General features: G+C 40.1%; 5 protein-coding genes across 16 annotated transcripts; 3 read left to right on the top strand and 2 right to left on the bottom strand.

The window, feature by feature from the left end:
• Positions 1–36,176: 36,176 nt before the first annotated feature.
• LOC131019961 (uncharacterized) lies at positions 36,177–37,593 on the bottom strand. The gene has a single exon (XM_057948598.1). The coding sequence runs from the start codon at positions 37,307–37,309 to the stop codon at positions 36,365–36,367; it is 945 nt and encodes a 314-aa protein (XP_057804581.1). The 5' UTR covers positions 37,310–37,593; the 3' UTR covers positions 36,177–36,364.
• Positions 37,594–43,598: 6,005 nt separating this feature from the next.
• LOC131019960 (mitogen-activated protein kinase kinase 3) lies at positions 43,599–48,009 on the top strand. The gene is made up of 10 exons (XM_057948597.1): positions 43,599–44,092; positions 44,223–44,486; positions 44,861–45,079; positions 45,167–45,304; positions 45,402–45,569; positions 45,943–46,056; positions 46,564–46,671; positions 46,796–46,887; positions 47,198–47,590; positions 47,683–48,009. The coding sequence occupies exons 1-9, from the start codon at positions 43,991–43,993 to the stop codon at positions 47,556–47,558; spliced, it is 1,566 nt and encodes a 521-aa protein (XP_057804580.1). The 5' UTR covers positions 43,599–43,990; the 3' UTR covers positions 47,559–47,590; positions 47,683–48,009.
• A 523-nt stretch (positions 48,010–48,532) lies between these two features.
• LOC131019958 (uncharacterized) lies at positions 48,533–50,198 on the bottom strand. Of its 12 annotated transcripts, none has more exons than XM_057948594.1 (4): positions 49,997–50,154; positions 49,522–49,589; positions 49,111–49,431; positions 48,533–48,975 (listed from the first exon to the last, which is right to left on the bottom strand). In XM_057948594.1, the coding sequence occupies exons 2-4, from the start codon at positions 49,564–49,566 to the stop codon at positions 48,823–48,825; spliced, it is 519 nt and encodes a 172-aa protein (XP_057804577.1). In that variant the 5' UTR covers positions 49,567–49,589; positions 49,997–50,154; the 3' UTR covers positions 48,533–48,822. The 12 variants fall into 12 exon arrangements, 10 of the variants coding, with proteins under 10 accessions (XP_057804577.1, XP_057804578.1, XP_057804576.1 ...); XM_057948595.1 differs by having other exon boundaries at positions 49,120–49,431; positions 49,997–50,152; XM_057948593.1 differs by having other exon boundaries at positions 49,689–50,150.
• Positions 50,199–50,919: 721 nt separating this feature from the next.
• LOC131023314 (uncharacterized) lies at positions 50,920–52,422 on the top strand. Its single transcript, XM_057952860.1, has 3 exons — positions 50,920–51,505; positions 51,617–51,726; positions 51,826–52,422. Exons 1-3 carry the CDS (start codon positions 50,920–50,922, stop codon positions 52,420–52,422), a joined length of 1,293 nt encoding a protein of 430 aa, XP_057808843.1.
• Positions 52,423–60,211: 7,789 nt separating this feature from the next.
• Positions 60,212–61,573, top strand: LOC131023313 (uncharacterized). The gene is made up of 2 exons (XM_057952859.1): positions 60,212–60,794; positions 60,948–61,573. The coding sequence occupies exons 1-2, from the start codon at positions 60,212–60,214 to the stop codon at positions 61,571–61,573; spliced, it is 1,209 nt and encodes a 402-aa protein (XP_057808842.1).
• The last annotated feature ends 10,177 nt before the right edge of the window (positions 61,574–71,750 follow it).

The raw sequence follows: 71,750 nt of genomic DNA, 5'->3' as shown, positions 1-71,750 counted from the left end.
ACAGAGAAAAGGTTATGTAAGGTGGCACCGGAGCCTGCGCGGAGGGGCGAGCGGAGCTGCTGCGGCACACGATGATGCATAGCATGAGAGAGAGAGAGAGAGAGATCTGGTTTCAACCACTTTCCTGCCGGTGACGCCAAGGAGGAACTTCTCGTCCAACGTCATCAGATAGCAGCTGCACCACACAGTTGGCTCCCTCCACAAACTCCCATGTTCATTTCACTGATTTCTCTAACACGCACAAAATATGAGAGGAAGAGAGAGAGGTGTAACACTTAACCATCGTAAAAATAGGACATTTCTCGGCTGATAATTGGCCGAGAAATACCCTGCAGGTGCAACACTTATTAATTAGTATCCTATTTTACTCTAAAAAATAATTAGTGTCCTATTTTTACAAGTCCGAAAGTTTTTGTCCTAATTTCCAAATCAACCTAAGTTACTGTCCTAAAAAACCCTCGAACTCCAATTTCATATATTGACTCTTTATATATTATACAAAACACCGATACAACGAATACGTTTTCTCGGTAAAAGTTAAAGTTACGATTACTACCTTACACGTTCTCTCCTTCTTCATTTTCCACACGGTCTCCCCCAATTTCTCTAAAGTAACTATAATTTCTCATAAATTAACAACAAATTTATCTCTTTTTCTCTCACGTAGGGATGGCGATGGACCGGATCCTACTTAGTCCAGATCCAAATCCGAATTTTTTTACTTGGGTCCAGATCTAATGGATCCAAAAAAATGAGATTCAGATCCAGATCCATAAGATCCACAGGGTCTCGGGTCTAGACCCGGATCCATATTTGTTCGTCTTCTAAAATAAATTCTAAACTATCTAATAACAAAATAAAAAGCATAATAATTGTCTAAAGTTTCAACAATCATTCGTCAATAAATAAATACACCATAATTCATAAAAAAAAAAAACAAGAATCCAAAATTAATCACAAAAATTGCAAACATGTCTGGAAAAATAACGCAAAAATGATAATGTGAATGAAGCATAAAAATAGTAGCAATAAATTTAAAATCTTCAGTCTTATTTAGAATTCAGCTATACAAATTTGAAGGTGAAAACATTGCTTCTATTGTCAACACCCTATCATGCCAGAAAGGTTAACTAAGAAACCACATAGGAAAAATCATTATCTACAATTCAGCTAGCAAACACATATCATGAGGTAAAGCCTGCAATAGGTATCCAAATAGTATGATTATATACATTAATATGCACTAAAGAAGTCTAACAATCTTCCAAGCCAACCCAACAGAAGTTTCCCATACCTTGGCCAGACTATATTGGATGATTTGTCACGTCCCAATTTCCGAAGGAAGGCACGAATGTCAAAACATGACTAGAGGTTGGATTTAAGAAGCGGGAAATTGAAAGGGGTAATAATAATAATAATAATAATAATAATAATAATAATAATAATAATAATAATAATAATAACTTAATTAAGTAGTAACATTTTTAATATTAAAGTCGGAAAGCTTGGCTCAGCACGCTGGTTGTTTAGAATCAGTCTACAAATACGTGCGGATAACAGTCGGACATTTAATAATAATTTAATAAAGCAATAAATGATGGGGTAACCGACTCTAGCTCGCCAAAAGGAATTGACCGACCAGCTCACTCATGAGGTTGTCATAGCACCAACATATTCATGAGGGCTTTGGTCACGCGTCCAAGAGGGGCCGACTACATACACTCTTCATTGAGCTATAAATGAACAAATTGTTGCAAAATAATAATATCATACATTATACATATATACTTTTGACTAGCATTTCACATATTCAAAATATATAACAAACTTTTTAATTAATATAATAGCTATTTTAAAATATTGCAGCCAACCCTCCATAGCTACTTCCGTCTCCACCTACTTATTGACCTGAAAAGATTGAAATGATTTGTGGGTTGAGTACTAGTGTACCCAGTTAGTCATACACTTTTGAAATCATCATTCTCATATGATAGTCCATGCACATACGTGAATTATAGAAGATTTTAAAAATAAATATTTAACTTCTATAATCACAAATCATTTTCATTCATTTGCGCGCACCATACCGTAGCACCACTGTTACCTTTATCCTTTTCATTCGTAGTCCCTGGGCGATCCCTGGGAAGTAATCATTCATTCATTCATTAACTAGATGGGACCCCGGGACGAACCCACGTCAGCTACACCATCTAGCTGGATTAAGGGCGAACCCAAAATGCTCCTTTCGTCTATAAGATTCGTGGGGACCAATCCACTACTTTAAGACAGTGCGCACGACTTTTAATAGGTGTGTTAGACCCATTAAAAGCCACATATAAGAGCATTAAATAGTGAGAGAACGTGAAAATATTTTATGAGCATACCACATTTCATTTAATAATATGAGAGCTTAATAATTTAAACATACTTTGAAAAATATAACCCACCTTTGCAATGATGTAGTCCAACTTGATATATAACGATTATCAAGAACTTAACCTCATTGTACCTTTAGAAATAGGTCAATTTCTATTTCTTCTGATGATATTTGATGAGTTTATGTGTGTGGGTTTCATTTAATCAAGCTACCCCTATTTATACTAGTCTAGTTATAGGCACGAAGAGTCATCAGTAGGTTCACCTTAGGTATGTAGGTTTGATTAGTTATTCTTTAAAAATTTTACACATGTCTTTTATTATATATATATTTGCATGGTTTAGATACGTGCATGTCTCCTATCCCATGCATTATTTGTATACTTAATTCCTTAGCTAGTATGTATATATATATATATATATTGCATGCACACACATATATATAATATTCTAACCAATTACACGCATGCACATATATATATAGTGATGAGGAGTAATATGTGCAGAGCAGAGAAATGATATAAATCAGAGGAGCAGGCTTTATCAGAGAAACAGGCTCCACCAGCGGAATGGATACATCAAAGAAATGAACTATGCCAGAGGAATCACCTTTGTCAGAGGAACCACCTTCGCCAGAGAAACGGGCTTCACCAGTGGAACGGGCTCTCGCAGAGAAGTCAGAGGGATGGACCTTATCAGAGGAACGACCTACACCAGAGAAACCGCTCTCGGCAGAGGAACGACCTTCGCCAGAGGAATCACCAGAAACGCGGGAAAGTCTCCCGCGTGAGGGCAATTTTACTATTACGCCCTTGACCACGCAAGGCGCATGCTCCAGTAATGAATTTACCATCTTACCATTTACGTGTAATCTATAAATAGCTACCTACGTGCACTTTGTAACGTTACGTTATCTTCACTCTTAATACTACAGCATTTTCCTCTCGAGCTCTCAATCTTACTTTTCTCTCCCGACTTTCAAGCAAACACTAGGTATAATTCGTAGTTTTACAATAATTCTCCGATAAAATCCATCTCCGTTTAACCATGCTTCACCAATATAGTAATTTAATTAACTAGTTATATATATATGCCATACGTATATATATACATATATATATATATATATATATATAATTACTAACCTAGTAACCTAGTTAATATATATATATATATATATATATATATATATATATATATATATTGTTAGAAATGGATATTGAGCCCATTTCTCCCTTAAAAAGCCTTATAAGGGAGAAGGTTGCCTCACCATATAAAGTGGCTCATGCTACCATCTCCAATCCAATGTGTGACACTTCAATACACCCCCCGCACGCGCAGCGTGGACTATCCCAAACGCCATCTGTTGACAACGATATTGGAAGGCCCATCATTGGATTGGGTTGGCTCTGATACCATGTTAGAAATGGATATTGGGCCCATTCCTCCCTTAAAAGGCCTTATAAGAGAGATGGTTGTCTCACCATATAAAATGGCTCATGCCACCATCTCCAATCCAATGTGGGACACTTCAATATATATATATATATATATATATATATATATATATAGGGGAAGGCTAAAATAAGAACGCATCTTAAAATATAAATTAGGAACCATTTCCAGCCCTTAGATCATCAAGATCTACGGTTGATTCATCACCTTGTTGGATAAATTCATGGTCCTGAGTTCGAATCCCAAAGGTAGCAAAAAATTATTTTTCGCAATTCATGCCTTTATACAGTTTATTCATGCGTGTTATACATAAAATTCATGCATTTTTGCTGGTTCGTAATTCTTAAAATAAGGGTGGTTTATTGATTAACCACCCCCTATATATATATATATATATATATATATATATATATATATATATTATTTTTGTAAAATTATTTGCTTGAAATCTTTTTATAAAGATTCAAGATTTAGTAGTTAGGCTTGAATTTGAAATCTCTTCACAATTACTATAATATGTAAAAATTGAAAAAAAAAAATGAAGTTATATTTAAAAAAAAATGCATTTTTCCGATTATCAAGCTAATTCAATTTGAATAAATCCTAAATTCCTTCAAATTTTACTAAATATTCTAGAAAATAATATATTATTCTATGAAAAAGTCGGAGTGTTACATGATCACAAAAATTTCAGACATAAATCAATAATTTTTAGGAATATAACTTCATTGCATAATATTAGGATTAAACAGAAATAAAAATAAAATAATATGTTTATATATATCCGAGTCCATGGGCTAGATCTGGATCGGATCTAGGTCTTAAATATTTTACTCCAGATTCAGATCCGAAAATTTAAAGAGTAGTCCATATTCATCGGGTCCAATTTTTAGAAGGTCCGAATTCAGAAGAAAAAAAAAGAAAAAAAAGAAAGATATGGATCTGTGGATTTGAATCGGATCACGGATTCATTGTCATCCCTACTCTCACGCATTCACTCCCTTCTTCATCTTCCACACGTTCTCCCCAATCTCATTGAAGCAATTATAATTTCTCATAAATTAGTGCAATTTCAATGTACATGATATAGTTCTCTTAACCAATAAAAAGATCTCCACCGATAGATGGATCAAGGGGAGAAATATATCTCCAATCACAATCCACATTAAATTTCTACAGCTCTTCTTTTAAAATCTAACTTCACACTTGATTTTCGAAAGCCAAATTGTTAATAAACAAGTTCACCGATCTACAAGGTTAAGATTCCATAAATACCCAATCTTACTGCAAAACACTCCCTCTATCTACGAAAGAACTTTCTAGGAGGGAGTGACACGAGTTTTAAGAAAAAGGTTATTGAGTGTATTGAGAATTGTGAAAGTATTTTTTAATTAGTATTGATACTGATGAAAAGGTGGAAAGTAAGGGTAAATGAGATATTTATAAGTGGTGGGGTATAGTCCAAAAATAGGTAAGAAGTTCTTTTTTTGACGTCCCAAAAAGGAAAAGTATGAAGTTTTTTCGTGGACGGATGTAGTGTGTTTTTAATTTGATAAAGTGTGTGATGTGTTTAGTAAGAGCATTGGCAACGCCTTACACGATAGCACCTACTCGTATAAGGTGTTGCTCGTGTAAGGCGTTGCAAGGCAGCCTTACACGAGGGCTACACAATGGATCGTGTATGCCCGATAGCGTTATTTTTTCGGCACGTGTTTTACACGCGCCCTATTTAAAAAAAAAATTATTGAAATTCGATTTTTGAAATTTGAAGACAGCTTTGACTGCCTCAATTTGCGTGCCTTTTTTGACCGTTTGAATTTTTTTTCTCCTCTTTATCTTCTCTTTTCTTTCTTCTTCTTCCTCACTTTCTTCCTTCAACTTCTTCTTCTTCCTCACTTTCTTCCTTTCTTCCTCTCTCTACAGTTTCCATGGATCCACACAACCCAAATTACTATGATCTAAATTGGTGCCCCGATCTATCCAGCGACTATCATCCCGATTTGGAAGGATGTAACTTGGGGGATGATCCTCCAACCGGCGAGGAGACGCCTTCGGCAGCCCATAGTGCCGCACAAGATCCGGCATGACAAGCAGGCGCCGGTGGCGGAGGAGGAGAAGGAAGGAGGAAAGACTGTCCGTCATACCTACACCCCTGATGAGACGGACCTCATCTTCCAAATTTGGACGGAGGAGACCAACGACGTCATCCGTGGGACCAATCAAAAGGGGCACGAATACTGGAAGAGGATTGTCGCCCGTGTCAACCCACTCATCAACGCCAACCTCAAGCACCGCCAAATTCAAGGGCACTGGACCCGAGTGGCCCAAGATGTGCGGCTCTGGGAGAGTATTTGGGTGGAGACGCGCACCCGGTGGCCATCCAGTCATTCTGACGATATGCTCCGGGACAAGGCCCGATTCCTCTTCAAAAGTCGGAGCGCAAATAAGGCCTCCTTCAACTATTGGAACGCGTGGAAAATTCTCCAGCACAACCACAATTTCAAGTCGATGTACCTCGAGGGAGACGTGCATTCCTCCAAGAGGACAAAGACTATAGAGGAGGGCGGCTTCACCGCCTGGACGTCGGGCGAGGAGATCTCGTCTTCCCGACCGATTGGGAACAAGGCAGTGAAAGCGAAGGGGAAGGCGGCAAGCTCCGAGCAATCATCGGAATACAAAGAGGCATTGAAGCGGTCCGACCTGAACTTGAAAAAAATCATCGCCGAGTACGCCAAGAAGAACGAGCTCAAGGAGAGGGAGCTCGATATGCAACTCCTCAGTTTGAATACGACGCATATGAGCGATGCACAGAGGATGGCCCACGAGCACATGGTCCAAGAAATGCTCAAGCGTCGTGGACTTATCTAGAGTAGGATTTTAATTTATGTAATTTTAATTATGTTTTTAATTTTTTTATGTAATTTTTAGGTTTTTTATTTTAATGAAATTTTAATTATTAGTAAAATGTGTTATTTTTAAGTGAAAATCATAAAAATCAAGACTAAAAAAATAATGTAGGCTATCATGTAATCCCAATGCAGTCTCCTTACACAATGTGGTCCCCCCTCATCAAGTAAGCTATCATGTAACCCCAATGTGGATGCTCTAAAATTGTCACTACTCTCGCCTTCAAAATTCGCCGTTGCAATTATGGGTCTTGTCCGCACAAAGACGATGAAGAAGTCAACTTGTTAGATGATCCCGAAGATAACCTTGAACCTCCATATCAACAAGAAGGTAGTAGAAGAGATTTGTCAAGTATAAAGATAAAGTGGATTAGCATATTGTCGTCGAGCTGCAGATGAACTACGGTCATTCTAATGGTAGGAGATACTAAGAATCATAAGTATAGAGTGATGAGAAGAAGAAGAAACATACGACAAGTGAAGAAGTTGCGGCATTGAACAATAATCAATGGTGCAGAAAAGGGGCGCTAATGGTAAGATGAAATTTAGGGCTCTTATTTTTCCTTTTATATTATTTTCTTTATTTTTATTTTTGTAATTTACCAATTTGTACGTTTTTATTTTTATTTTTATTTTTATTTTTGAAACATGTACTATTCTGTTTTTGTGTATTAAACTCAATCTACAAGTAAAACACTTTTTTTATTTAATTTTATTTAATCTATATCCAAAATTATTATACATTGTGTGGCTTATTCATTTAGTTTTATTAAATCTATTCTTTTGTCTGTATAGCTACAAAATTTGAAATGAAAATGTTTATATATTTGTTATGACTATGATTCATAAGGCTTGTATTAATGGAAAAGTAAAAGAGTACAAAACATCCAAGAAAGCGCAAAAGAGAGCAAACAAAAGACCGAGCCTCATTAAAACCTTCTAAGAAGAAGAGACCTTAGAAGGAAAAAGAGTACTCGTGAAAGACTCACATTCGGTTCAGGAGCGGGAAGAGACAACTTCAGGAGTTCCGGCCTAACCATCACCCCTAAGAAGCTCGGCTCAAGAAAACCGGAAGAAGAAGAACCAAGAAAGAAAACAGGAGACCAACAACAAAAGAAAACAACCCAACCAAAGCCTAAGGGAACCAACGAACCTGCTTATATAACCATACGGATATGACTATGCGTCGACATATCCCTTGCAACCGCAATCCTAATCTCCTCAATCGCAAAAGGCCACCAGCCTTCCTGCCGATCATCATTGGCCATAATATCTGCCGGTTGATTACCCTCACGGTAAATATGCGAGACCATCAAAGAAAAATCCCGAAGCAGGCGAAGAGTATGCTGCCAAAACGCCCTAAATCTCCAAGGAACATCACTCGAGCGAGAGTACAAAAGGTGAACCACATACATAGAGTCAGCCTCAACCCACAGATGCCGCCAGCCTCGGGTATGAGCAATGTGAATAGCATAGATCACAGCCAACAATTCCGCCTCGAAAGCAAAGCCGTTGCCGCCTTTAAAATGAAAACAACCTCGGACATGAGACCACTTGTCTCGAAAAACCCCACCCGCAGCAATAACTCCAGGAGCTCCCGCCGCCGAGCCATCTGTATTAACTTTAATCCATTGACCAACGGGAGGCCACCAGTGAACCTCCACCATACAGGGGGGAGGAGCAGCACGGCTCCTCACCCCAATCGCACGAGTGATCGAATAGTCAGCCCAAGAATTAGAAATATTACCCAACTTCCGGAAAACCCCATCAATCTCCATAAAGTAAGCCTTGACAAAGGCCAAAACCGCACGTCTATCAAAGCACAAATCCTCAAAAATAAGCGCATTGCGTCCCGACCAGATACGCCACATCAGAGTGATAATTCCCGCCTTCCAAAAGGAACCAATTTGGGAACTCCAAGAGAGATTCCAAGCCAGAACTAAGAAGGAATGAATATCCATGCACCCCAAGAGATTCTCTTTACCAAACCAACCTAAAAAATCAGTCCAAATAGGGCGAACACACGAGCACTCCCAAAGCACATGCGAAATCGTCTCACTATCTTGGAGACACAAAGAACAAGCATTGGGCGCAATTAACCCTTGCCGGACCAGAACATCAATAGTAGGCAAGCGCCCATGGAGGACACGCCAACAGAGAATAGATCGCCTCATCGGAATAAAGTCCTCCCAGATCCATTTGCCCCAGCTAACAGCAGGAAAACGATGGCAAATATTAGAAAAAGCCAAAGAGGCCGAAACCTCACCCTTAACCGACTGTTTCCAATATCTCGTATCCCTCTGGCCGCCCATCGGAATACACAGAATATCATCCACAATATCAGGAAAACGAGAAACAAAGGATGTCGTGAAATGCCAAACACCATCATAAAAATAATCACTAACCGAGAAGCTCAGAAAATCATGCATATATATCGGAATTTTAAGTTTATCCACAAGCTTGTACCCAAGCCAATCATCCCGCCAAAAGTAAGTATGCTCACCACGGTCAATACAAACATAAGAATCATCCACCAACTGATTGACTTCTTCTTTCATCCCAATCCAAACAGAAGAGTTCGACACCGAATCCTTTGCAACCCCAAAATTGTTTAGATATCTCGATCTCAGAATGGAATGCGCCCAAACAGTTCCCTGAATTAACTTCCAAGCCAGCTTCATCAAATAAGATTTGTTCATTAACGTAAAAGATCTAATGCCGAGGCCGCCTTCTTTCAAGGGGGAGCAGACTCTACCCCAACTAACAGCACAGCTGGGCCGTTTATCAATATTTCCCGACCAAACGAAATTACGACATTTCCTGTCAAGGGAGTGCAGTAACGATTTTGGCCATTTGTAAACCATCATGGAGTGAACAATCGAACTCTGAATAACCGACTTGACTAAACAAAGCCTCCCAGCCATAGAAAGATGACGACCTTTCCATCGAGCAAACTTCTGGACAATCCTATCATGAATTGCCTGAAAGAAAGAAGCTCTCGGACGCCCAACGAAAATCGGAACTCCCAAGTAATTGAAAGGAAGGTTCCCGGTAGTGAAACTGAGCTCACGATGAATAGCATTTTTCCTGTCATTGAGAACTCCCGAACCAAAGTAAATGCAAGACTTCTCCAGACTACACTGTTGACCCGAAAGAGAGTCATAGTACGAAAAGATCTGATGAATTTTTCTAGCATTCCGAACCGTAGCTTTACAAAAGATCATAACGGCATCCGCATAGAACAAGTGAGTAGGGAACTGAAAAGTTCGACTATAGCGCATAGGTTCTAGATGCCCAGAATCAACGCAGCTGCTAAAAAGCCGACTCAAGATATCCTCCGCAATTCCAAAGAGAATCGGAGAAAGGGGATCTCCCTGACGCACTCCGCGAGAACAAGCAAAATATCCCCGCAGCTGACCATTATAGAGAATAGAGAGCCTCGCCGAGCTGAAAATAATTGAAATCCAGTAAATGAATTTCTCATGATAGTGATTAGCTCGCAAAACTTGCAAGATAAAATCCCATCGAATAGTATCAAAGGCTTTCCGGATGTCAACTTTACAAGCCATATTACGTCCCCTGTCCGTGCGTTTCATACAGTTGAAACCTTCCGAGCTGAGCATGATGCAATCATGAATATTACTCCCGCTAATAAAGCCGAATTGATTGTCAGAAACATGAGACGCAGCCACCACGCCAAGACGAGAGGCAAGAATCTTCGAGATAATCTTGAATAAGAAATTCGAAAGGACAATCGGGCGAAGATCAGCAACAGTGTCGACTGAATCCTTCTTGGGAATCAAAATCATCGTACTGGAATTACACCCAGAAGGTAAATAAGAATGGCGAAAGAAATTCTGAACAGCCGCAATGACATCCGCTTTAATCACATCCCAACAACTTTGAAAGAAGTTACCAGAGAAACCATCAGGGCCAGGAGCACTTGAAGCATCCATATTAAAAACCGTCGCCGCAATTTCACTCTCATCGGGTATACTCACCAACCGCGCATTCTGATCATCAGACACCCCCGACTGAAAAAGCGCATCAATCTCTAACTGATCTCCAGAAGGTCGACCATCATCAGCGAAAAGAGACGTAAAGTGGTCAATAATATGATTCTCAATAATAGTGGCATCATAAGTCTCTCTACCATCAATCTTGAGGCGAGTGAAAGGCGCATTCCGTTTCTTGAACTTGGTCAAACGGTAAAAAAACTCAGTATTCCTGTCTCCATCCCGAAGCCAGTTCGCACGGCTTTTTTGCTGAAGCAAACAGTTCTTATGTGTCAACGATACATTTAGCTTTGCCTGAAGACTAACCTCCTCATCAAAAAGATCGTTCGTATATCCAGAAGCAGAAATCTTCCCCTGAGTAGTCTCAAGCTGTTTCATGAGAGAAGAAATGGAGGAATCCACATTGCCAAAAACCTCTTTATTCCAAACCCCAATCTCCTTACGAAGCCTTTTCAATTTCAACATAACACATAAAATCGGGCAGCGTGTGCTGACAGTCTCCCTCCAAGATGTCGCCACCAGCTCCTGAAAGGTCGGATGCAAGGTCCACATATTAAGAAAACGGAAAGGCCTCCGACCAGTAGGGTTTGTCAATTTGCATTGCAACACCAACGGAGAGTGATCCGAAGTGAGGCGAGGCAGGACAGCAGTAACCAACGACGACCAGAGATCAGCAAAACCCTGCGAAAATAAAGCACGATCTAAAACAGATTCCACATGGTGTGGTAAAAATCTACGTCCCGACCAAGTGAATCGAAGCCCCTCCGTAGGGGATTCAATAAAGCCAGAGTCATCAATAAAATCACAAAACTCCTCACAAGAACCTCTATGTGGCGAAGCTAAACTCAGACGCTCATGAGCACCTTTCACCGCATTAAAATCGCCCATGAAAACCATTTTTCCAGAAACGAAACAAAGAAGATCATGCCAGAGATCACGGCGGTCATTTTGGTCATTCGAACCATGAACAAAAGCAATACGAAAATCATAACTATGCCACAGGCAGTCCACCACAACCACCTGATCAGAAGAGAACAAAACATTAGTAACAACAGAAGAGTGAACAAAAACCCAAATATTCGAACAGCGAGGAGACCGGCAGTTTTGATGCACCGGGACAAGATTCAACGAATGCCAGTAACTCTGTCTAACTTTCCGAAACGCCCGTTTCGGTTCAAGAATGCCCAACACCACCGGGCTAAAAGAATTACAATGCTCCTTCAGCAGACGTTTGGATTCATCCGTTAAACCACGGACATTCCATGCAATAATATTCATCAGAATTAATTTATGTTAGCGGAGGCAGCTCCGCTTCTTTCAACCTCTTCCGCCCAGCTCTCTTTGGCGACGCTCTCCATGGCTAGAGCGCTGTCTCTATTACTTGTATCAATCACAAAAGTACGCGACGTATCCCCCGTGTTACGAAGTCTACTTTTAATGCTTGTGTCCGCTGGCCTGTTTGCTGTGTTCTCCGCTGCCCTAGCAGCTTGGTCCTGTTTGGATGGTCTTCCTCGTCGCTTAGCAGGAGCAACTGTTTCTGGCATGGGCGCTTTAGCTATCGCCAAAATCTGCTCAAGTCTTTGAGCTTTCAAGGCATTATTAACAGCAATATCATCCGTTGTGGAAACGTACTTCCCACTGCTGTCATAGTTCACTTCTTCATCCTCATCCGAAACCTCCTCCGAGATATGTCCATCATTGATCGCAGAAATGTTGACTGGCTGATCAAACACCGAGTTTTTACAAGGTTTTAGACACTCGGCCAACCTATCAGGGCTGTAGTGTTCAGCAGAATTGGAATCATCCAAAGATTTACCCCTAGAAAGAGGTACCCGCCGCTGCTGCTCCGGTTCTTCAAGCAATTCAGTGCCTTCGTTAGCCAACAGGGCAAAACTGTTGTTCGACGCCGAAACCGGCAAGCTTAACTGTTTATGGTGATCATTTTTCTGAAGTGAGTAACATCCCGGGTCCGAACGAGCTGGGGAAACCTGTATGTCGCTTCTCGAACCCACCTCAACCGGCCTATCTCCCTTGGCTGTCTCCTGCTCATGTTCTCTCTCGTCTCTAGCATCACCAGAGATAGGTTGCCACTGTTTCCCATTTTTAACCAAAGGCATTTGACTTCTATCTTGAACATCCTCTTCCACAACCGTCTTCTTAACGGAGATTTTCCGACACTTTTCGATGGGATGTCCTGTAAGTTTACATTTTGAGCAATAGAAAGGTAAATTCTCATACGTGAATTCAACATAGAACGAAAAAGAATCGTTATCAATTAAGAGAGTAGTAGGAAAGGATTTGGACATATCTAACTCAATAAGAAGGCGCGCGAACTGCCCAAAATCACGACGGGCCGAGGCTCCGTCAATTTTAATAGGATGACCAATGTACCGCCCAATCCCGGCTAGAATCTCAGGATGCCAATACTCAATTGGCAAATAATGTATCCTCACCCATACATTCGCCATGGAAGAATTCTCTTTAAATGGATCAAAGTGTTTGGACCATTCTCGAAGACGTACATGACCACAAGATAATTCCCAGACCGGCTTGGCTTTAGCACGAGTTTTGTCTTCAGGAGTCCGGAAAACCAGCGTATAATACCCTTTCCCAAGAGGAATAAGTTGCCACTCAGATTCTAATTTCCAAATTTTGTGAAGTTCTGCCTTGAGAAGCAATGCAGGTTGAGGTTTGTCTCCTTTACGAAGGAAAAGACGACCAATAATAGCATGAGAGAATTCCTTACTGACTTCTTGCGCATATAGGTGCTGTGGAACTTTTAAGGAGAACTGCTCTCCCTCTTTGGTGGGACGTAATGAGTGAAACCGATGAGCAGGTAGGTCGGGACGTCTCGGTGGCCTGTTCATCGTGATATCAGCATACGATTTGGATTTGGGCATGTTATCAGCCCCCACATCCGAATCATTAGGGTTTGAGATAGCTGTGGCGTTGGGTATAGCAACTTCTCGTTCCTCCACAAAAGCAGAATCTGCTCCGTTACCGCCAGCCAAGCCCGCACCAGTCTTTGTGTAGTCATTCATCGGGGAATTATTGCAGGCAAAATTGTTCGAAACTATTGGGAGATTCAGACCTCCCGGAGAAGTCATGTGGTACCAAAAAACTCCTGCAGCAAGAGCCAGAAAAGCAAACAGACAGCAGCTAAACAAGGGGCATAGCAACTTTGGTGCTTTTTGTCAAACAGCTGGTGTGCTGTTTTTGGGACCTTGTTTGTGGAGGTTGGAGACGCCAAGGAGACACTAGCCACCAGATCGGTCGACCACGCTGTCGGATCCGGCCACCAGTTTGGCCACCAGAAACGCAGCCACCGCCTGTTGGTTGACTGCTGCCAAGGGGACGCCGGTCGCCGGGCTTGTGGCTAGCCGGAGCCGCGCAGACACAGAGGGACTGCAGCGAGCAGCGTCGGGGTGGTGTCGTAGTCAACGCCGGGTTCGCCGCGCTGGTGCTGCTGGAGCACCGGTCGCCGCGTTGCTGCTCTGCACCGGTCGCCGCTCTGCTCGCCGGTCGCCGCTGCTGCTGGACTGTAAGTCGCCGCGCTGCCGGTCGCCACTGCTGCTCGTTCTGCCGGATCTGCCGGATCTGCAAGTCGCGCCGGATCTCAAAGAAGCATCGCGAATTTAGAGTATCGCTGTGTAGTTGCCCACCGGAATTTAGAGGATATATCGCTGGAGGAGAAGAGTCCCATCGGAAAGGAGGAGGCCGTCCTCGTGACTCTGGCAGACACGCCGGAGAAGACGTCGCCGACGCCGAAAGGATGACCAAAATCTCCAATTCGGCGGCTCTGTTCTCAAACGCGTTCAAGAGGAGACCGACTGTATATATTTGTTATGACGAGTAGTAGTTTATAATAATAATGTGTCATGTTAATTTTTCATAATAATAATGTGTAATGTTAATTTTCATTATCAAATAATTTTCAACTATTTAATAATTATAATTATCGTTACACTTTATACAAAGTTGAAAATTTGTGTTTTTAAATTCTGAATTTTTATTGGGTAATTAATGTGAATTATTTTATTTTATTTTTAAAACATATTTTGTATTTATTTATATTTTGATTATGTTTAATTTTAATATTTATTTTTTAGCACACCATTCAATGTCGGTGCTCGTCGTGCATCACACAGACGAGCATACTAGTATTGTTTATAAAACAGAATAAAATGTGTACATGTTCAATTATTAGATCACATGTTATTTTTATGTGGACACATAAAAATGTGACACGTGACAGATGCATTCCAAGACAAAAACATAGAAAAATAAAATAGGAATACAATTTTTTTTCAAAAAGAACTATACCCAGCAGCGCCCAGATATCCAGAGGTCGTAGGGACCCAATGCTCGCTTGAGGACGCCTCTCGTCGCTGCTCACCGCTCGCCGCCTTGATTCTGCATATAATTGAACACATATATGCATGTATATAAATATACATATGCATAACGTTGCACACAAATATGCATTGATAATTATTAATCTGGGCGACACAGCGACCTCTTGGAATTAGCAAAGCTACATTAGGTGACTTGTCAAGTAAAAGATTAAGAATTTTCATGTATGGAACGTCATGCATATTTGTGTTCAACTGTATGTATATTTACGTTGTAATTGACCGTGTCTTTACGAAGAAGCGACCCAGCGACCGTCGAACCCTATGATCGTTGATGTTTTTTTAAATATATATAAATTTGAAATTTGTATTCATATTTTATCCCTCCGCATTTTTTGTTTTGGAAGGCTTCTTTTACAAGTAGCATGCATTCTTAGTGTGCCTTATGAACAAAATGTGTGGTCTAAATTTGGATCTATATATATATTATCTAAGACTAGGAAAGGGGTTCTACAAGATCTCATTCACTAGGAGGCTAAAATAAAAACAACTCTTAAAATATAAAATATAAAATATGAATCATTTTCAGTTCTTAGATCTTCAAGATCTACGGTTGACTCATCACCTTATTGGATGAATTCATGGTCCTGAGTTCGAATCTCATATGTAGCGAAATTTTTAATTTTCGCAATTCAGACATTTACACGGCAAATTCATACGTATTCTACATAAAATTTATACATTTTCATACGATTTTTCTAAGATTAAATCTCACCCCCTTAGATTATGAGTAGATCAATGGTGTAAATTTATTCCTATTTTATACTCTAAGAACTGTTTTCTGCCTAGCCCTTCCCCACACGGCGGCTTGACCCCCTCCCCCATTCTTGCAAGACACGTACGACCGCCTCAAACCCTTCGGACAAAAAAAAAGGGAAAAGGTGCAGATAAGCCCTCCTAGGTGTAGCCCTTATAGCGTATACCTCCCCATTCTCACTGTGCGTGCAACTAAACCCCCTAACTCAAGAAAAAGGGTGCAAATACCCCCCTCGCCCTAACCTCCGTTTTCTCCCCGTTAGTCAGCATTTTTTTTATATTTTCTGTGGGGCCCACCTTCTTCACCTTCTTGAATACAGTCAACTCAAGAAAAAGGGCGAAGAACAGCTGCGGCGCCGAAACTCAAAACCATCTCCCTATTGCCCTCCATCAACACCACAATCACTCCCAAAACCACCCCTACCCTACTCCTGACGCCTCCCTCCTTACCCCACCCTAGGATCCACCCTTCGTTTATCCCATTATTTTCTCTTCGATCAGTCTCTGAATTCATCAATTTCACAACTTTCACACCCAAACCATTCTCTTATTCGTTTATTGTGTTTTTTTTGCTATGCTTAATTTGTAAACGAGAGTAATTGCGAGGAATGGATGAGAGAAAATCGAAGAGACCGAACGGTTTCAGCAGCCGGAGCTGCGGAGTCAGCAGCAGCAGAAGTAGCAGCGGCTCGTACGACACCGTATGGGAGTGCGTGACCCCGTACGTGCAGGACTCGCGCGACCGGGACGCGGTGTCACTGGTGTGCAAGCGGTGATACGAGATTGACGTCATCGCCCGCAAGCACGTGACCATGGCGCTCTGCTACACCGCCACGCCGCAGCGGCTGTCGCGCCAGTTCTCCCATCTAGAGTCGCTGAAGCTCAAGGGCAAGCCACGCGCCGCCATGTTCAACCTGATTCCAGAAGACTGGGGCGGATTCGTCACGCCCTGGGTGGAGGAGATTATCAGGTCCTTCGGGAGGATGAAGGTGATGCACTTCCGGCGAATGATTGTCAAGGATTCAGATCTCGAGCTTCTCGCGACGTCGCTCGACAAGGTTCTGGAAGTTTTGAGACTGGATAAGTGCCCGGTTTCTCTACCGATGGGCTTTTACGTATAGGCAAAATTCTGCAGGTAGTAAAACGTGAATACTGCTCTCTGTTAATTATTGTTGTTATGTGATGTGATTTAATTTTGAACTGATTTCAGTTTTATGCTTTCATTTGTATTTGGTAATCTCTGTTATTGATATGATGACATATTTCATCTTTTTTTTTCACTTGAATTTTTTGTATACGCTGATCTCTTGGAAGAGTTTTACTCCCGTCATTAATTTTTTGAATTTCTTGAGTTGGCTGTATTCAAGAAGGTGAAGAAGGTGGGCCCCATAGAAAATTTAAAAAAATGCTGACTAACGGTGAGAAAACGGAGGTTAGGGCGAGGGGGGTATTTGCACCCTTTTTCTTGAGTTGGGGGGTTTAGTTGCATGCACAATGAGAATGGGGAGGTATAAGCTATAAGGGCTACACCTAGGAGGGTTTATCTGCACATTTTCCCAAAAAAAAAAATAGTTCTTGCACTACCCGAGGTTATGTTGGAGAAAGAAGCATGTAAAGTGGCCTAAGATAAATAATCAGAGGGTGAAAGTGGTATTAATTTTTTGCGTTGAACAATACAATAACGTGGGGCCTCCCAGTTATCACGGGTCATCTTGTTAAATAATATGGGCTACTAAATGGCCATATAAGGCAAGATTATTTATCTAGCATGCTTTATATGTGGTACCAAATACAACCTAAATAAACTGCACTTTCGTAATAATAAATTGCACTGAAACTATGCTCCCTTTGGGATTTGAACCAAAAATCATAAAAGTGCAGATACTTTATAAGTCAAGTGCAATAACTTTATAAGTTAAGTGCAAGAGGTTTGTAGTTTGTATGTTAAGAGATGTTTTTATTTGATCTAATCCCTATATGTATATATATAAGAAACAATATACTCGCATGGCCATTTTCAAGAAGGAAACATAATATTTGGCCACTAATTGAAAAAATACAAAATCTGGCCATTTTTTACGTTTTAGGACTATTTCGCCCTTAATTAGGGCGGACCAGACTCGGGTCGGATTCGGATTTGCGCGCGGGTTAGGCACACATGGCACTATTAATGCCATTAGTGTCATGTACTCAGTGCTGCACGAATGGTACTTATCGCCATATTAGTGCCATTAGTGTCATATATATACATGTGTGCTGATATTATTTAGATTGGTACAGTTATATGACCATTTTGAACAATTCCCCGTAGGATTTAGATTCCCCATTTAGGGTTTTGATTATCCATTTAGGGTTTAGATTCTCCATTTAGTGTGCTGCACGAATGGTACTTATGGTCATATTAGTGTCATTAGTGTCATATACTCTCTTATGTAGTGTTGCACAAATGGTACTTATGGCCATATTAGTGTCATTAGTACCATATACTTAGATTTTTTTTATTTTTTTTTTCGGTTGTCAGCCTAACCAACGCAAACCCGAATTTGGCCCGAATTCGGTCCGTCCTAATTAAGGGCAAAATAGTCATTACACGTAATAAATGACCATATTTTGTGTTTTTTCAATTAGTGGCCAAATATTGTATTTCCTTCTTCAAAATGATAATTTCAAAATCGCTCTCTATATATAACGTGATTCCAGTGAGATTTCCATTTTGTCTGTGAAAATAATTAAGAATAACGAATAAATCAATAACAATTGCAAATAAATCAATATAACTCACGAATAGTTGTATTCAATTAATATGGTGACAATCTCGCTCCTTCAGAATTTGAATCCATACGAAAATATTTATTCATGTATTATATTAATTTATTCAAAAAAATTACTCTATCTGCCCGTTACACATCTTCCTCTCTTTTCATTTTGGTTCGTTCCCAAAACATCTTCTATTTCTGAAAATAATTTCACTAACTATTATTCTTACAATCTTCATTTTTTATGGGACTCATTCTTAGTTATCAAATACGCAACTAACTTTTATTAAAACTCATATCACTCTCCCTGAAAAACATATACGAGGAACGATGGAAATATTAACTTATTCGCTTAAAAAGATATATGAGGAACGATGGAAATATTAATTTATTCGAATTTATTTCATTTCTCAGTATATTTAACATACTTTTAGTTAGGGTTGTATACGAACCGAGCCGAGTCGAGCCGAATACCTCCAGGCTCGGGTTCGGTTCGTGAAGATTTGGTTCGGCTCTAGTTCGGCTCGAGCTCGAATTCGAGCCTAAAAATGAGCTCGAGCTCGGCTCGCTTATATAATACCAGGCTCGAGTTTGGCTTGAATTCGATTCGTTAATTATTCGTTTATCTCGAGCTCGAGCTCGGCTCGAATTTCAAGCTCGATTTCAAATTCGAGCTCGGTTCGAATTATTTATATATTAAGGTTTCATTAAAATAAAAAAATTATATTTGTTCATATATTACTAGACTATTTATGAATCATAATTTATAATTTATTTTTAACAAATAGATAATTTATCAAGTTAGTAGTAATTTTTTTTAATTATGAGTATTATTTTTATTATTTAAAAAATATTTAACAAATAAAATGTATGAAATTATTATTTAATGAACCTATTCGCGAATAGACTCGCGAATAGATTCGAGCCGAACATGTTCGCGAGCTCACGAGACAAACATGCACAGGCTCGAGTTCGGTTCGATAATTTTATTGAGCTCAGATTCGGGCTCGTTTAAAAAATGAACAAATTTTAAACGAGCTTTTTTTGAGCCGAGCCCCGAATAATTCGCGAAGGGCTTCGTTTACACCCCTAGTCTTGGTCTTGGTCTTGGTGTAAATGGAACGTTTCTTTTTCTAAATGTCAATCGCACTGCAAAAGGTTTGCACAAATCTTGGAAAATGGGGAAAATGAGAAGAATCAATCGCTCTTTTTCCACCAATGCTACTATCAGCCCAGTCCTATTATCTTCTTCATTAATTATATGGAAATTAAGATTGGAAACTATTCCATCACAAATCAAAATAATATATATAGACCATAGTTGAATTCATTGTACTTATTATTATTATTATTATTATTATTATTATTATTATTATTATTATTATTATTATTATTATTATAAATGCCTAGAATCGGTTAGAAATTTCTATCCTAAATAAATAAATAAATAAAAGCTAATACTAAAATCAATCTTATTAATTGCAAAAAGTTATACATGGTCAATTAATCTAGTGCTTATAAAATCATAATTATCATAGCAGCTTCTTGAATAGAATTAAACAAAAGGTTGTTATTAGAGATGCAAGTATTAACAACCAAAAAAGGTTTTCCAAAAAAAATCGAATCAATAAAAGCAAATAGAGACGGCATAATTAACGGAAATTAATTATAGGTGATTCTATAAAGTGAGTGTGAGAGCCAAAAAAGGAAGAAAAAATTGGGCATGTGAAATATAGGTGAATTTTCAGACACATGTTTTCTCTTGTTTTTTTTTTCCCCTCCTTTATTTTGCTTCTCTTTTGTAGTGTGGAAAGAGAAAGAGATCAAGTGATCCACACAGTGATAGAGATACATACATGCCCATATCTCTAAAAAGTATAGCCAAATTCTTTTTAGGGGACTTCCCTACGTCTTGAATATTATCGGGTTAATATGCATCAATAGCCCAAAATTATAATATCATCACTATTTTTTTTTTTGATGAAATTACATTATAGATAATATAAACTACACACACCCCACCTAGTGATTATTGTGGCCGAGAGTACTCAAACCTGTGACCTCTTGGACAACAGGCAACCACCCCAACCACTAGGCCATCCCAAGGGGACATAATATCATCACTATTGGTTGAGTCTTTATTGGCTCATTCATGTTTAAACTCATTTATGAGCCAATTACTTTATTAATTTGACTCATATGAATTAATTTTTAAATTTTTATTTAATTTAAATTCAAAAATCACAATAATTGAAATAAAATAAAATTGCATTAACAAACATAAATAAAAAAAGGTAAATATCATAAAAATCTCTGAACTATACCCATTATCAAAAATACCCGGAAATTTTTGAAATGTTCTCTAAACCCTCAAACTATCAGGTTTTTATCAAATATATCACACATCTATTTTTCGGTTACCAGAAATGTGATGTGGCTCGCCGGATGTCACAATGTAACTTATATTCTATTTTTATTTTTTAAATGACATGGAAAAAACGTCTTCGTTTCGTACCATATTTTATCGTGTTTATCCTTAATTCTAAGTTATTAGCATGAATTTCAAATACGATAGGAGTGAATTTTAAATTTCAGAATTGATTTTTTTAAATGATATGGTACGAAACGACGTTGTTTTTGCCATTGCATTTAATAAAAATAGAATATAAATTACATTGTGACATCCGGCGAGCCACATCACGTTTTTGGTGACCGAAAAATGGATGCGGGATATATTTGATAAAAATCTAATAGTTTGAGGGTTTAGAGAACATTTTAAAAGTTTCAGGGTATTTTTGATAAAGCGGATATACTTCAAGAATTTTCATGATATTTACCCAATAAAAAAATACATATTTTGAATAAAAAGCTACAGAAGAAAGGATAATTAAAAAAATAATTAAAAAATTAATATGAAGATGAATTTAACTTTAGTTTTTCCTCTACTCCCTCAAAAATGTGCCACTTTCCATTATTGTTCAAATAATAAATATTCATTAAATAAGAAAGTTCCAGCTCTCGAACCAAACTGCCTGCAACTCCCCAAAATTTCTTTTTTACTCTTGAGAGTTTCTACAAGTCACCATTTTCTCAACCATCCTACAAACTTTAATTCATTCAGTATCGTAGCTTCTGCAAATGGCCACATACTAATACTTGCACCTTTTTATTTTTTATTTTTTTTTAAATTTGTGCGTGTGTAAATATGGGCATTACATCTTGCCCAGATGAACTTGGCTCGTTCACTTGAGTTGCGCCTCAAGTCGCCCCCCTCTGCATCAACGGGTTAATCGCCAAGGTCGGCTCGAGCAGGCGATGAGCCCCAACTGATGCGCGTGTTCTAAGTAGACAAATTTATAAAGTCACATTTATAAATCTCTAAAAAAGATAGTCATTTTTGAATGAAAATACTATTTTATCCTCGTGACGTAGATATAAAGTTATGTAATATTAAAATAAAAGAAAAACTAAATTTTATTCTTTTTTTCTTTGTACTTTAGCTGAAAAATAAAGACTTTTATTTATTTTTCTTATGATTGTTGCTATTTATTGGCATGAAATTATTTTTTCCATCTTTACATTTGTTAAAGTTTAAGTTTATATAATAACATTAAAGGGTTGTTTCCATTTCTTTCGGATCAATCATTTGTTCTCTTACATTTTTCATTTCATTTTCATTAAATGTTTCCAACTTTTCATTTGTACTCTTTTATTTATTTTTTTTCTTTTTTCCGTCGTTCTATTTTTTTTTTAACTATTTTCATCTAATACCTTTTTCGGTTGTTTTCATTTAAATAGCATTAATTTTCTTTTTCATTTTGTTTGTTCATTTTATTCTTTTTTTTTAATTATTTTTTCATTTAATAACTTTCTCTTTTTTTCTATTGTTTTGAATTTTTCTTTTGCTGATTTTTTGTATTAATTTTTTTTTGTTATTATTCATTCTTCTAAAGATTGATTGATAGACATTAAATAAAATTCAGATTATTAACTAGAACTAAAACATGTACACACTCATTTATAATTTGACATTTTAAAATGGGTAATAGCCGAAAAATACATAGAATTTTTTTCATTTTCTGGTTTATATCATCACCTTTTAATTTGACCATGAAATACATCAATTTATAATTTATTCGCAATTGTCCCACAAATTGCATGTTCGTCCAAATCAAATCTGATTTGGTAGCTTGAATGCCAACGTGGCTAGTTGGAATCGACAAATCTCTCTCTCTCTCTCTCTCTCTCTCTCTCTCTCTCTCTCTCTCTCTCTCTCTCTCTCTCTCTCTCACACACACACACACACACACACTCACACGTCACACCCTCGCCCCGGCAGACCATGCTACCCTCCCCGGCAGGCGGCAGACCCTCCCAGATCGGGGAAGGTCCTCATCGCCACCTGTCATCACCGCCACCTAACGAGGACGGAGTGGCGGTGGATTTGGGCACCTCCCATTGGATGTCGCCCCACGTGTTGGAGAAGTAGCGACTGCCGGAGTCGACGAATGAGTGGAAGCTGAGGTACGCCGCCATGAGCGCCACCTGCTTTCTCAGTCTTGCAACGATGGCATCTTCCAATCGCCGTCGAACCCAAACAGGAGGTATGGCTTCTCGATCTCTGTAATTTCTTTCACCGCGGCTTTTCATTTTCGATTTCGTTCAGTCTGGAATGTCCGGCTTCAATTTCCTTCGTCGGTCTCCCCTCGGCACCACCTTCTTCGTCAATTACCTCCATCAATTTCCCGCATACCACCCACTGCCGCCCTTTCCCAACACACCCTCCTCCGCCATTGGTAGCCAACAATCCCTCACCGCGAGCCAGCGGCCAACAACAGTCGGCGCCACCTGAAAGCTTTCTCATACCCTCCTCCGCCGTCGGTGGCGAACAACCCCTCCACCGCGAGCCACCAATAGTCGAACGCTGAAGCTCTCATTTGGAGTCGTGTTTTTTATTTTTTATTTTTTATTTTAAGATTTTCAATTTATGTTTTTAATTTTTAATGAATCGTCGTTTTATCTAAGAAACTGACCCATAGGTTTTGATTTCTCCACGTAAGTGACACATCAGCTTCGATTTCGTAGAGGCCTTCACCGTGGGATAATTGCAAACAAATTATAAATTGATGTATTTCATGGTCAAATTAAAAGGTGATGATATAAACCAGAAGAAAAAAAAAAACTTGTGTATTTTTCATCTATTACCCCTTTCAAAAAAATTATATTTTGAAAGGAGAAAAATTTCGAAAAAAGTATGGGGAGCTCAAGTTTCAAAATATCTTTAGTTTTGGAAGATTCGACTTTATTTTGGTTAAGTACACAACATTATACACATATTAGTATATGAATGCATTTTTATGCCCCATACCCAATCTTTTAGTTGATTTGTTGTTATTATAATGCGAAATTTTAATATTTCAAATTGGATGTTGTATGGATCATATATTTATTTCAGTTATAATAAGACATGAAATTCATAGGTCAAATTTGAGAACTTGACATGTGAGTGTCGTGAGTTTGAATTGGACGAGATCCATCATGTTTGTGCTGCTATTATGTATGTTTATTTTGAAGTAATGTTTTGTTGTCTTTTTTTTTTTGCGTACTCTATTTTTCCCCCTTTATATGATTTTCTTCTATTAGGCTTGTCGGTTTAAATGTAACTGACTTTGTGGGCCGATATTTCAAATAATCTGTCATGTTAAAGATCTATGCAACTCGCATCGTGCTCACACGACATTCAATTATCACATGCCATGCATCGTTTTACCTTCAATTATCACATGTCAGGCAAGTCACGTAAGGTGACACGAATATGATCAGTTGTTGAGATATCATCAAGCGCACATTGCCAAATATGTTTGTGCTACAAGGGTGTAGGCCACAATAGATACGCATGCACAACATCACTCACGTTGGGAGCGTAGATTTGAATGAGCCAGTAGGGAAGAAAGAAGAAGAATAACAAACATATATTCCAAGAAGACGTTATAAAAGAAATGTAGTATTTGCCAAAGTGGAGACCATGCAAGAAATGCGTGTTCTTTGTGGGTTGATGAAATTTTAGTGTTGTTTTCTATTTTAATGTCATTATGTAACTTGATCTTCACTAAACTTTAATTTTAAGTGTTTTAATTTCATTTGGATGTTTGTTTATGATTAAATAGATATGTTGAGTGATTTCGTGCACGCTTTTGTGTCAAGTTTCGTATACAAATTCGTGCATGATAAAAAACGAGTCATAGTTTAGAGCACCACACATTGACAGTGCACTTGAACCGAGACCAAACAATCTTTTATCTGAATATCATAATGTTTACGGTTATCCTACACACTGTTGCAGGCATTTGAAGAACCAGTTGGAAATATTAGTTCGATAATGTCATATTGATCAGTTCATCAAACATGAACAACGTGACAAAGATTAGAGCTGAGATCGTAGGATTGCTTCTGAACTAAGACATAATAGGCGTGAAGACGCATTCCTAGCCCCCCATCGATACCAAAGAGGTTTGTGCGGATGATAGTGAGCGAGGAGGGGATTCCAACTTCTAGCTGAGCTAAGAAACAAATTATAAGGGCACCACAATCAGGTTCTCATTCTAGTAAAGTCATAGTTGTATCTACCGCATACGAAGATCCGATAATGTCCTTCAGGCCTGCGGATACGCGCGAGACCCTTAATGTATCATCACAATGATGTGTTGGTTTTCACTGTTGATATAGCGAATTGTCTAGTCATCATATATTTGTAGGCTCAAGTAGTTTAGTCAATATTCTCTATTTGGAATGATTGCATGCTATGAACATTGATGCTACCATCAAACCATCAACTGTCGCGTTATATAGGTTCTTGGGCGAATCTGTTACCCATGTTGATACTATTGAACTACCACTAACCTTGCAACAAAGCCCACGTGCTTGCAAAACTTGTCTGATGTGGTTCATCGTCATCTACTTGCCTCAACCTTCTTATAACATCATTCTTAGGAAGCCATCACTAAATGCATTTAGGGCTGTCGTTTCCATGCACTATTTGAAAATGAAATTTCCAATTGAAGGGGAGAAAATATAGCTTCCATTCAACTAGTTGTTGTGGAAAATAATTGTGGAAAAGATGTAATTAAGTAATCAAGGATCAATCAAGATCCTTGATTATAGTAGTTTATTCTTTCCTTGTATATTGTTTCTTCACCCTATAAAAGGGCGCTTTGTACACAATGAAGAATATCAAGAAAAGACAATAAAAATCCCTATGTTTACAGCCCTACAAATATGAATTCTTTATTCAAATATACAAATACCATGTTCAACATGGTATCAGAGCAGGTGTAATCCTTGGAACTCAGAAAAAATTCCTCATTGTTCCATTGCCTTTCCTCAACCTTTCTCGACCCAAATCAAGGCAGCCAAACTGCCATTTTTTTTCCTTCCTCCTTCCTAAAAATTAGATCAGAATGTCGAGAGAAATACAAACCTCATAACCAAAACCAAATACAAACGAGGTAACCCAACAACCAAGGAGCCACAGAACCAAAGAAATCCCGGCACCCTCAGCGGAGTCGGCGTTCTCGAAAGTGAGAAGAGAGGCCGCCCGACTGCAAATCTTGCAGCCGGCAACCAACCACGCCGACATCAACGCCTTATCATCATCGGGAGGGGGCAGAGCCGGACTCACCGCCGTTCACCGCCCTACTCAACGGCCGAAGGGCCGACCACCACACACCGCCGCCCGCAGAAGCAAACCACCGCGCTCAGGGAACCCTCAAAATCAGAAAAGGGAAGATAAATCAAAGCTCGCCAAAGGGAAAATGGCGAGTGGAAGTGGAGACAAACAGGAGCAGATCGGAGCGGTGACGTTGGCCGCGAGGGCAGCGGCGGTGGCCGTGGACCGGTCGCCGGAGTTTGGGCAGAATGGAGGAGGCCGATTTGAGGAGGTGACTGGCGTGAATGGGGGAAGAGTGAATGAGGGAGGCGCCTACTCTCAAAATTCAGGTATAGGGTTTGGTGTTTTTACACCAAACCCTCCTAATTTTGCCTATTTCCATAAAGAACCCCATGTCTTGCCCATAAGTCCCCCAAATTCTCATTTATTACAAATGCCTCCCGTAAGTTGTTCTAAACTGCAAATATTACCCCATGTTATACAATCTGCCCCTCTAGATTCCCACAAATTATATAAGTACCCTAGTTTTCTACACAATACTAAAAGTACCTCCCAATCATGTAGAAAGCCACTAAATACTTCTGCTGCATATCAAATCTCTAGTGATAAATAGGATAGAGATAAAAGGTGGATTTTTGACTGTGGGGCTACTGATACTATGACTTTTGAGAGAACTGATATCCTTGAGTCGTCACCACCATACCGAACACATGTTCAAACTGCATACGGTGACCTGACCCGTGTTGAAGGAGCCGGAACTATAGAAATTTCCCCTACTCTGCGTCTTTCAAACTGTCTATATGTTCCCTCTCTTTCTCATAAACTCTTGTCTATTAGCCATGTTACAAAAGATCTCAATTGTACCATGGTCATGCATCCTCACTTTTGTCTTCTTCAGGATATCAGGACGGGGGAGATTATTGGACGTGGCACTGAGCGGGATGGATTGTATTACGTGGATGAGATAGCTCAACAAGGCAAGGTGATGCTGGCTCACGGGACTGCTGACCGGGAAGCTTGGCTTTGACATCGTCGGTTAGGGCATCCATCCACGGGTTATCTTAAAATTTTGTTTCCCGAGTTAGTAAAAAATGAGTCATTATCATGTGAAACTTGTGTTTTGGCTAAGAGCCACAGACAGTCTTTTAAACCCAATAATTCGTGTGTTGACTCTATTTTTTCCTTAGTACATTCTGATATTTGGGGACCATCTCCTGTTTCGGGGGGTCAAGGTTTTAAGTATTTCCTATTTTTTATTGATGACTGTACTAGGATGACGTGGGTATACTTTCTCAAACATAAGTCTGAAGTTTTTGAAATATTTACCCATTTTTTTGCCCTGGTTCAAACTCAATTTCAAAAACAAATTCAGACCCTGAGAACCGATAATGGGGGGGAATTTGTTAATCACTCTATGCAGAATTTTTGTCAACAAAAAGGGATAATCCATCAAACCACTTGCCCCCATACCCCCGAACAAAATGGCGTTGCTGAACGGAAAAATAGAATTCTTCTTGAAATGACCCGGGCTATGATGATTGAATCTAAAGTGCCCACTCACTTCTGGCCTGAAGTTGTCGCCACTTCAGTCTATCTCATAAATCGTCTTCCTACTAGAACTCTCCAGTTACAAACCCCTCTGCAAAAACTATCCACTTTGGCCTCTGTCCCTCCTACACTTACTCTTCAACCTCGGGTATTCGGGTGTTCAGTCTTTGTTCATATCCCCAAACATGAAAGAACTAAACTCTCTCCGTGTGCCCTTAAGTGTGTCTTTGTAGGATATGGGGTTAACCAAAAAGGTTATAGGTGTTACAATCCAAAGACCCGTCAAGTCTTAACCACGATGAATTGTGATTTCCTTGAAACCGAATATTTTTATGATACCCACCTTAACAGTCAGGGGGAGAGTGAGGAAAAGAGTGAAATAGACGTGTTAAGCTGGTTACCAATGCCAAGTCCTGAAGCAGGCCCACCAGAGACTGTTAACCTTACCACCGAGCAGCTCTCATCCACTTCAGAATCAATCTCTTCTCCGCCTCAGCATCCCATATCTCCTCATCCGATATCTCCGGTAAGAAATTCAGAACCTACTGTTCTTTCCGATTCAACTGATCATATTCCTCAGATTGGTGTAGAAGAACAGGATAATACGGCAAATGGTGATGCCGGGAGATACGTCTTGCCTCCTAGGAGTACTAGAGGTATTCCTCCCAAACGATACTCTCCAGAAAAGTTTGGAAAAAATACTCGGTACCCTATTGGAAATTTCGCCAAGGGAAACTTGTCCAAAATCGCCACTGCCTATGAAGCAGCCTTATATGATGAGGAGATTCCACAATCAGCAGAACAAGCACTCAAAATTGAGCATTGGAGGGCCGCCATGAAAAAGGAAATCAGTGCTCTGGATCGTAATCATACTTGGGAAAAGTGTAGATTACCAAAGGAAAAGAAGAATGTTGGATATAAATGGGTTTTCACCATCAAAAGAAAACCAGATGGATCGATTGAGCGATACAAAGCTCGACTGGTTGCCAAAGGATATACACAGATGTATGGGATTGACTATGAGGAGACTTTTTCACCTGTGGCAAAGATGAACACCATCAGAGTTCTTCTATCTATAGCTGCCAACAGAGACTGGGATCTTCACCAGTTTGATGTTACAAATGCCTTCCTCCATGGAGATGTTTACTCCATGCCAAGCAAGCGGGAAGGATACAAACGGATGATGAATCCAAAGTAACCAACCGCATACGAGAATGTATCAAAAAGATGTTAAATCTTAATGATGCAACCCACAAGCCGCTCCTGCGCGGGATCATGGCTCCCATGATCGAAGCAGGCATTACCGTACAGGCCGGATTACCTGTAGCAGGGGATTCAAATACCCCTAGCACAAGTTCTGAGGCTAAGGTGTTAAAACCGGATCCTCGAGAAAAAGATGTTGCAAAGGCTTCACCGCCCGAACCAACATGTCAACCCTCCACCTCTGGGGTAAAAGAGGGAGAGATCAGTCTTAGGCCGCTGACGGGCAAATCTAAGATTGATACTAATATTATTGATATTTCTCCTGTTTGCCATATATTCACATATGGGATTAGTTGATGAACGAACTACCAGGGACCTCTTTTTCACAAAGTTCCCGAGTCCATGGAGAGAGATGCTCATCAACGAGTACGTATCACCAGGGGATTATCCACTTGATAGTACATCAAAACGGATGTCCTATGTTCACAGGAAGCTGTCTGAATGGTGCCAGAAGGCGGCGGACCAGAGAAACCTCAAGAGATTGAGGAAGCTCAATAAAAATTCTCCATTGATGTGCAACAATCTTGATTCCCGAAACTTTCAATACCACAAGATGAGGATGACTTGGTCCTCTACACTGACGCAAATGATTTCTGGTGGGCGGCAGTGCTCACAAAGATCACCCCATATGGAGAAGAACCTTGCAGATACTGTAGCGGTCTTTTCTCCGACAACGAGGCTGTGCGATGGCACATAAACGAGAAAGAATTTTATGCAGTCAGAAAGGCGTTCAAAAAATGGCCGCTCTTCTTACTTGCTAAGAAATTCGTTTTAAAAGTTGATAACACTAACGTTAAAGCTTTCTTAACAAAAAAGATAGAATCTAAACCTGAAAAGGAATCCTTTGGCATGGTGGGACAAGAACCAGCTCAAAGCTACTTTAAAAGTTAAAACTGGAAAGGAGCATGAGTTCGTAAGGTTTAGACCTATCCTGATGAACACTCAAGATCAACAGGATATGAGGAGTATAATCAAGGAACACCTTGATTTGAAGTTGATCGAACCAGGGAAGTCGCCTTACAGCAGTCCTGGATTTCTGTCAAGATCAACAGGATGTGCATTATTATCCACCCACTTTCGTCGTTTTTCTTTTAGTGGGTGGTCCTCCTGTCTTGAGTCACATGACTCCCTTTTCTTTGTCGGGCCCTTTACTTTTTTGGTGCTCGAGGTGCTCGTCCCCGTGGAGTCTTGTGCTCCTGATTTATGCTTAATTTACACTATTTTTAAGGGTTTGTATGTGCGTATTTTAAGATAATCTTCTGGAAGTTGGTGCGTTTATGGTGTATTCTATGCTTTGCAGGAGATTTAGGCTTTCGAGATGGAAAATACAATTTTGGAGAAGTTTGGATGAATTTGGCGTTTTCTAGGTGTTCTGGTCTCCAGAGAAATCAAAGTCCAGCGCCGGAGAAATCAAAGTCTAGTGCAGCGAAATCACCATTCCTCTGGCGCTAGAGAAACCAATCTCCATAGTAGCGAAGAATGCCAGAGCAGAGAGACTGACATCTCCAGAGCAGAGAAATCAACTTGCCAGAGGAATCGCGGCGAGTGCGGAAGTTCCAGAGAAATCGCGGCGAGTGAGGAAGTTCCAGAGGAATCAGAGTGTTGGAGTTGTTAGCCAGTTCATGCACCAACCCCAAGTTGATCACTGGGAAGCCGCACTTAGAATTGTGAGATATCTGAAAAGAACCTTTGATTATGGAGTACTATTCAAAAGAACTGGTCACTTGAAAATTCAAGCCTATACAGATGCAGATTGGGCTGGGAACCCAATTGACAGAAAATCTACAGCAGGATATTTTGCCTTCATAGGAGGTAACCCTGTATCATGGAGAAGCAAGAAACAAAAGGTAGTTGCTCTCTCGAGTGCAGAAGCAGAATTCAGGAGAATCAAGAGTGGGCTGACGGAAGTTCTTTGGTTGAGAAGGCTACTAATGGAGTTAGGACTTCATCCAACAAAAACATGCCAAATGTTCTGTGACAACAAAGCCGCCATCAGCATATCTGAAAACCCAGTGCAACATGATAGAACTAAACATGTCGAAGTTGATAGGCACTTCATCAAAGAGAAGATTGAAGGAGGGATCGTGACCCTACCCTTTGTGAGATCCGAAGATCAGCTCGCTGACATCCTAACCAAAGCTGTGAACTCCAAGAATTTTTCAGAAGTTCTTGGCAAGTTGAATATCGGGAATCCCGTTAATCAACTTGATGGGGAGTGTGGAAAATAATTGTGGAAAAGATGTAATTAAGTAATCAAGGATCAATCAAGATCCTTGATTATAGTAGTTTATTCTTTCCTTGTATATTGTTTCTTCACCCTATAAAAGGGCGATTTGTACACAATGAAGAATATCAAGAAAAGACAATAAAAATCCCTATGTTTACAGCCCTACAAATATGAATTATTTATTCAAATATACAAATACCATGTTCAACAGTTGTAACACTGATAGAACCTTAATATTCAATCCTCTTAGCGTGTACTTGTTTTTTCGGAGAGTATTGATTTCTCCAATGATGAGTCTAAATCTCATTTCTATGGACTCGAGACTCTATCTTTTCTGCATCTTGAAGTCGTCACACTATTGACAAGCTATGTTGAACTTTTCTTATTTGATCTCCTCTGAACCAACGCTCATTGACTTGAGAGTTTCCATTAGCTTCTTGGCGGTTTCGTAGGATGACGTCTTCAGTACATGTGCATTGTTGAGTGTGCTTTGTATGGCTTTCTTGGCGATGTTCTCCAAGTTCACCATCTTTCTTTCTTTAGGAGTGTACTCAGCTGAATCCTTCGGCTCATATGTCACCTGTTGATTTCCAGGTGTCAAGTAAACTCTGGGAATGGTCCATTTTGTGAGAACGTTCCACATCATATTGTGTTGGCTCAGCAAGTAGCTCCTCATCCTGAGCATCCGTAACTCATATTTATCTACAGATAACATTGGACGACTACGAGTGGATTGATCCATGATAGTCATGCACTAAAATGAACTAAAACTATTTTTCAAAAAGATTTTGCGTGGATCAGTTCAAGCAGACTGTGTCAGGATTCTGTGCAGGTGTACTTGTCTTTTGAACTTCTAATTTGATACCAATTGTTGCCCCTGAGAGTCTGTACAGGTGTATGAGGGGTACACCAGTTATAATTTTTTTTTTTTTTTGCTTTTCAGAGTGTAGTGTTCTAAATAGGTTCAACTGATAATGAATTAGCTGGTTTGATGCAGATCAGTTTAATCAATACTAAATTGACTGATATCCAGCCTATTCTAGTTCTGATTACAGTTAGCTATCCTACTGACTGTTTGAAAGCTGAACTGTTGGACAAATAACTGACTTGTGCGGAATGTGGTGGCTGGTTACTCACTTTATAAAATCTTTCTAAGTCAGCTTTTCATTTTAGTCAGTATTCAGCTTAAGATCAAAAGCTGAAATCAATTTTCTATGCTGATGCTGATGCAATGTACTACTTGTCAGTATGTGGTTAAGATAAGTAGATAGATGAACATGCAATGCTAAAGGTAAATACAAAATGTAAGTACGCTGTTGGTTTATTGTGGTTCCGAGATAACTCGTACATCCACTGAGGAATTCACTAATTTTTTAATTCCTTATCTTTAAGCTGCAAGTCAGCCTATCAATCGGGGTTTTTAAGCCATCTGGAACTTTACTTTGTACTACGAAAGTGACCTATTGCAACTTACGCGGATTGCAACCGTTGCATACCTATTAGATTTCTGTCAGTCTTATGAACCGCTACTTATTCTCCGATTATCATATTTCAATCCCATCTTATTACATGCGGCTTACTCTCTGAACGACCTACTTCTACGCTAACACTATTCTCAAGCTGAAGGTGTGATTAAGTACAAAAGATAATTTTTCTACTAGCGAGCACACTGTTACAATAAGAACTGAGGGTATGAAGTGTGGTCGTTTCTAGGTTTATGATACACAATTTGAATGCCTAAAACTAAGTATTCTTAATTCTGAAAAAACTGAGCTTGTAATTCTATACTAGAGTTTGTCTACACTAACACTATAGACTCCCTTCTTCGAAAAAGAAATATAAAGGTAAATGACCTTAACACTAATTCATTATTTGTTTAATTACTTCAACATTTAATTCTGCTTATTTTCGTCGGAGTTTCGCTAACTCTTTGGCTTATAAAAAGGTTATGCTTATATATGAGGTGATTACATCTATGATGCTGAGAAATTTCATCCCTAGATGTTGGATATCAAATTTGATATAATTGAAATTGTGAAATTAGTAAATCTGACTTGTGACTTGATTTATTGATGTCGCTCACTCTATGTTTGATTTAGATATGTGCCTTATAAAACCTACAAAATTTATCAAATAAATCATGAAAATATTGACTAGCACAACCATTAATTTGCAGCATATAATAGAAAAGAGAAAAAGAAATTTTAAAAAAATATGTAGAAGAAAAGGATGCACATACAAATCTTGAAAAGGACTACCATCTAACATGAACAATAAAACTATGTCTCGAGAAAATATTAAATTTGATCCAAGTGGGGGTAGTTCAGATAGTCCTATTCCTAATCCAGATCTTTATTGACTTTGTAAATTAACACACACACACACACACACACACACACACAAACACAAACACAATTTCAGCTAATTGTGATATCGCAATATAATTAAAAATTCCCCATTCTTTTATGCATAGCATTGAAATGTTGTGCTTCTTTTAATTAATTAAGATTGCAGGTGTACTTAACACAAGAAATTATATTTGTAATTACTCGCTTGTTTTCCCACTTTATGGATTTTGAAAATGTTAGGAGGAAGAAGAAGAAGCAAGATTTAGTCATAACCTTGATCAGTTAGATGATTAATGAAGAATTTTCAAGGTGATTAAAGTGTTGTGACAATATTGACACCTTCCTAATTATGTCATGTCATATACCTTTTTCACATGATTTTGTTAGTTTGCGATGACAATCACAATCGCATTTTTTTTCCATTTTCAGTTTAGGGGGAGAATTTCGAGAATCAAATTCCCTCAAAAAAAAACGATACAATAAACATTAAGTAATAGTAATACTGTAAATTTGTGTATATATTAGTAGTAGAGTGATTAATATTGGAAGTCAAAAATTTGAGATTGGAGTTCATCCTTAAGCTTTTTTTTAAAATATTTATATTTTTATAACAAAATACTAGTATAAATTCACTTTAGTTGAGTGTGCACGATTTAATTATTCTCTCTCTTACCTTTCTATTTTTTTAAAATTGAATTCTAGATGTTAGTACTGAGTTTTTCGTGGTCTTTAATAGCAATCTAGCCATATGTACAAAGTTATAAAATTGAAACAGTAATGCTTTTTTAGTTGATATAAAATGTGTCAAATTGTGACGGAAAATTTGTAATTTTAGATTTTATTTTCTCAGCATTTACTATTTAGGGCCGTTATACAAATTGATCGAAATAACTTTTTTTAGAGATAATTGATGAAATAAGTTAACCAGGGGGCTTAGCCCACTGGCCACCGGGTCCTCACTTAAGTGAAGTGACCCGGGTTCGATCCCTCTTGGGAGCGAATTGGAGATTGGAGATATAAGGTGGATTTGGTGAACGGAGAGATAAGGTGGTTCTTGGAGTGGATGGGAGAACTAATTACTAACATCTAATATGACTTTGCCCGATCAAAAAAAAAAAAAAAAAAAAAAAAAATTGATGAAATAAGTTAACAAATGATGAAATGGTATTTTAGTCAGCAAACCAAGAATTCTTTACTTATCCGGTTTCAATTATATAGGCTTATTTTTTTTGGATGTCCTAAATATATATACATATATACAAATTTTATAAAAAGTGATATATTTTTTGACGTGTTTATAAATATATTCCTATTTAATTCTTTGATGAATTTTATAGCATTAATGAATTGTCAAAGAATAAATATAGACATATTAAGAAGTTTTTTTTAAGAGGGGGCATATTAGGAAGTTACTTGTATAATTTACTTTTTTAATAATTTTTTTTTTATGAAAAATTAATCAACTTATATAATTGAGACGAATGAATTATACCCCTTCGTCCATGAAACAAAGTCCTACTTGCCCTTAAATATTTGTTCACCAAATAATTTTATTATGCTTTTTGTATATTTTTACTCTCCTTCTTTTCCTATATTTACTAGTATCATTTGTCATTAATGGACCCAACCTATAATACATTCACCATCACTTTTATCAACTATCTTTTTATTCACTCACAATATCTTTTTTAGCTTTATTAATCTCCATATCCAACTTAAATGAGGCTATATTTCATGGAGGGAAGAGGTATGATTTTAGATGTAATTTCTTTTCCAGTAAACTTTAACATCAAAATTATGCAATCCCAATAATAAAATTTATTTTTAATTCCTATTAGCGCGCATTGTATTTTCATTATGCAATCCCAATAATAAAATTTATTTTTAATTCCTATTAGCGCGTATTGTATTTTCCTGTCATGAATATTATGTTGAATGCTACAAAATGTGTAAATGCCACATTTTGCGATTCACGAGTAATGTGAAGTTTGAATTTTCAATTCTCTTCTACTAAAAAACTATATAATAAATTTATCTTCAAATATTGTAAAGGCTGAAATGTCAGAGAACTATAATGTGAACAGCAAAATCAACAGTAGATGATAAATGAGAACTTTTTGAATTAATTAATATTCAAACAGTACGACAATTTTGTTGCTAGTTACGACATTCCAACTGTAAGATTCAGATTCACATGGTGTTTAGTTTAGAACCCCAGAAATTTCCATTTCTTTGAGGAAATGAAAATTAAGTTTATTTATTCAAAAATGAATATCTTACTATCTCCCTATTGCATTGCAGGTTGCCCTAACTTTTGTTTAGGTATCCAAACCTTTTCAAATGTTAACCGTTAAGTGTTTTGACTTCGGTGGCCAAACTTGTGAAAGAATTAAATGAAATTTTCCACAAAAATTTACATTTACTATTTATGGGAAATGAAGTTAGAAAAAATGATAAGAAATATATAGCAAGTGCATATATTTACAGGGAAAATGGAATATGCCATGTACCTACCATCTAACACAAATACATGTAATAGCATGATTTCACACTAACTAAAAAGAAAAAGAAAAAACTCAAAGTTTCAAACCTCATTAATAAACAAGTAAATACGAGAAAATATTAAATAAAGCAATCAAAACGGCTGCAAATTCTTACTCAGTCCATTTACATTCGCGAAAAGCCCCACTAAATCCTGTCTGTACGGCAAGTACGACCGCCGCTTCTCACCACCGTATACCGGCAAGGGCGGGAGCGGTGGCGCCGCCGCGGACTTAACCTTTCCGCCACTCACCGGCGTGACTTTGCCTCTGTCTTCATTCTGCTTCTTTCTCCCGCTGTTGCTCGGACTCAAAATGACGAAATCGTCCTTGCTCCCCTCGCTGTGGCTCCGATTCAGCAAATCCTTAACCCTAAACTTCCACCTCTTAGAATTCGACCCCGTGGAGCTGCTCTTTTTGCAACGCCCCTCCTCCGCCGCCTCCTTCGGCCGCCACACGCAGTATGACTCCGTCGGAACTCCGTCCAGCTCGTCCGCGTCCGACGAGGAGCACGACGACGTCGTTGTCATCGTCATCGTCGTCTCCCTTTCCTCATTAAACAGTTTTCTCAATGGCAGCCGAATCGTCGGAGCCTTCTCACGACCGTCGCCTTTTTCGTCCTTGCGATTTTCGCGCGGAAATTCCAAACTCTCCAGAAACAAATCTCTGTTGAAAACTGGGTAGACCGGTCGAATCTGGCCGTTGTGGAAGATCTCGTCGGCGGAAATCGGAGAGGGCAACTCGGAATCTCTCGTCACGAAAGCGAACTCGAATTCCTCGTCGTCGTCAACACGATTTTCTCTTTCACTTTCTACATACTCACAATCTCCTTCCTCAACGCTATTCTTCACAAAATCAGGATTCGCTCCTTCCTCCGATTGTCGAGTCGCCGAGTTTTCCTCCCTCTCGAAGTAAAAATCCTCGTCGTAGAGTTCCTGAGAGCCGAACTCTTCGACGACGCGCGCGGCGATTTCGGCCAGTTTACTGTTGGAATAGCTGTTGAAGCTGGGAGAGAGCGATATTGCAGAACTCGCCTGCATCTTCTCCGGCGACAGTCCGTTCAAATTCTCTGAAAAATCACCTTCAAAAGTTGTTTAATTCCGAAATAAACACTATTACATAGAAATTTTTGCTTCGAAATGGCAGAAAATTTTCAAGTTTGAGGGAGCAGATGGTTGGTTGAAATGGCGGAAAGTGTGGGGATTAGCAATGTGGGAGTTTATATTTGTGAATGGCTGTGAATAATAGAGAGAGAGAGAGCGCTTTTTAATACGTACAAAAAAGTAGAGAGAGAGAGATAGGGAGAGTCATCATAAAGAGAAAGCATATAAAAGTCCTACGCGCCACGGGAAGGCTGTGATCGGGTGGGATACGGTGTAGCGTATAGCTGTGCCACGTGTGGGCTTCTTAGAAATTATAAAGTGAAATTTACGAGAATAATGCATATTTACTTTTTTTTTTAGGGAAATGCATATTTACTTTAATATAATACATCTCTGTTTATTTTAGGGCTTACATGACAGGCAACTTTAGATAATATCTAGTGTTTTTTTTTTTTGAGGAAGATAATATATAGTGTTAATAATGCGATTTGGGCATAGTGAAAGTCCATCATTATTAAGGGTAACAAAAAAAATTCAAACAGAATAATCGAATCGATTTAAAATGGTTTGATTTTTTGGTTGGATTCAGTTTTTTTTTTCAAAAAAATTTGATTTTTCGGTTCAATTCCATTTAATTTTTTTTAAAATCGAACAAAACTTAAATTAGAATTATATTTTTATATATATACTCCCTCCGTCCCACGAAACATGAACAATTTCTTTTCGGCACGAATTTTAAGAAAAGTATGTTTAGTGATTTAAGTGTATTTGCTAATATAGTGCATAAGTAATTAAGGGTTGCTTTATTATTTTTCCTTTTATTTTTATAATTTATACTCAGAATTTATTTTAATTTTTTCATGATTATTTAATTATGATTAATTAAATTAATATTTAAATTGCCAGAGGAGAGAGAGAGGTGGCGAGGTCGTCGTAAATTGTCATATCTCCACTTGGGAAGGGGGGAGAGTGGCCGAGGGAGTCTCGTTTGCCTCCCTGCCGGCGAAACCCACCGCTCGCGGTGGGGAGGGAGGCGGCGACGAAAAGAGAAAACGACATAGGGTCGGCGATGGGGAGAGAGAACAGTGAGAGGGAGGCAAGGGTTAACCCACTCTTCATCGTCTGCCATTAAATCACCGTAGGGGAGAGCGGCGACAAAAAACGAGAGAAGAGAATAAAATCCTAGATCTGAATTAGGGGAGCGGCGAGTATTCGAGTGATATGAGAGTGGGAGAGGGGTGGCTGAAAAATGAGTGTAATTTAGGGTTTCAGGGTGCGGGGGGAGGGGTTGGGTCAAATTAGTAAATGGGCTTAGCCCATTAGTTAATTAAAATTAGAATCCCTAATTATTTATAATCCTTGCCATTTATAGAAACTGCTCAAGCTTCGTGGGACAAACCGAAAAGGAAAGTTGCTCATGTTTCGTGGGACGGAGGGAGTATTAATTACTCCCTCCGTCCCACTGTAAGTGAGAGCTTTTTTTTTTGGCACGGGAATTAAGAAAAGTGTATTTTGTGTGTAGGTGAAAAAGTGAAAAAGTGTTTAAAGGGAAAAACTTTTACCAAAAAGGAAAGAGTCTCACTTACAGTGGGACGCCCAAAATAGAAAAAGTCTCAGATACAGTGGGACGGAGGGAGTATAATTTTCTAATATCTAACTTATAGTCTAACCGTAATTATAATATTTTAATTATATGTTCTTGAAATGAATGATGAATAATGATAAAATATATAATCTAATTTTTAGCCTTTTTAAAAAAAATTACAAAAAAAAAATCGAGTTTTTCGGATTAATTCGGTTTTTGGTTCGGTTCGGTTTTAATTTTAAAATTTTTGGTTAATTCGGTTGGGTTTATTGGTTAATTCGGTTCGATTCGATTTTTTTTAAAACAGAACATAAATTTGGTTTGATTTTAGCAAAAGCCGAACATAATAAATGAATGCACACCTCTAATCATTACTCCATCCGTCCCTGAAATAAGTTCTTCTTTTTCCTTTTTGGGACGTTCCCCCAAATAAGTTCATCTTTCTTTCTTTCCATTTTTGGACAACTACCCCACCACTAATAATACTTTATTTATTCTTACTTTTCACTTTTTCAACACTTCCAATACTAATTATAACACTTTTCACCTTTTCACATTTTCACCTTTTCACATTTTCACCACTCTCAATACTAATTATAACACATTTTTCTCAATACTTTTTCATCTTTGTACTAGTCGTCCCAAATCTCTTTTGGAAGAATGATACAAATATGTCATTTTGTACTATTAATCTCAATAGATGTCGCAACAATACTTAGGACGAATGATGTGAATGGACCTATTGACACCATTCATCCCAAGGCATGTCATGCCAAATGACAAATACCATTTATCCCAATATATGTCATGCAAAATATTGGGACGAATAGTAGAAAATAACTTATTCTTATCATTCATGCCAAGTTTTGTCACACAATTGTTGGCACGAATAAGCAATTTAGCACAAATTCGTATAAAGGTCTATTGCGCCAGCACTTGGGATGAATGTTGCGAAATTGCATATTCGCACCATTCATTCCAAATTGTGTCTCGTCAGAACTTGGAACAAATGGTACAAATAATCTATTCTCGCCATGCATCCTAATATTTGTGGCGCTGCTCTTGGAACGAATGATGCGAAAGGTCCCATTCGTACTATTTGCCTAAAAAAATGCGCAATTTTTGTCCATGGAAAAAAATATAAGGTTTCAATTTCTACCAATAAATCCAAGTACAATTGATTAACACAATTTGAATAAACATTTTATTCAGTTTTTAACAAATACAATTACAAATCATGTGAGCAAATCAACACAAAATAAACACCAAATCTGAAAAATTTAGTTCAACCTCTATTACTAATGGTACAAATTGATTTGCGGTTTGCGGCGGAGGTGAATCAATATTGATTCACCTTATTTTTATCACGACTTGTGATGAGATCGTCACATGCATGCAATTCTATTTTAGCTGGATTTTATTATCAATATTGATGTTTGCCGCCAGACCCAGATCTCGTCGTCTGTTGGCGACTGTTGCCCTTTCCTTCCCTGTAAGACAAACCGGTGGCTGCCCTGTCTCGACGATCGTCAGGGCGCACTAAGTCGAGTCAAATGTGGTTGTAAGAAAAGAATTTTAAATGAGGGGTTTTTAGTTACGGTTGACACAAACATTAGTTTTCACAACTTTCTTAATTTTTCTTTGTAATTGGAATTGGGGAAAAACAATCTTTAACAATTATGTATCAAAATATTGAATTTTCTCTTTTTCATCTGATTTATTGGTTTCGTCTGAATTATTATAAGCGCTACTCATTTTTTTATTTGTGCAAACGTGGATTCATGTTTTCCTTTCTATAATCTCTTTTCTACTCTAATTATGTTTGTGTGTGTGATTCTAATATATTTTGGAATTTAATTATGCGAATATTATTAAATTACGATTTTATTAAAAAAAAAAAAACTCATCAATCATTGGAAACACAATGACGCTTACAAGGATCGAGCCCCATTAACACCTCTTCGAAGAAAATCCAATGGGAAAAACTTCATAAGAAAAAAAGTACTCATCTAGTATAACGAAAACAAAAAAATGCAACACCGTAACAATTGTCAAAAAATATGAACAAAGCCATGAATGAGCGACCGACCACACCAACGGGGCCAGACTCTCAGGACCCAAATCCCAGGGTACCAGAAGTTTGTGTAAAAAATCCCAAAAGCCACCCAGCCCAAACTCAAACCAAAAAAGAAGCACAAAGAATACCCTATGCAAAGAGGGGACCGATGAACACTCTCATGACCCATATTGTGAAGAATCTCATTAAGACCAACGAGCAAAATAATGACGATAAAGATAACTGAACAGGGAGCAGTAACCTGCCGACATAGATCCGAAAACACCACCTAACCACCCAAAGCACTGAATCACGTCCATGAAAGAAGCATAAGGCAGAAGAGAATGGCACTACAATCCAATGGATCGCAACAAGAAACAATGAAGAGATGGCAACAAGCAACCCACACCAAATGGACCCAAACTCCAGAGCACCGAAAGTTTGTTAAAAAATCCTACATGCCATCCCAACCCGATCTCCAAAAAGAAAAGATAATTGATTAACACAGTCGACATGACGAGAACTGAAATAGCCGAGAACAAAAGTAAACCCCACGAGCATCGCAATCAACCAATCGGTCCGCGAATCCTGGTCAATTCAACGAGCACAGACACCTCTCACTCCGAAACATATAAAAAATAAAGTTAATTATGCTAATATTGTTCTTTGAATTTATGTTTGTGATTATTGTAGATTTCATTTAGCGTTGAATTTATTTCAGTAGTTTTTAGATCTGCTATAATCTAGCATAATATCTTTTTAATGTTTTTTGCAACTTAATTAAATATGATTATGATTTCCTTAGGATTAGATTTATATTAACATTGTTTTCTCGTGTTATTAATTCATGTGTTTATCTGTGTTTCTTATATTCTAGATAAGTTAATTGATTTCTTTAATATACGCTTAGAGTGGAGTAGATTAACACAGACCCAAATTGAGATTAGAAAGTTTAGGTTTCAATTTTGTTCTATGTGCGTAATGCAAATTGTCACCTCGTTTAGCCTTCCCTAAGATTGGACTTGGGTTAGCTTACTACACTGTAATTGATCTCGTTCTATTGCGAGCCAACTCAAAGTGTTTTGAGTTGAAACAGTCTGTTTCTTTTCCCCTTCGGCACGAATAATACGAATTGATTTTTTTTGTACCACTTGAGAAGAGAATAATAAGGCATCGTTCGTTGGCAACAGTTAACCCCAGGATGGTTGAAAACTGTTTTCTTCTTCCTCCTGGCACGAATGGTACGAATTGGGTTTTTCGTACCGTTGCTTATGGCCACATTGGCATCTTGACACGGAGTTAGTCTGACTGATATCCAGATAAGTCTGTTATAACTGATAGATCAGTTAGCAATCCTACTGACTGCTCGTAAACTGATCAGTTAGACTAATAAATGTCGTGAGCCCAATGTGGTGGTTAGGTTACTCGCTCTTACAAAATCTTTCTAAGTTAATTTTTTAGCTAAGTCGGTATTCAATTTAGGATCAATGACTTGAATCGACTGATATAATATGTTGAAATTCAGTTTTAATTACTTGCAAATGCAGATTCGATGTATAAATGGTTAGTGTGTAGATATATAATCATATTAAGCAAGAGTGTATGTAAATGCAAAATGTAAGTAAGCAATCAGTTTTACGTGGTTTAGAAAACGTTTCTACATTCACAATCCTAATTTACAGAGGCATCCACTAACTTTTAGATTCCTTATGTTTTAAGTTGCAAGTCAGCCTATCAGCTAAGCTGATCTATGACTTTCGTGGTCGTGACCATTAAAGCAATTTTTTCGTTTGCACTCAAATACTCCATCTGTCCCGCGAAACTTGATCACTTTTTTTTCGGCATGGGTTTTAAGGAGCTAGTATTTAAATGTTAAGTGTGGTAGGTGAAAAAGTAAAAAGATGAATAAAAGAAAAAAAAAATTATCATATAAGGAAAGTGATCAAATTTCATGAGATAACTCAAGAATAATTACTGATCAAGCTTTTCTGAGAAGGGGGAATGCATTTCTTCAAATTTTAGACAACGAACTTGTAGTTTATTTTATTGATTTTAAATTTTAGACTATTCACTCGTAACTTATTTTACTGATCTGACTCTACCCCTTTTTTCTTTTCTTTTTCTTTTTTTTTTTACGAGAAGTGAAGGAGTTTCGAAGGATGGATTTCCTTATAAGAGCATCCGCAATGTGGTTCCTTGATAGCCTACTTGATAGTGGTTGTGTTATTGAGTAGGTAGTGCTGCATTGGAGTTCCTTGATAGTCTACTTGATAACATTAGTTTTGATTTTTATGTTTTTCCTTTAAATTTAATTGCATAATTTAAATAACATATTTTTGTTAGTTAAATACGCCATTAAACATAAAATTTAAATTCACCTAAAACATAAAAAAAATTACATAAAAATTTAAAAACACCTAAAACATAAAAAAAAAAAATTACATAAAAATTAAAAACACCTAAAACATCATATTACGTCCTAGTCTAGACCACGATTAATTAGGGCGCGTGCATTGCACGCGCCTTCCCTCTCCCCCCTTCGAGCATACTCGAAGACTCGAGTATTACTCGAGTACCTCCCCCCGCAACGGTTTACCCGAGTGCAACGCACTACTCGAGGAGGCGCTCGAGTAGCTGCGTTGCAGGTGCTCTAAAAGCTTAGGTAATTGGTCAATTATATAATTTCAAAATGGGAAATGGAGTTTAGGCGTCCTTCAACCTTAAGGATTATGGAGTATATAATTTGCATTTAATGGCGCCCGCCCAGAAAGAAAATTGTTTAAAATTGGATACTAAAGTGATGGTTATTTGATCATAAATCATCAAAATGATAAAACTAGCTAACTGACTATAGAAATCCAAGAACCACCCACAGCTGAATTTCAGTATTACGAAGCCCTGATTTCAAACAAGGGAACTTTCCAATTCTTCGTGATATTAATTTTCACATTTTTTCTTGAATTAATTCTGCACTTCGATGGCTGGATTGGAAGAGTTGAAGAAGAAGCTCGTGCCACTCTTTGATGCAGAGAAAGGGTTCCCATCTGGGTCAACAATCGACCCTTCCGACTCTTACATGGTAAAAGTCAAATATTTATGATCCAATTTATTCATTTATTTTCATGATTTTGTACATATTTCTTTGTCAATTCACATGCCAATTACCACATTCGTGTCTTGTAATTTTTGCACTTAATTTTGTGGAGCAGTTGTCGGATGGTGGAACAGTGAATCTACTGAGCAAATCATACAATATCTACAACATCAATGAACTGGGCCTGCAGAAATGCAGCTCATCTTCTTCTCCTTCTGCATTTTCTGTTGATGATGGGGAGAAAACATACAGGTGTGCTTCTCATGAGATGAGGGTTTTTGGGTCCATCGGCAGCGGCGCCAGCAGTGTTGTGCAGAGGGCAATTCATATCCCCAATCACCGGATTATTGCCCTAAAGAAGATTAACATTTTTGAGAAGGTGGGATTGAGGTTTACTGTTTTGTTTGATTGCGGTGTAGTCTGAGATTTATGTAGAAGGTTTAATCTAGGAATTGCTTCGTCTTTTCTCAGTGATTGTTGGTTATTAATGTGTTAAACTGTCATTGTGGATGTTTGTCATTGATCTCTGTATTGCATATGAATTAGGATTAAGATGAGCGCTGTAATCAACATTTTGGCTTCCTAGAGGCTGAGCTAATTTATTTGGATTAGATGTTGTGTTGATGGTAGTTCTTGTCGTTTTGTATCTCTTGGCTATAGATGCAAGAAGATAAATAGTTTGAACTACTAGTAGTGAAGGGTCGAATGTCCTGCATATTAAATTCATGATAAATATTTACATGTGCATATCAGGAGAAAAGGCAACAGCTTCTTACTGAGATAAGGACATTGTGTGAGGCGCCATGCTATGAAGGTCTCGTCCAATTTTATGGTGCTTTCTATACTCCAGACTCTGGACAGATAAGTATAGCCTTGGAGTACATGGATGGCGGATCTTTGGCTGATATCCTTCGTATACGCAAGACTATACCCGAACCAGTTCTTTCCATCATGGTGCAGAAACTCTTGATTGTAAGTGGTTTTTCTTCGGTTTAAGTTTCACCTTGTGGTCGGACTACTAGTTATCTTGATTTTCACAGTTTTTCTTTTTATTTGAAGGGACTGAGTTACTTGCATGGAGTTAGGCACTTGGTTCATAGAGATATTAAACCTGCAAATTTGCTGGTAAATCTCAAAGGGGAGCCAAAGATCACAGATTTTGGTATAAGTGCCGGCTTAGAGGATTCAATGGCCATGGTTAGTGATAGCAAATTAACCATTTAGAATCATTAGTGTGACATTATCACAAACTTGTAGCTATTTCTTGCTGCTAACTACGTTTGCTACTTTCCAGTGTGCAACATTTGTTGGAACTGTTACATACATGTCTCCCGAGAGAATTCGAAATGAAAGTTACTCGTACCCTGCTGATATTTGGAGCCTTGGGCTTGCGCTGTTCGAATGTGCTACTGGTGAATTTCCTTACAGTGCTAACGAAGGGCCGGTGAATCTTATGTTGCAGGTAAGCATTGACTAGAACTGGCTTTGTTGACAGCTACTCAAATTTTAAATTTCTATTCCTTTTGTTGGCATCGTGCATGAAGGTAATTTCTTTTTTGATATTCAGATTCCCTTGTACTGTGACTGAAGATCATGAATACTGAATGTCTTTTGAATAGTTAGAATAATATGGAAAGAATAGGTCATCAATCTCTGTAATGCCTTGTCGTTTCTGGAATGACCTTTTACATAGTCTAAGAATGTTTATATATTAGTTATGAACTCATGACGAAATGGAGTAAGTCAATAAAAAAGTTAATCCAAGTTTTGATATCATTCTGACTGATATATTATTGTGTTATGTCTTTGTCTACAATGTCGATTGGCATTTGAAGATTTTGGATGATCCATCTCCTTCACTTTTGGATAAGGGTTTTTCTCCAGAGTTTTGTTCATTTATTGATGCTTGCCTCGAGAAAGATCCAGTGGCAAGGCCAACTGCTGAGAAGGTGAGCCTGAGAAGGTTCCGTTTCTTTGTTGTATGAAGTAAAATTACTTGGTACTGTGGATTGAGTGTGTAGTCCATGGGGTTACAACATTGAGGGTTCATGGTTCGTATGTAAGTGCAAAATTCTATGAGCTTTGTGATGTGAATGTATGATGATGTCACAATCACACCATCTAAATTCTAAATAAAAGAGAAAATTGGTGTGGACACCTGGACTTAGCTTGATTGATATCTTGTTTGCGTTGCTAGTCTCATAAGATAACTTAGTACACACATGATAAAATTGAGAGAATGTTTGGATGGATAAAATTAGATTACCTCATGATATAGTGAGGAATATGTTTCAAAGAATTGCACAGTGCATTTCTTTATGTCAACCTGATAAAAGATTATATAAGGATAGAAGGCTGGTTAAGCAGCTAAATAGCAGTAAATTTTTGGAGTCTTGTGTCATGAATATCTTTAATTTTTATTTTCTCCCGTTTTGATATTTTTGCGTTTTCTACAGCTACTTTCACATCCATTTGTCACAAAGTATGAGGAGGCTGGGGTCAACTTGGAAGCTTTCGTCCAAGGTATATTTGACCCGACACAGAGGATGAAGGATCTCGCAGATGTGAGTTAATATGTCTGACTGTCATTTCTATATCATGAAAAAAAAAATGAACTATAAAAATAAATTTGTAAAAACTTTCTAATTGCATCCGATGTTTTCCTAACGGCTTTTGTGCCTTAACCAGATGCTGGCAATACACTATTACTTACTCTTTGATGGATCTGATGATCTTTGGAAACACATGAAGACTTTATATGAAGGGCATTCAGTTTTCAGGTACTGAACATTTTGTTTACTTTTTCCTGTGTTCTATAAAATAGTTATAAAATATTTTCTGAAATTACTATAGTCACGAGGAATGGAATGACTTTATAAATTTTGGAGAATAATCAGAAATCTTGTCGACAAATTAAAGAAAACAAAGAAAGATTTCTCCCTTAATCCTCCCTAGACCAAACTGTCTGCCCAATGTAAAGCTGCTTTTCATCAAAAATCCCTTCTTCAATATCTGTGGTTTTGCGGCTTTCAACCTTTTAAATGAGGTTCGAGCCCTTTCCAAGTTGCTTATGAACATCATGATTTCCAGTTTTTGTGACAAGGAATCTGTCGGCCCAGATGATATCTTTGCAACCTTGTCAAATATTCGCACGACACTGGCTGGTAAATGGCCACCTCAGAAGCTTGTGCATGTCGTGGAGAAACTTCAGTGCCGTGCTCATGGCCAAAACGGTATAGATATCCGTGTCTCAGGGTCCTACATTGTTGGCAACCAGTTCTTGATATGTGGAGATGGTCTACAAGTAGAGGGCTTGCCAAATTTTAGAGACCTGTCGATTGACATACCTAGCAAGCGTATGGGGACATTCCGGGAGCAGTTCACTCTAGAAAGGTCGAGCTTCATAGGCCGCTACTTTATCGCCAAACAGGAGCTCTACATTGCTCAATAAATATCAAACTGCGAATTTGATTTGTTGCTATGGTTAGTTTCCCTCTCTAAACAAGTTTTGAACTGATACATTCCTGCTCTGTTGCACTCAGCAACTTCATCTTGAATCTGTTTATCAACACCAGGGTCAGCCAGCTAACCGTGGGAAGGGTATTTTGGTCACGTTGAATCCGATGATCGTCGACACTTAATATATGCGTGTGTTCAAGGTTCAAGTATAAATGACACTCCCAAGCTGACAAACATGCACTGATCTTGAATGTTTTTCGCTTTCCCTCTTACAGGACTCTGTTGTATCAATAGTTAAGTGGTTAGAGTAATCATTTAGCAAGTCCCCCCTTTTTTTTGTTCCCTTATTTATCGAGGCAAAAGCCAAGAATTGAGGTTGTTACCTCTCTTTTGTATATAATTTAAAACAAGCTTTGCAGCAATTGTGAAGTTGCAAGTCAAAAGTATAGGTGTATCATCTCCTTTTTTTTGCGCCCAATGGAAAATTTATGCTACAGAAGCAACAAATTGATGACACATAGCCAAATAGCCAATCAGAACTAAAGTCGGAGATCGAGGGTGTTTGGCTGAGCTTATAACTTATAAGCTCCTTCAAAATATTTGGCAAAATAAGCTCCTAAACAGTTTATAAGTTCTAAAAATAAGCTCCAAGAGCTTATAATCTCCCAAAAAAATAAATTTCTCTACCCCAACTAATTTTTTTATAATTTCATATGCAACAACCAGTTTACAAATATTTTTCAACTATAATTTATTATTTTCATCATATAACATTCAAGTTCATTTTTTCTTCGATTTTCTTTCTCTGAAAAAATATTTTCTTTCTCTAGTTTATAAATTCAATTATTCAAATACTTTGACATCTTATAAGCTCTTGATAAGCTCCAAAAGCTTATAAGCTAAAATAAGCTTAGCCAAACACCCTCGAAATTATTTCTTTAATGAAAAACAACAATTACAAAAGCATTTGCAAGGAGAGTCATAGTGAAGACTCTGAATCTCATTTCTCTCATAAAATAAAAATTTACATAGCATCTACTGGAGGTTCATCTAACAAACATAGCAGTGAAAACTTTCATTAAATAGAGCTAATGTCAAAAGAGAAAATCCAAACAATTTGCAGGGATTTGGGAGTGAATATATTACCACTACAAAAGTTTTCTACATGCTAAATTGGCTACCTACAAATTCGCAGTAAAATGCGAAGGTTTTCTACATCCTAAATTGGCTTCCTACAGATTCGCCATAAATTGCGATCATGCATCTGCAACAGGCATCTCATAGTGTCTTCCCAAACGTTTAGCACTCCCATCTTCAAAGACTGCCTGCAACAGATCATACTTCTTGTATTGTGCTAGCAATGTCTCACTTTGCTGGCTTGCAAGTTTCTCTTCCTCTGCTCGTTGTTCCTACATCAAGACAACAGAAAGATGCTATATAATCTCCAAAAAAGTTGAACAAGTCATAATGATATCAAATAGAAAGATGCCATACAATCTCCAAAAAAGTTGAACAAGTCAGTCATAAAGATATCAAAGTGCTACCAAATTAACCTCAAGCATTGCTAATGTTTCTGCAGCATGTTTTCTGACTGCACACTTGAGTTTCTTGGCTACCTGAAACTCGGGCTCTTTAGGGTCCAACCAACGACATAGTATCTTCCGTCCTGGTTTTCTGGGACGATCATCAAACATTTCCAATCGAGCTGCAGACGCCCTGATAGGCCTTGGCATCCCTAGTATCATGAAAGGGTAACTCCCCATCTCAGTTATGATTGAGCTCGCCTGTTTCGGGTTTTCCATCTCCACGAGAGCAGCTTGTGGCGCATTCTTCGATTCCAGATAGATGGAGATGAACTGAACACTCTTCACATACCCAAACTGATTAAAAGCAGTTCTCACCACAGGTTCAGTAACTTGGGGTGACAAGTTATCCACATAAATTGTCCTTTTAACCTTTTCCAAGAATGCTGCATACACTTCTTCTGCAGATGTGCCCATCAATCCAAGATTTCTTTTTTTGCCTGAACCACACAAATTCCACAAGAAGAATATCAAAAATCAAACTAAACAAAATACAATAAATTACGAGCAATGTTGTGAAAATCGCTGGAGTCAGACACCTTGCGGCGCGCCTCAAGGCAAGGCAAGGCGACGCTGAAGCGCACCAATATGTGGGCCTCTGTAAGATTTTTGTGTATGCGCCAAAGGCGGCCTCTTCGACGGTGTGGAGCCAGTGAGGCGATGCGAGAATGTAAGAATCGGGAGATGCGGCCATATTTAAATAAACGTGATTTCAGCAACAATTTCAAAATTCGATTTAAGCAATTTTAAGCATAAACATGGATTTCAGTAATCACACCAACAAAATTCAATCAATATCTTCACTATAAAAAACAAATATAAGGTGAAATCATCTTCCATAAAATACCTTTTCTTGAATCTGCTGCTGTGTCCCCAAACTCTGGAATTGAAGATGGGAGAGAGGTACCTGCTTTGATCAACCAATTGAGCTGCTGACAGCGGTGGATCGGATTTTAGGGTTTGAAATCAATTTTTGGAAGTTTAGTTATTTTCATGAGTTAGTGAGGCGGGGATAGTGGGGATAGTTGTGATTTGTAGGGATGTCAATCGGGTCAATCCATCAGATTTCGAGTTAATTGGGTGCGAATTAATTGGGCTGAAGATTTTGTCGAGTTATAAATTTTCAACCTTAACCCTAAACGTTCGAGTTTTAAGCTAGTTTATTGGGCTAATCGAATTAAAGGCGTAAAAATAAAATACATAACAATCAAATGTATAATATATAAAATACATAGAAATCAAATGTATATAAATTACTATTCCATATAGCAAGCATGAAATGCAAAAATATACTCCCTCCGTCCCATTATTTAAGACATAGGTCTTTTGGGCACGGAGATTAAGGAGAGGTAGATTAGTTGTTAAAATGTTGTGGCCCACCACTATTAGTGTAGGTGATTAATTTTGGATTCTTTCTATTTAATGCTTTACTTCAATTTTGAATTTAATTTCCAACAAATTCGAAAAATTTAATTCATTTAATTTAATTAATTTTTTTAATCCAGATTATTTATTTTTGTTGTTTTTTTTATTAAACCTACAGTTCATTTATTGAGCAATTGAACTGGAATTAAAATAAGCGGCTGAGCAGTGTAAAACAAACATAAAAGTGTTAACTCCAAAAATGGGCGCCAACCTTCATTTTCATTCATTAGTTTAATTTCCCACCAAAATTTGGGATTACAACCTTATAAAGGTGCGGTTCTTCCAGATCTGTTTTTCACACAAAAGCTGTGATCTTAGAAGCTCCAAACACCAAAAAAAAAAAAGATGGGTAGAAGGAAGGATTTAACAAGTGAGGAAAGGCAAGCCATGGCCTTCTTTCTTCTTCAAAATTCAACAGATGGGAAGCTCCACCATGGGACTATCACTGCTGCCATGGCGAAATGGGGGTGTTGTCGGAGCTCCGTCTCGCGTTTATGGCAGGCTGCAAAAAAGGAGCAAGCACAAGGTCAATTAGTATCCGTTCAAAGCAAAAAAATCAACAAATGTAGAAGAAAAAGAGTGCAAATAGATTTAGAACTCATATCTAGTCTAGAGTTGCATAAAAGGGGAACCATTCGAAGACTAGCAACAGGTATTAATTGCTCGAAGAGTACAGTGGGCATATGGATCTCAAAGGGGCTGATCAGAGCTCATTCAAGTGCTATCCGACCCGATTTGACGGCTCCCAACAAGTTATTGAGGCTACGGTTCTCTCTTGAACAAATTGAATATGATAGGATATGCAATGTCCTAAAGTTCAAGAATATGCACAATGTAGTGCACATTGATGAGAAGTGGTTCTACATCACCAAAGCAAACCACAAATTTTACTTAACTCCAGAGGAAACTGATCCACATCGCACTTGCAAGAGTAAGAAGTTTATCAAAAAAGTTATGTTTAGTTGTGCAGTGGGCAGACCTCTATTTAATGAAGATGGGAGTGTGTTATTCGATGGTAAGATAGGGATTTTTCCTTTCACAGAGATGGTACCAGCCAAGAGAACAAGCAAGAACAGGCTGGCTGGAACAATGGAGGAGAAGCAAATCCAATCCATCACTAAAGAAGTGATGAAGGCCTGCTATATCTCCAAGGTATAGCCAAATGTAGCAAATATTTGCATTCAAATGTACCCAAATCCAGTTAATTGAAGTTCATTCCAGTTCATTACAGTTTATTGCCTTTATATACAGTTAATTCCTGCAATTTGGGACAAATGGCCTCAATTTGCAAGCAAAACTATATATATACAGCAAGATAATGCAAGGCCACATATTAAGGACAATGATCCAGATTGGAGAGCTGCTGCAACAGCCAATGGATTTGATATCAAGATTATACATCAACCTCCAAATAGCCTAGACACCAACATCAATGACTTGGGTTGGTTTAGGGCCATTCAGAGCTTGCAAGTACAATCAGTGGCCACAACTGAGCATGAGCTAGTACAAGCAGTTGAAAAATCATTCGAGGAGCTAAGTCCTCATACTTTAAATGCAGTTTTCTTGAGCCTACAAGGATGTCTAATTGAAATCATGAAAGTAAGAGGGCAAAACTGTTATAAGCTTCCACACATGAAGAAAGGAGTGCTTTCAAGGCAAGGTGCACTTCCAATGTCATTAGAGGTGCCAAAAGAACTTGTGGAAGAGTGCATTGGATATTTGATTGAAAAAGGAGTTGTTGAAGGCATAGACCAACTGAAGGAGCAATTGGGATTACATGATGATGCATATGGAGCAATGGAGGCAGCCTTCAATCAATTGAGCATGATTGAGACTGCCTCCACTTAGCAACATATGCAAGAGTAGGAGCATAGTTTTTGTAAAGCTTGTGTGAATGCATAGTTTTTGTAAAGCTATAGGAAAGCTTGTGTGAATGCATAGTTTTTGTAAAGCTATAGGAATGCTATAGGAATGCATAGTTTTTGTAAAGCTATAGTGTAAGGAATGCTTATAAAGATGTTGTTTTCAGTTTAATGCATATGAATGCTTCTAAAGATGTTGTTTTCACTTTTTTGTGAAGATCAGTTTTTGGCAGGACAAACAAGAGGGACACAGCCCTCATACCAGCAATAACACTCAAACAAGAGGGACACTGCCCACATACACAATACAATTACGCACAAATCTTGAACTAGGGCACACACCATATGCAATCACAAACAATTAGTCACAAGAGAAAACCAGGGAAGCAACCATCAATAAACCAAATGGGGACACAACCCACAATCTCATTTTTTCATAGTTTTAATCATAGATTCTTAGCATTTTAGGGGAAAAAAAATTAGCAGCAACTTCATCATCTCAGCATTCAGTCCATCTACCACAATCGCACTCATGGAAACAACACAGAGGGTCACACCCCTCATACCAACAACGCATATACGATCACAAATATCGCAACAACAAAGAAAGATCTCACCCTTTCAATTCCGGAAACATGGTATAGACCATCCTTCGCAACAAGGGGGAGCACCGGAGCCACCATTCGCCGCTGACGACCTCTTCCCGCTCGCGCACGACGTCATCCCAACTCTCCGTGCATAGGAGAGCGTCTAGATCCGAATCTTGCGGCTTCATCGCAGTAGAGGGGCGGCGATAGATGGGCCGCCGGATCGGACTCCTTGGAACCCTCGAATCCTCCATCAAAGCACCACCGGCGGACTCCTCAGAACCCTGGACTCCGCCGCTCCCATCATAGAAAAAACCAGACGGCGGTGACGGCAACGGAGGTATATTAGCAAAGAATTCTTCGTCCTCCGAATCGGGGACGAATTCAGAGTTCAAATATGCCAACCAACTGCTATTATCGGCCATAAACGCGTAGATCTAGGGTTCCAGAGAGAGGCGGAGAGGCCGATTGGGGTTTTGAAGGAGGGCGGCGCGGATGGAGGCTGAGGACGGAGGCCGATTAGGGTTTCGGAGGAGGGCGGCGCGGATAGAGAGTGAGGACGGCGGAATCACGGGTTTCGGAAGAGGGTGGCGCGGATGGAGGATGAGGAAGGAGGAATCCTAGGGTTTCAGAGAGTGAGAGAGGCGGAGAGGCCGAGAGAACTTGAGAGAGAGAGAGGCGGATAGGCCGAGAGAGTAGGAATCATAAAAGGTTTTTTTATTGTTTCTTATTTATAGTGTAATTAAGGTTAAATTAATTAGTGTATTTTAAAGGCTAATTATTTCCTTATTTGGAAATGAGTCTTTATTATTGGGACACCCCAATAAGGAAAGTAGGTCTTCAATAATGGGACGGAGGGAGTAAGATATTGAAGAAAAAATATCAAGATTACATAACATATAAAATAAGTTGGTAATAATAAAATGTCCAACTTTGTTAAAAAAAAAATCCAACAATAGTTTGAACTGATCAAAACATCTAAAAAATACAGAAAAGTGAAATGATGAGACTTTATAATATTTTGTCATTTTTTAATTTGTATATCTAAATATTTTATGTTAAGTATTCGGGTTTTGGGCTAGCCCATCAGGTTAGTTGGGCCGACCCTATCGGGTGTCGGGCTATTTGGTTACGAGCTAGTTGGAATTTTTATCGGGTTTAAAATTTTCAACCCTAACCCTCTCGGATTGACAGATTAATCGGGCTAGCTCACGGGTTTCGGGCTGAATCGACATCCCTAGTGACTTGTGAGAATCGATCGATTTTGGGAATCAACAGTTGAACACCATTTTGTGTCATATAGGATTTTTGAGAATTCCATAAACTTCTTTAAATAAACAATTTTACTTTTTTGGGTTAATGGCATGTAAATTAATAAACTATGACCCAATTTTGATTTGGGTACCGCAATTCAATGTGCATCATGGAAATTCCTACACCATTAATTTGATCTGATTTAGTTAGACCGCAAATTTTTCGGTGAAAAATTGATGACATGGACAACTGAAATCCTACGTGGATACACCGGACTTTACTCAAAGCACAGTCATTTTAGTAAGTAACAAACGACGTCGTTTCCCAATTTTCCATAGTTTCCCTAATCTAATTCCCAATTTTCCATAGTTTCCCAACTCTGAAGAAAATCCAATAGGACAATTTCACCGATAGTAGGATTTCACCGACAATTTCACAAATATGTAGAAGGGATCGCGACATATGCAGGAGAAGTACTCCGGCGAGACGTCGTACTTGAAGAAGCATCGGCCGGAGATGGCGACGAGGCACCACGTGTCCAATCGGGCTTCGAGCTTATTAGTAAATCTTCGAGCTTCGTACCCACAAATGCACTCGAGACAGCCGTTCACGAACAAATTCAAAGATTTCTGAAACCCCGAATTAAGTTGTGATGAATTGAGCGGAAGCACTAAAATGAGGAGAAGAAAATTGACGGTTTTGTGAGTGATTTTGTGGGTTATGATCGGTGTCGCCAAAAATGGGGAGAAAGCACACAGAGGTGCTTGGTCGCGAGGCGGCGGTGGTACGGATGTTCGTCCGCAGAAGGGCGAAAGTCGGCGGCCGCAATTGCTGATGTGCGTGGTGGTAGCAATGGTAGTCGGCTTTGAGGAAAGAGAGAGACGGGTGGTGATTGATTGAGGATCTAGGGCTATGCGACGACTCTGTCGTTGTTTCATTTGGAGCATAGAAGAGATGATACAGAGGGGGAGAGAGAGTAGTGGAGGCGGCATTCGCAACTCGTTGGGGTCGCCGGATTCCAGAGGAAGGCGACGGCTTGGGGCGTGTGTCGTGAGTGTGTCTCTATGTATGCATGTTCTATTGAGTCGGAGATGGGAGGTCAGAAGGAGATCCTAGGTCTTGGTATTCCCAATGATAATTGCTAAATATATACTTTGTCGACCATGTGCAAATGTAGTGCCAATCTACCAAGCATCTAATCTGTAGCTTGTCAAAAGCTACTCGGATTGCATCGTATATTGTTGTTTTTATCATCTTACAGAACCTCGATTGCGAATGGAACTTATCTTACAGCAACTGAGGTCAGAGAGAGATCAGGCGGCGGCCGGCGTCAGCTACTTTCGCCGAATGAGAAGGGAGAGAGACTGGGGGTGCTATGTGTGAGTGTGTGTGTGTGTGTAATGTTGAAGACGAGCGTAATGTTGAAGACATTACACATGGATGCCACCGCAACATTAATTTGACAATGGATGCAGTAATTGTTTATGCTTTAATTCTTCGACGATACATGGATGCCAACGCAACATTAATTTGACACGTATGCAAAATTTCCAAATTACCCTCACCAGGAATTGGTCAGAATCCCTAAATGGAATCAAATTGATAGTGTAGAAATTTCCATGATACACATTGAATTGTCGTATCCAAACCAGAATTCGGTTATAGTTTGATAATCTAGGCGCCATTAACCCTACTTTTTTAGTGTTAACCAGTTAAAATTATACTCTTTCCATTCACGACATGTTGTCCTAAAGAAGAGAGGCACAGATTTTTAAAAAAAAATTGTCTTGTTTATTTAGTTAGTGGAGAAATAGGCCACAAATAAAGAAAAATGAACAAAATTAATGAAGTTAGTAAGTGGAGAATAGGGTTCACATGTTAGTTAATAGAGTAAGAGATCCACAAATTTACTAAAAATAGATTAGGACAACTTTTTGTAGACTGACCAAATTATGACAATATTTCGTGGACGGAAGGAGTAGGAAATTTCAGGGACGACGGTAGATATTGGATCCAGTCTGCAAATCCATTTAATTTTTTTTCTTTTTGAATTTCAACCTTGCAAGCATTGGACTCAATGGATCGACTTTGAGCTATTCTTAAAAAAAAATGTATTTGGAGTAAAGATTTTGAGACCGAGATTCGACCCATAAATAGTAGTATATATAAATGATACATTTTTCGTTCCATTGATAATTACACATTTGATTCGAGCACGAAAATTAAAGAGGGGTGTTATAGAGTATAAAGTAAGTAAGAATCACATATTAAGATAATGTGCAAAGTAAGCTTCTAATGTAAAAAGTAAATGCTATTTTTTAGTATGGGCAATGGAACAAATGAAAAATGAAAGTGATATCTTATCAATGATGAAGTTACTTTTTATTAATAAAAAAAATCTAAAAAAATCATAGATAAAGTAGACTAAGAGCCGGACCTCATTAAAACATTCTTAAAGGAAACTCAATGGAAAAAACTTTAAGAAGAAAAAGAGTATTCGTCTAAAAGCTAACCGTAAGAGGCGGAAATGAAAAGAAAGCAAAAAGGAAAAAGAAAAAAAAGAGGAAAGAAATGAGAGAGCAACAAGCAGCGAGCTTCAAACTAACCATCACCCGCCAACTGCCCCTATCCATATCTTTCCTCAAAGAGAAGGAACGACGAGCTGCAATAGAGCACTCTGGACTAACTGTTTACCTCGTATTTGGGTAGTTTTGCGTATGTTTCCGTTGTGCATTCGAGCATGTTTTATATCTTTTTGCCCTATTTTTCACGTGTTCGATGATCTTTTTGGTGTACTATTGTCGTGTGCAGGATTCGTGAGTCGTTAAGCATTTTCAGCATCGTTTCGAGCGATTTTCGGAAGCAGACTCACGGCCGCCGCCGTGCCACGGCGGCCGCCGTCCAGACGGCGGCCGCGGCCCCACGGCGCGGGCCGTGCTCTTTTTTTTTTTTGAAGGAATCTGCGAAGCACCCTCACAGCGGCGCCGTCTCACGGCGGCCGCCGTCTCACGCTTGTGGATTTTCTTTCGATTTTGTGATTGTTGCTTGAGGACAAGCAAGGATTTAAGTGTGGGGGGGTTGTTTCCCTCGTATTTGGGTAGTTTTGCGTATGTTTCCGTTGTGCATTCAAGCATGTTTTATATCTTTTTGCCCTATTTTTCACGTGCTCGATGATCTTTTTGATGTACTATTGTCGTGTGCAGGATTCGTGAGTCGTTAAGCATTTTCAGCATCGTTTCGAGCGATTTTCGGAAGCAGACTCACGGCCGCCGCCGTGCCACAGCGGCCGCCGTCCAGACGGCGGCCGCGGTCCCACGGCGCGGGCCGTGCTCTTTTTTTTTTGAAGGAATCTGCGAAGCACCCTCACGGCGGCCGCCGTCCCACGGCGCCGCCGCCCCTGGCCAAATCCGGCAGTTACGGATTTTCGTATAAAAACCCATTTTTAGGGTTTTTCTTGACACCTTCGATCAGAGCAGCCTCCTAGGCGAATTCCACACCTTTTCCATTGTTTTTAGAGTTTCTAAACATTTACTTTCGCCTTGAGATTCATTGGAACGCTATTGATGTAATTCAACTTTCGATCGGATTAGATTTCTTGGATTGCTACGTTTTGTAAGAACTCATTTTGATTCTCTTAGTTTATATGAATCCCTTGGTTTATTTAAATCATTGTTTTATGCTTTTGATGAATGTGATGATTTGAGATTATGCTCGTTGAGTCTTAATATTTTACGTGAATCGTTTGATCGTTTTTGTTGCCTTCGGTTTTCTTTCATTGGAGAATGTTAGGGATTCTTTTTATGGAGATTAAGGTTTTCTTTGCATTCGAATCTTATGCTTGATTTAGTTTCTTGCCTAGGTAGTAATTAATCTTTGATGTTTGCGAGTTTATGATCGTTTGGTTTAGAGTTCGTGATTGAAACCCTAATTGATTTCATTAATGTTCAAATGCCATGTTCTTAGTCTTTATATGTTTTCTGCATTAGTTAATGTTTATTGTTTCCTTCTGTTTACGTCTTGGTGATAGAGTGTGAGACAGTGTCAGACCCAATCTTCTGATTAGAGTGTTTAGATTTCCTTTCAGTTCCTTGTGAGTAACACGATTAGAGCCCTGCTAAGTCTTCATTGTGAGACGACTTGAGTCACCTTACCACCCTAGGACGACCTCGTATAAATTCGAGTCCATCCGCTAGGTGTTTCAGGATGAGTCAAATTTTGGCGCCGTTGCCGGGGAAGGCTTTAGGCATTTGATTGTGTTGCATTGTTTTCCGTGTTTATTTTTATTTCTTTCTTTTAACTCGGTTATTTTCTCCCTCCGGTGCGTTTGATTTATTTGTTCGTGTTGTGTATGCAAGGACGTAGAAGTTTGAAGAGAAAGCTTGCACCTTACTACGACAACATACATCGACCCCGTGAGATCCTTTCAAGCCTGGAGGAGGAGTCCGAGTCCAGTTCGAGAAACCTTGTGGAATCACAGTTTCGAGAGGAAGACTGTGAAGAGAGAATCACTTCCAACCCCATTCTGGAATACTTTGAGGATTCACGCTCAGTTGACTTAGAAGATCCGTTAGAGAACGGCGAAGGGCGTGAGCTAGAAGAAGAAGAAGTTCATCCCAATCCTCACCAAGAAGCCATGGCGGAGCGGAATGTACAGTACATGGGAGATTTCTCCAGGCCGGTCATTGGGAACATTAGCACCTCAACGATAGTGCTTCCCACAGCAGTCCGGAATTACAATCTGAAGCCCAACGACTCAAACCTGTTGCCGCTTTTTCATGGGATTCCCAGTGAGGACGCCTTACAGTTCACTGCACTCAAGTGCAGACCTTCCCACTGTTGGACCTCACCGAAGATCAGTTGAGACTCAAGTGCCTACCTTATGCACTCAAGGACCGGGCGAGAACGTGGTTATTGTCCTTGCCGCCGAACTCCATCACTACATGGGGAGAGGCATGTGAGAAGTTCATGCTCAAATACTACCCTAATCACAAGACACAGGAGATTAGGAGCCAGATAATGAACTTCATGCAATGAGCTGACGAGCCTCTCCACGAGGCTTGGGAGAGATTCCAAAAGCTCCTCCGCCAGTGCCCACAGCACCAGTTAGCACCCGTCATGTTGATGCAGTTTTTCTACGACGGATTGATTCAGACGGCACAGTTTATGGTGGATAGTACCGCTGGGGGCAACATTGCCCGAAAGACATCTGATGAGCTCCAGGAGATCTTCAACACACTTGCCGCGAGTTCACAACAAAAATCAGTCAGAGGAAGGAGGGTTGAAGCCAATGTTGTAGCCCCAAACAATGAGCTGCAGAAGCAAGTAGCGGACTTGATGAGGCAAGTTCAGCATCTAAGAATGAACCAGGTGGAACCTCCACCCGTTCAAGCACCGCCAGCTCAGGCACCGCCAGCAGAAGGATGTGGCATATGTGGCGACTTTAGCCACGGAACCAACGAGTGCCACCGAATGGGGGAGTTCACACCTGAAGGGGAGGCAGAGGTCTATGCTGCCCAGGGATACCCAGGGAGACCTCAATTTGAACAAAGGCCCATGTTTAATCAAGGGCAACAAAATTCCAACTCAGGGTGGAGAACTCAGCAGAATTCTGGATGGAGGAACCAAGCGCCTGGCCAAGGGTCGGGATCAAATCAAGGAAATCAATTCCGTCGTCCTCCTCAACAATTTGGGTATCAGAACCAGCAGCAGTTCTACCCACCTCAGCAGCAGGTCCCATTTCCTCAGCAGCAGAACTACCCTCAAGCTTATCAACAGCAGCAGTAGCCCCCGCAGTATCAACAGTATCAACAATTCCCTATGCAACAAGGGAATTTTCAGCAGCAGCAGCAATTCCAGACTGCCCCCCAATAGTTTCAGAAGCAAGCTCAACCGCAGAAGCCGTCCCTCGAGGACACCATGCAATCCTTTATGGAGATGACCAAACAGAACATGGAGTCACAGTCTGCTACAATCAAACGTCTTGAGACGACCGTTGGACAACTCTCAGGGACCTTGAACCAGATGCAACAGCAGCAACAACCAGGGAAGCTCCATGGCCAAGGATTGCAGCCTCATCAAGCTCAAGCTGTCACAGTCCTACGGAGTGGAAAAAAGGTGGACAACAAAGTGGAGATCCCTACTGACGAGCCCCCTAAGGAAACTTGTGAGGAGGAGATGGTGAAAGAAGTACCCCCACCGAGAGAAGAAAAGCAGCAAGGAGAGCCCTCGGTGAAGCTTCACAAGGTCACCAAGCCTTACAGACCACCGATCCCGTACCCAGGTCGGTTGAGGAATGAGAAGCAAGATCAACAATTCACCGACTTCTACAATATGTTGGCAAAGGTGAATGTCAACTTGCCACTTCTGGACGTGATCAGAAATGTCCCAGCCTATGTGAAGTTCTTCAAGGAGCTGGCGTCTAAGAAGAGGAAGTTTGTTGACAACGAGAAGGTTCTTGTGTCCGAGGTTGCCAATTCCATCATGCAACAGCCCCTGCCACCCAAGCAACGAGATCCAGGTAGTTTTGTTATCAATATTGCTTTGGGGAATGGTAAGGAGGCCTCGGGTATGCTTGATTTGGGGGCAGGAATTAATTTGATGTCGTACTCTATTTTTAAACAATTAGAGTTAGGTGATTTAAAACCCACTCGAATGTGCTTGCAATTGGCAGATAGATCAGTTAGGTATCCTTGTGGGGTCATTGAGGATATCTTAGTTAGAGTGGGTGGTTTAATCGTGCCTGTCGATTTTGTTGTACTTGAAATAGGAGAAGTGCATGAGAATGGCAAGGAACATACTTTACTGCTAGGAAGACCATTCATGGCCACCACTAACACGTTGATTGATGTGAAAAATGGAACAATAAAGATGATCGTGTTAGGAGAGTCCGTGTCCTTTTCTGTGCATCATAGTCGCGCTTTGCCATCATCTTCATTTACTAATGAATGCTCCTATATAGATGCTATTGATGGTCTCGCCGAGATGGTTTATGTGCAGGAACAAGAGATAGTGGAGGTCTTTGCAGGATCGGCGGATATGGAGGAGTTTGCTCGGGAAGCCGAGGAAAGAGAGAGAGAACGAAGAGGCAAACTCCCCATTGATGAGCCTGTGGTGCTTGAAGATGCCACGAAGTGCCAAAAGCCCAAATTGGAACTCAAGGACCTCCCCAAACACATCAAATACGTGTACTTGGAAGAAGGAGAGGAGAAGCCCGTGATAATATCCGCCGAGCTCACGCATGAGCAAGAAATGACGTTGATGGAAGTGCTAAGGAGCAACAAGTTGGCATTTGGTTGAGTCCTTGCCGACATTAGTGGCATTAGCCCCGCCACATGCATGCATCGGATTCACCTCGAGGATGGAGCAACACCTAAGAGGGATGGTCAACGAAGACTAAACCCCGTCCTCATGGAGGTAGTACGCAAGGAGATACTCAAACTATTAGCGGAAGGGATCATTTACCCTATCGCCGATAGTGAGTGGGTAAGCCCGGTGCATGTGGTGCCCAAGAAGGGAGGTATCACGGTTATCCTCAATGACAACAAGGAGTTGGTGCCGACCCGTCCGGTAACGGGTTGGCGTATGTGTATTGACTACAGGAAACTAAATGCCGTCACAAAAAATGATCATTTTCCTCTTCCTTTTATTGATCAAATGTTGGATCGTTTAGCTGGTCATGATTTTTACTGTTTCCTTGATGGTTTGTCAAGTTATTACCAAATAGCAATCGCGCCGGAGGACCAGGACAAGACGGCGTTTACCACCCCATTTGGTACCTTTGCGTGGAAGAGGATGCCATTTGGGCTGTGCAATGCACCAGGGACCTTCCAACGGTGCATGATGTCGATCTTCGCGGAAATGATAGGTGATTTTGTTGAAATTTTCATGGATGATTTTTCCGTGTTTGGTAATTCGTTTAGTGATTGCTTGGGTAAAATTAATTTGGTTTTAAAAAGGTGTATAGAGAGTGGGCTAACTCTTAGTTGGGAAAAGAGTCACTTCATGGTGACTAGTGGCATCGTTCTTGGCCATGTTGTGTCAAAAGATGGTATAGAGGTTGATAGGGCTAAGGTGGAGGTGATTGAAAAATTACCCCCGCCAATTGATGTGAAAGGAATAAGGAGTTTCCTAGGTCACGTCGGGTTTTACTGGCGTTTCATTAAGGATTTCTCTAAGATTACCCAACCTTTATGTCGTCTGCTTGCTCAAGATGTGAATTTTGATTTTGATGAAACTTGCATGCATGCTTTTGAATTGCTGAAGCTTAAGTTGAGCACTGCACCTGTTGTTGTTGCACCCAATTGGTCATTGCCTTTTGAGATTATGTGTGATGCATCAAACTCCGTTGTAGGAGCCGTTCTTGGTCAATGTGTTGATAAAATGTTGCGTGTAATTTACTATGCTAGCTTGACTTTGAATAGTGCACAAGTGAATTATACCACCACTGAGAAAGAGTTGCTTGCTGTGTTTTTTGCTTTAGACAAGTTTCGGGCTTATATCATCGGGTCTAAAGTAATCGTCCATAGTGATCATGCGGCTCTAAGATATTTGTTGACTAAGTCCCAAGCTAAGCCACGCCTTATCCGTTGGATTTTATTATTGCAAGAGTTTGATCTTGAGATTAAGGATAGGAAGGGGAGTGAAAACTCCGTTGCCGATCACTTATCTAGACTTGAGCATAATGTGGTTGAATCGAGTCAAGATGTCATACATGAGTCCTTCCCGTTTGAACACACATATGAAATTGCCTCTGTGCCTTGGTTTGCTAATATCGTCAATTACCTTGCTTGTGGGGAATTAAGACCCGATCTAACATCCCAAGAGAGGAAAAGGTTTTTGGCTACTTGCAGGCAATATTATTGGGAAGACCCTTACCTCTTTAAGTTGGGAAAGGACGAGGTGATTCGAAGATGCATCCCGGATGTGGAGCAACAACAAGTGTTGAGGCTCTGCCATGAAGCCCATTGTGGTGGGCATTTTGGTGGACAAAAGACGGCTCATAAGGTCCTCCAATCCGGTTTGTTTTGGCCCACTCTTTTCAAAGATGCTCATTCTTTCTATCTCGCTTGTGATCGGTGCCAAAGGGTTGGGAACATTGGGCGCAAGAATGAAATGCCCCTCACGAGCATTCTTGTTGTTGAGATTTTTATGTGTGGGGCATAAATTTCATGGGCCCCTTCCCTATGTCATATGGTTTTGAGTATATTTTGCTTGCCGTAGATTATGTGTCCAAGTGGGTTGAGGCCATCCCCACGAGGACATGTGATGCTAATGTGGTTTTGAAGTTTGTGCAGGAGAACATATTGTGTAGGTTTGGATTCCCCAAGGCTATCATCAGTGATGGAGGCAAACACTTCTGCAACAAGCTTTTTGAGAAGCTTATGAGAAAAAACGGCATCACTCACAAGGTGGCCACACCTTATCATCCTCAGACCTCGGGGCAAGCCGAAACAAGTAATCGGCAAATCAAGGGCATACTGAAGAAGACGGTCCAACCTTCCCGTAAGGATTGGTCACTTAAGCTCAATAATGCCTTGTGGGCGTATCGCACCGCCTTCAAAGGAGTCCTGGGAATGAGCCCCTACCGCCTTGTCTACGGTAAAGCATGCCACTTACCGGTGGAAGTTGAGCACCGAGCATATTGGGCAATCAAGGCCACAAATTGCGACCTTACAACCGCGGGGAAGCATAGAGCCTTGCAAATGGAAGAGCTCGATGAATTGCGCAACGAGGCGTACGAGAATGCAAGGATCTACAAAGACAAAGTCAAGAGGTTGCACGATAGCCGTATTGTACCCAAGAATCTCCAACCCGGAATGAAGGTTCTTTTGTTCAACTCAAGGTTGAAACTCTTCCCGGGCAAGCTCAAGTCTCGTTGGAGTGGCCCGTTCATTCTTAAGGAGATTCTCCCTCATGGCGCTGTGATCTTAAGCAAGGAGAACAACGAAGAGACGTTTACCGTCAATGGGCATAGGGTGAAGCCCTACCTGGAGCATGAGGTGGTTGCCGTTGTAGTGGAGTCTCAAGCACTCCACGACCCAACGTTTTGACAAGCTTAATACCGTCGAGCTCTCGACCTTAACTAGAGCGCTTCGTGGGAGGCAACCCACGTTTCTTCTCTTCTCTTTTCCTTTTTGCTTTGTGTGGAGTGAGTTCTTGAGGTGTTATATCCTGTTGTTGCTGGTTTTAGTTGGCTTTTCATTGGTGTTTAATTGTGGTGTTGCAGGAAATAGGCTTACCGGACTGTCCCCGAGCTGGAAGGACGTGAATTTGGCTGTCGGACAGCAAAATCATCAAAAGGCCGAAAGGGGGAGACGGCGGCGCCGTCTCACGGCGGCCGCCGTGTCTTACGCACCACCAAAAGCTCAAAATACTCACCAAATGCCGAAGGGGGGTCACGGCGGCGCCGTCCCACGGCGGGCGCTGCCACGTTTTTCTCCAGCTTTTAACCTCAAACCCCGAAGGGGGGTCACGGCGGCGCCGTGCCACAGCGGCCGCCGTTGCACCCCCCAAGCCCAACCCAGCCCGCCCATCCCAGCCCGGCCCGCCCACCCCCTTAAAAACAACTCAAACCCTAAAGTCTCCTACCCGCCTCCCTCCCTCCCTCGCCTCCCTCCCTCCCTCACCACCTCGCTCCCTCTCTCTTCCATTCTCCATAACCACCTCCTCACCACCGCCGTTCACTCCTCTCTACCGCACACCACTATCACCACCGCCAACCACAGCCACCACCTCCACCACCATCTGAACACCACCAAACCACCACCAACCTCCACCCACATCCGACCACCACCACTCCCCAGCCCGTTTCCACCATTACCGGCCTTCATCCCAACCACCGCTGCAGCCGTCGCCGCCACACAGCCCCTGCCGCAGCCGCCGACGCCGTGCTGCCCCACCACCACCTTCAGCAGACCACGGCCGCCGCCGTGCTCCACAGCCGCCGCCGTCTCCACAGCCGGCGCCGTCTCCACAGCCTCCGCCGTCTGCCCACATCCAGCTCATTCTATGGCGAATCTCACCACCTACAAGCGTCGCCGCCACCTCATAGTCGCCGACGACGAGGATGAGGCCCCACCTAACCCTCCGGCCTCTTCTAGCCGCCAGCCGGCCTCGCCTATCCGCCCCCCCGTCCTCCCACGCCACCAAAGGACATCCGCCATGTCTACAATGCCCCGTTCGCCATCTTTGAAGATTGGGAAGGCACTCAAAGGGAAGCAAGTCACCCAACCTCGCTGTCTCGATTGGCCATTGCTCCGAAGGTTGAAGCTTGACCAAGACATCGAGACACATTTGAAGAATTTGGGACTCTTCAAGTTCTCACAAACGACGCCGCCGGGTTTGCTCCATTTACATCTGGAATTCCTTTGCACCCTCAACATGACCGCCGACAAGTCCGAGCTTCATTGTCGCATGCTCAATACGCCATGCGTCGTCACCTACCGGATCATGAATGAAGTCTTTGGGTTTCACCCAAAGCGTTTGAAGGGAATCCCGGATACGTGGGTGCCCGCTAAAGCTTGGAAAGAATTGACGGGTTTGCCCACTTGGACCGGCCAGGGTGCCCCGGGCAATCAACTCATAGACGCCGACATCGGCGTGCTACACAAGTTCTTGTCCTTCTGCATTGTGGGCAAGGAACAGGCGAACAAAGTGAATGCGACCGAACTCTATATGCTATGGTGTGCAAAGCGCAAGAAGACGATTGACGCCACCACCATCATTTGGAACCAGCTTCACAGCATGGCCCGGTACGGGGGTTTCAAGCCCTCCCTGACCCCAATCTCTACCGCCCTGGCCCTCCATTTCCGCCTCTTCCCGCCGACCCAGGTCCTCGCCCACCTGCGCGCCTCTGAGACAAGGACGATTGATCGCTCTGAGCTAAAGACATTTGTGGCCTCTGATTTCACCATCATTCCATAGGCCAAACGCCCCAAGGTTCGTGCAATCTTGCAGCAATTTAACCGGGGCGAGGGCACGTCATCCTCGGCGCGCCATGTTTTAGATGACGATGATGAGGACGATGATGCCGAGGAGGAGGAGCCTGTGCCACCACCTGCTTTCGTTTATGATCCTGAGGCCGGCCCTTCCAATGTCTTTCAGCAATTTCAGGCCCACTTTGACGAGTCATTTGGCCAGTTCCGCCAGGAGGTCTACTCCCGTTTCGATACAGTGCAGGACTCGGTGGGCGGCATCTACAACATGATCGACGACATCTATGGTCATCTGGACCAGCTTGGTGGCCAAGTGACGCCCATGCAGCAGCAGTTGGGCGACATCTATGGCCGTGTCAATACCATCGGCGAGGACGTCACGCGTTTGCGTGACCAAGTGTCGGCATATGATGCTCGGTTTGCCCAATACAACCAGAGCCTCACCGACGCCAACCAGGGCCTCACCGACACCAACTACTACATCGCCGACCTCGAGAGGCAGTGGGCCGCCTTCTCCTTGCAGAACCAGGACCAGTTCCGGCACCCTCCCCCGGGCCCCCCTCGGGGCCCCAACTGAGCGTCCCTTTTACCCACTTTTGTACATATTTTCTTTGCTTTCTTTTCTTTCTTGTTTTATGCTGTTTTCTTTTGTGGGTTTTTGTGGTTGCTCGTTTTACAGGTTGTGGTCGCCGCCCTCTCTACCGCCGTCGCCGTGTTGGCTGCACTCCTATCCAGGGATGTTCTTAAACTTTCTCTTTTTGTGCCCTGAGGACAGTGCAAGTCTTTCTCTGTGGGGGAGGGGCGTTATTTATGCGTTGTGCGGGTCTTATGGTTTTGTCTTGGTGGTGTTGTTGATTGTGTTGCATGCGGAGTTTATGATGCTTTATCACTACGTTGCATGCTTGATTGTGGTGCCCGGTTTGCTTGTCTTGGGGCGAATGGTCCCCTCCGCTTGTTTTCTTGCCTGTTTTTAAGTACATCACATGATTGATGGTGATTCACTGGCGATTCTGGATTGTGTCTGTGTGGTTTGTTGTCCTTATTTTTCTTGGTTGATTTGTCCCCAATGAAGTGTAATTAGTTTAAGGTTTTGGTGCAACACCCTGATGAGCAACTCTTGACGTGATTTGTCCGGTAGATGCTAAGGGGAGTGTTTTCAGTGCAAGTTCCTAATATCTGTCTCTGTGTTGAATTGTTTGGTTGGTTGTTGAGTTTCTGATAGCCTGGGTCTCTGCTCCTCTAATGATTTCATTATGAGCATGGGAAACCACACGAGAACATTTTGGATCACCTCCAAAAGTGCAATCTCGTGAATTATGGTCCATCTATTAAGAGCGAAAATAACTTGACCCCAAAAAGAGAGAAGTGTGATGTGAAAAGTGAAAGAATATGAAAAAGGAACGAGACATGATTGTAAAGGAAATTGCATTAGGAAATTCACCCTTAGCGGAGAATTGGGTCTGATCAGATTGAGTTGTATCACCTTGTTGTTGCACTTTTAAATCTTAGCTTTGAACACTTGATTGTGGGATATTGATTTCTTGAAGGACTTGGATTGGGTTGTGTTTGCTTGGTGAGAAGAATCGCTTGTGGATTTTCTTTCGATTTTGTGATTGTTGCTTGAGGACAAGCAAGGATTTAAGTGTGGGGGGGGTTGTTTACCTCGTATTTGGGTAGTTTTGCGTATGTTTCCGTTGTGCATTCAAGCATGTTTTATATCTTTTTGCCCTATTTTTCACGTGCTCGATGATCTTTTTGATGTACTATTGTCGTGTGCAGGATTCGTGAGTCGTTAAGCATTTTCAGCATCGTTTCGAGCGATTTTCGGAAGCAGACTCACGGCCGCCGCCGTGCCACGGCGGCCGCCGTCCAGACGGCGGCCGCGGCCCCACGGCGCGGGCCGTGCTCTTTTTTTTTTGAAGGAATCTGCGAAGCACCCTCACGGCGGCCGCCGTCCCACGGCGCCGCCGCCCCTGGCCAAATCCGGCAGTTACGGATTTTCGTATAAAAACCCATTTTTAGGGTTTTTCTTGACACCTTCGATCAGAGCAGCCTCCTAGGCGAATTCCACACCTTTTCCATTGTTTTTAGAGTTTCTAAACATTTACTTTCGCCTTGAGATTCATTGGAACGCTATTGATGTCATTCAACTTTCGATCGGATTAGATTTCTTGGATTGCTACGTTTTGTAAGAACTCATTTTAATTCTTTTAGTTTATATGAATCCCTTGGTTTATTTAAATCATTGTTTTATGCTTTTGATGAATGTGATGATTTGAGATTATGCTCGTTGAGTCTTAATATTTTACGTGAATCGTTTGATCGTTTTTGTTGCCTTCGGTTTTCTTTCATTGGAGAATGTTAGGGATTCTTTTTATGGAGATTAAGGTTTTCTTTGCATTCGAATCTTATGCTTGATTTAGTTTCTTGCCTAGGTAGTAATTAATCTTTGATGTTTGCGAGTTTATGATCGTTTGGTTTAGAGTTCGTGATTGAAACCCTAATTGATTTCATTAATGTTCAAATGCCATGTTCTTAGTCTTTATATGTTTTCTGCATTAGTTAATGTTTATTGTTTCCTTCTGTTTACGTCTTGGTGATAGAGTGTGAGACAGTGTCAGACCCAATCTTCTGATTAGAGTGTTTAGATTTCCTTTCAGTTCCTTGTGAGTAACACGATTAGAGCCCTGCTAAGTCTTCCTTGTGAGACGACTTGAGTCACCTTACCACCCTAGGACGACCTCGTATAAATTCGAGTCCATCCGCTAGGTGTTTCAGGATGAGTCACTAACCATCGTCCCCCAAAGCAGCTTACCGAGCACCAAACATGAGACAGACAAGCAAACCCGACTAGACCCCGGCCGAGGCAAGCTGAAACTTAGTTCAGTTGCCAAAGAGTGATAGAATAAACAATCCGCAAGTAAGCAAGTTGATTAAGAAAACTACAACAGAGTTCGTCCCCCCAGAGCCTAGTTTCTAGCGCACCAGAAAACTAAAAAAGACTCTAGTGGTCACTCCAACACCCAACGCCAACAAGAGAAGACAACGTATAAACCGAAGAGGGTTGGGTGTAGAGGACAAAAGCCTTCACCGGGAACCCCCTAATCCCACGACACTCCAACCTCCAATCTGAGTTAAGCCAACCCAGCAGAGCTAAGATAACCGCGGGCTTGACATTGGAGTACTCACAAATATACAGCCGACACTCCATAAACGGTGACCACCATTTGTTCGAAGAAAGGTCAATCGGAAAGGAAACGCAAAAGCAATGCCCACCAAGTGTTCGGTGGAAAGTCCCAGAAGCAGGCAAAACCACACACCTCCAAAGCAAGAAAAAGATGAAATCTTTCCACAAAAAACTCATCGAATGATACGAATAAAACTATGTGTGGACATATTCAATGACACTGCATGCTTAATCTCATCCACGGGATAGTACCCTCTTGGAGTGCATAGTTGGCTATATTATCAGTCGCCCGATTACCTTCGCGATAAATATGAGAAACCTGAATACGAAAGTTACGAAGGAACGACAACGTTTTCTGCCAAGAAGCCTTAAATCTTCAAGGGAAGTGATCTATTATCAATTGAACAAAGGAAGTATATATTATTATTATTATTATTATTATTATTATTATTATTATTATTATTATTATTATTATTATTATTATTATTATTATTATTATTATTATTATTATTATTATTATTATTATTATTATTATTATTGTGTAATCCGACTCTAAAGATCTATGACTAGTCTATTAATCTCTTTTCATAAATAATACTCCCTCCGTCCTATTACAAATGTCTCATTACTTTTAGGCACGGAAATTAAAAAATGCATAATTGGTAAATAAAGTAGGTTGGTGAAAATTGTTTAAGTATTATTTTAAAGTAGGTATAGAGAGAGAAAGTATAGTGGGTGGCCCATTAAATTCCTTTAATTTATATGCCAAAAAATTTATGAGACATTTGTAATGGGACATCCCATTATAAAAACTGGGACATTGTAATGGAACAGAGGTAGTAATATAGTTTTGTCAAAGATAATACTTTACTTTTAACTTAGTTCAAATTTTATTTTATTTTTTTATTATCATTTTTTTTATTTGTATTTACAATACTCCCTCTGTCCACGAAATGAGTACTCATTTGTGGACGACACGAGTTTTAAGAAATATATTGAATGTGGTGTTAGTGGAATAAAGGTCTCACTTTTTTAGGGTATTAATTAAAGGATTGTGTGGAGCACACTTGCTAAAAAGAAAGATGGGTACTCATTTCATGGACGGACTCAAAAAAAAAATGTGGGTACTCATTTCGTGGACGGAGATAGCGTTATTTTTCTTTATTACTAGATAAAATAGATAAATATATTATTGTTATGCTGTTATTGAATATTGTTACGAAGATGAAGCTCAAATTAATTTTAATGTTATGGTAATTGGTTTTGATCTCTTTTATACTTATACAATTGAAATAAGTGTGTATTTCTCATTATATTTTCTTGGGCAAAGGTGCAGATTGCCCCCTGAACTACACCCCCTAGAGCTTTTAGCCCCCCATACTCGGTCAAAGCGCGTTGACCTCCCTGAAGTCCCGGAATAAGGGTGCAATTAAGTCCACGCATTAAACGGCTGTTTAACGCCGTTTCACTTTAATTTTTTTTTTTTAATTTGCGGTGGGCCCCACTCCTCTCTCTTTCTCTCCAATCCATCTTCTTCAACAGTGGCCTTTACTGGGCTGAATTCGGGGAGGATTCCGGCGAGGTGGGCTGAATTCAAGGAGGATTCCGGCGAGGTTGTTGAATTGGAGTGAGAGGTGCTGCAGGGAGGGGAATGCGACGCCAGAGAGGAGCCATGTGGCGGAGGTGTCGCCGGAGATGTTGTAAGGGTGAATTCCTCCTCATAAAAAAGGGGTCAATTAGCCTTGATAGATGCAAGAAAGGCTCATAAACGGATATAGTGTCTGATAGATGCAAGAAAGGCCAAAAAACTAGTTTTGGAGTAACAAATTTGGAGCTTGACTATCGAAGTGTATTTCCACACAATATCCATCAATTAGGTCAACAATTTCGATGAACCATATACAAACACATCAAGGCCATACACTGTCCGAATCATCAAATGGAGCTAATTCATAGGGAACGGGATAGTTCTCACGGTAATTTCGCAATCAAATTTTCGGAGATCAATAAAATAATACAGAGGTCGGATCTCTGCGGCGCGACGGCGCAAGTGATTCTGGATTCGTCGAAATCGAAATCAAAATCGAGGCACGGGCGTCGAATTGAGATGGATTCTCCGACTAGATGATAACGATGAGCGCAGAAGAATTCGAATTTCTCATCTGCATTGTATTTCGCCCTTTTTGTTGCAAGATAGAGAGGGAGAAGCTGTATTTTAATTTGATTTTATTTCCAGATGCAATTTAAGGTGTGTTTAGGAAGAACACCTGTAGCCAACACATACACACACTGCCTAGTAGAGGCCACCGGCGAGGAAGATGGCGGCGGTGGAGAAGAGAGTGAGGGAATCCAT

Source organism: Salvia miltiorrhiza, chromosome 4 (genome assembly GCF_028751815.1).
Source record: "Salvia miltiorrhiza cultivar Shanhuang (shh) chromosome 4, IMPLAD_Smil_shh, whole genome shotgun sequence".
Taxonomy (NCBI): domain Eukaryota; kingdom Viridiplantae; phylum Streptophyta; class Magnoliopsida; order Lamiales; family Lamiaceae; genus Salvia; species Salvia miltiorrhiza.
The sequence above is the reverse complement of the archived record's forward strand: the minus strand, read 5'-3'. Positions and strand labels throughout refer to the sequence as shown.

What these genes read in the sequence shown, in the direction of transcription:
- LOC131023314 (XM_057952860.1), top strand. Translation starts at nt 50,920, where the DNA reads ATGGGTAGAAGGAAGGATTTAACAAGTGAGGAAAGGCAAGCCATGGCC. An exon ending in TCCACATCGCACTTGCAAGA is followed by an intron (nt 51,506 to 51,616) that starts GTAAGAAGTTTA and finishes TTCCTTTCACAG; the next exon opens with AGATGGTACCAGCCAAGAGA. An exon ending in AGGCCTGCTATATCTCCAAG is followed by an intron (nt 51,727 to 51,825) that starts GTATAGCCAAAT and finishes CTTTATATACAG; the next exon opens with TTAATTCCTGCAATTTGGGA.
- LOC131023313 (XM_057952859.1), top strand. Translation starts at nt 60,212, where the DNA reads ATGACCAAACAGAACATGGAGTCACAGTCTGCTACAATCAAACGTCTT. An exon ending in ACCCAAGCAACGAGATCCAG is followed by an intron (nt 60,795 to 60,947) that starts GTAGTTTTGTTA and finishes TGCAATTGGCAG; the next exon opens with ATAGATCAGTTAGGTATCCT.
- LOC131019958 (XM_057948588.1), bottom strand. Translation starts at nt 49,566, where the DNA reads ATGGGCACATCTGCAGAAGAAGTGTATGCAGCATTCTTGGAAAAGGTT. An exon ending in CAATGCTTGAGGTTAATTTG is followed by an intron (nt 48,976 to 49,110) that starts GTAGCACTTTGA and finishes GTCTTGATGTAG; the next exon opens with GAACAACGAGCAGAGGAAGA.
- LOC131019960 (XM_057948597.1), top strand. Translation starts at nt 43,991, where the DNA reads ATGGCTGGATTGGAAGAGTTGAAGAAGAAGCTCGTGCCACTCTTTGAT. An exon ending in AGATTAACATTTTTGAGAAG is followed by an intron (nt 44,487 to 44,860) that starts GTGGGATTGAGG and finishes TGTGCATATCAG; the next exon opens with GAGAAAAGGCAACAGCTTCT. An exon ending in TAGAGGATTCAATGGCCATG is followed by an intron (nt 45,305 to 45,401) that starts GTTAGTGATAGC and finishes GCTACTTTCCAG; the next exon opens with TGTGCAACATTTGTTGGAAC.
- LOC131019961 (XM_057948598.1), bottom strand. Translation starts at nt 37,309, where the DNA reads ATGCAGGCGAGTTCTGCAATATCGCTCTCTCCCAGCTTCAACAGCTAT.